Source organism: Chiloscyllium plagiosum, unplaced genomic scaffold (assembly GCF_037043375.1).
Source record: "Chiloscyllium plagiosum isolate Xiang-an unplaced genomic scaffold, Cpla_swu_hap1 HiC_scaffold_12, whole genome shotgun sequence".
In the NCBI taxonomy this organism is placed as follows: Eukaryota; Metazoa; Chordata; class Chondrichthyes; order Orectolobiformes; family Hemiscylliidae; genus Chiloscyllium; species Chiloscyllium plagiosum.
This window is the reverse complement of record NW_028270150.1, coordinates 20,572,265-20,634,771: the sequence shown is the minus strand read 5'-3', so window position 1 is coordinate 20,634,771 and position 62,507 is coordinate 20,572,265. Positions and strand designations below refer to the sequence as shown.

Here is a 62,507-nt window from a genome sequence, read left to right as displayed (position 1 = left end):
TGCTGTGGCTTTAAGGACATTGTTTAGGTCACTTTTGAAGTACTGTGCTCATTTCTGATCTCCCTTCTATCAGAAGGATGTTGTTAAACTTGAAAGAGTTCAGAAAAGATTGACAGATATGTTGCCGGGGTTGGACGGTTGGAGCAACAGGGAGAAGTTCAATAGGGTGGGGCTATTTTCTCTGAAGTGTTGGAAAATGAAGGGTAACCTTATTAAGGTTTATAAAATCATGAGGGGAATGGATAGGGTAAATAGACAAGGTCTTTTCCCTGTAATGGGGGAATTGAAAACTAGAGGGCATAGGTTTAAGGTGAGTGGGGAAAGATTTAAAAGGGACCTAAGGGGCAACTTTTTCACACAGAGGGCGGTACATGTATGGAATGAGCTGCCAGCGGAAGTGGTGGAGGCTGGTACAATTGCAACTTTTAAAAGGCATCTGGATGGGTACATAAATAGGAAGGGTTTAGAGAGATAAAGGCATAATACTGTCAAATGGGACAAGATTAATTTAGGATATATGGTTAGCATGGATGAGTTGGACTGTTTCCGTGTTGTATATCTCTCGGATGCTGCCTGAACTGCTGTGCTTTTCCAGCACCATTCTAATCTACCTCTATGACTAGAACAGCCTAAGACATTACAGCTAACTCGATTAGTATCCTTTCCACCTTCTTATGCATTTACTTTCTTCATCTCCTATGCACAGTGGGAATCCACTGTATAATCTACAAGCTCACTCTAGCCACTCACCAAGATCCCTTTGACAACACTGTGAAAACCTGGCTCCTCTTCTCACTTCAAGGAGCAAGGTCAGCTGACTTATACGAATACCACTAACCTTTTTGAAGTTTCACACAAACTTGACTCTGAAAAAATATTTTTGCTTCTTCACTGTTGCTGGGTCAAGCATCTGCAACTCCCTCCCTACCAACTCAACGGGTTTAGCCGCATCAGACGCACCACAGTCTTTCAAGAAGGAGACTCAGCATCACTTTTTCAAGGGCAATTAGGAATTGACAATAACTGTTGTTCAATCATTGATATCTGCATTCCATGCAAGGACATAACTAAAAACCTACCATAGTTTACTTTGGCAGTGTTATGGACAATCTACAACACCTTGCAACAACTGGATTTCCAGCTCAAGGAAATGCTTTGACTTGATTGGAATGTTCCATTTACCTCCACTTAATGCTACTGACTTCACAAGTAAATGATCGTGTAAAGTGCTCATTACAGAGAGGGACAGGTATTATTCAATAATTATAATGGGCGACTTCAACTATCCAATTCATTTCAAACATCGACTGGGATCATGCTAACCATTAAGAGGCAGAAAGGAACATAGGTTTCTGACCAGAAAATCATGTTTAACTAACCTGCCAGCATTCTTTGAAGAGCTTACAGGCAGGGTTGATGAGAGTATTGATGTTGTCGATGTATAGAAAGAACATGGGGCTAAAGGCAAAATTGGCACAGTCTTCAGCCCAGAGCTTTGAAAATTTTCCTTTTAGGTAGAAATTGTGTTACTTTCATAGATTTCATACAAGGAATCTTCAAACATTAGAGATACAAGAGAGTAGGCAGATGTGGAAAAATGTGAGGTTATCCACTTTGGTTGGTATAACAGATGCGCATTTCCTGAATGTAAGACTTTGGAAAGTGTAGATTTATAAAAGGACCGCGGTGTCTTTGTTTGCAAAGTCACTGAAGGCAAATGCTTGGTGCAACAAACTGCTCAGAAAGCTAGCAGAATGTTAGCCTTTATCGTAAGAATATTTGAGTACAGGAGTAGTGGTTTTCCTCCAATTATGTAGAAGCTCGGATAGATTGCACTTGGAATACTGTGTGCAGTTTTAGATTCCTGATCTCAGGAAAGACATTATTGCCTAGACAGAATGCAAGAATGTTCACCAAAGACAAAAAACACAGAAATTGCTGGAGAAACTCATCAGGCCTGGCAGCATTGTGGAAAGAAAACACAACTAACTTGTTGTGTTCATTGAGCTATCTTTAGAATAGATAATAAGTAAGAAAAAGTTGGTATATAAGCTGAAGCCAGGGAGTTTGGAGGCTGCCAGGGTGGAAAGGAGTGAATGCACAGGCAAAGATGGAGTCCAGAGACAGACAATGACTATCAGGCAGACAAAAGGATTGATGGTATTTTGCCAAGGAAGAAAAAAAGATAAAAATGGAGAACATAAGTAGGTGAAAATGATTTGGTTGTGCCTGAAAGCACCTCATGTGCTGACACTGCCTGGGGCGTGAGGATGTGCAAAGAACATGGAAGTTGCTCAGGTCCTAAAGGTTTTGAACTCAATTTTGAGTCATGAAGGCTAAAGAGTCCTCAAATGGAAAATGAGCTTGTGTTGAGCCTCACTGGAGCACTGAGACAGGGATGGTGGCCATGGTGGTGGTTTGAAGTGGCAAGCAATTGAAAGCTCGGAGTCATTTTTGCAGACAGAATGTGTTTCACAAAGTGGTCGCCAGTCTGTGTTTTGTCTCCCTAATGTAGAGGATACCACATTGTGTGCAGCAACCAATGTGTGATTAGATCAGATTAGATTAAGTAAAGTACAGGTAAATTGTTGCTGCACCTGGACGGGGGTTTGTCTGGGACCTTGATAGTGAGGAGGAAGGAAGAAGTAAACAAGCAGGTGTTACATCTTCTGCGGTTGCACGGAAGATGTTGTGGAGCTGTGAGGACATGTTAGGAGTGAAGGAGGAGTGGACTAAGGTGTCAAGTAGGGACCAATCCCTGCAGAAGGCTGACAAGGCGGGGAGGGAAATATATATCTGGTGGTGGCATTTCACTGGACATAGTGAAAATGGTGACTCGTGATCCTTTGTATGTGGATAGTGGTAGATGAGGACCAGGGAGACCCTATCGCTGTTGTGGGAGGAAAGAAAAGGGGTGACGACAGGAATTCTGGAAATGGGTTTGGCAAAGATGAGGGCCCCGTCAAACATAGTGCACACAAGGGTGAACATTTCAGAAACTCACCTGAAGAAACTGGCTGAATGGAATGGAGTCTTTCCAGGAAGCAGGATGTAAGGATGTATCATCACGGCAACTGTGGGAGTCAGAGAGTAATGGATATTGGTGGCCATTCTAGGCCCAAAAATGTAAACAGAGATGTCGAGGAAGGGAAGGGACAAGTCAGAAATGGACCAGTTGAAGGTGAGAATAGAGTGGAAACTGGACGCGAAATTGATAAACCTTTCCATTCCAAGGCAGAAGAGGGCAGCAGCACCGATGATGTAACCAATGTATCAGAGAAAGAGTTGTGGGTAGAGGCTGGAGTTGGACTGGAACAAGGAAAGTTCCATATACCCCACAAAGATAACTTTGGCCCATCCAGGTACCCATGGCCACCCCTTTGACTTGAAGCAAGAGAGGAGTTAAAGGAGAAGATGTTCGAAGTGAGGACAATCACTGATGGTGGTGGATGGGAAAGGTTCAGGCCTTTTATCCAGGAAAAACTGGAGACCCCTGAGACCATCCTGATGTGACATTCATGTGTAAAGGGATTGCACAGCCATGGTAAAGAAGAGTGGGCTGGAGTCTGCGAACAGCAAAGTCTGAAACTGATGCAAACCATCAGAAGAATCACAGAGGTAAGTGGTAAGGGACTGGATAAGGCGAGAAAGTATCAAGTCAAGCCAGCAAGCAATAGGTTCTGTGGGGCAGGAACAGGCAGAAACAATGAGTCTGCCTGAGCAGTCCTGTTTGTGGATTTTGGGAAGAAAGAAGAAGTGGGTGGTTTGGGCTTTGGAGACTGTGAGCTTGGAGGCTCTTCACCAGAACTGCTTACAAGATGATGTAACTGTCCTGTGGAGAGAGGCTGGGCAAACTGCGTCGGTATTCTCTGACATTTTGACTGAATAGTAATCAATTCGAGAATTACAGCACGGGACAGTCACGGTTGGTTGGAGTGTCCAGAACTAGAGCCATCCTCCCTTATTTCAAAATAAGGGGAATCCCATTTAAGACCACAATGAGGACTTTTATTTTACTCAGAGAGTTGTGAATATTTGAAATTCTCTACTGCAGAGGACTGTGGAAGCTTAGTTTTTGAATGTATTTAAAGTTGAGTTTGATCAATTTTTGAATACCAATGCCGTGAGGGGCATGAGGATTACCTGGATAAAACGACATCAATATTCTCAATCAGCCTTGACTGTGTTGAATGGTGGAGCAGCTTTGATGGGCAGAATGGCCTACTCCTGGTCTCACGTTTGATCATAAATCCTTCTCTGGAATTTAGTACCCATCAGGAAAAAGTGAGGACTGCAGATGCTGGAGATCAGAGTCTAGATTAGAGTGGTGCTGTAAAAGCACAGCCGGTCAGGCAGCATCCGAGGAGCAGGAAAATCGACGTTTCGGGCAAAAACCCTTCATCTGGAAGGACTGATGAAAGGCTTTTGCGCGAAACGTCGATTTTCCTGCTCCTCGGATGCTGCCTGACCCACTGTGCTTTTCTAGCACCACTCTAAATCTAGACCCATCAGAAAAAGTCTGTTGAGTCACATTTGTCTATTAGTTGGCAGCTAAAATATTCATGTGGTTCAATTGGTGCTTTTTTCCCCCTATTTGACCACGTTAGGGTGTAATCATGCTGTATGCTATTCGCTTATTATAAAACCACATTGGAGGAACTTAAATTGTTTCATGTGAATAAACATTGATACATTGATGTAACTTATGCCTTTGCCATTGACGCAAATTGACAAGTGGTTATATATAGCAAGAAAACATCATCTTTCTTCCTCTTGCATATGTTCAAGCTCCAACTTTTAACCCTGTGGTTTAAATGTGAATTGGTATTTGCTTACTCATAATGATGGTGAAGAAACACAAAATATTTCTTAATGACAGGGAAACATTTCCATGTGTAGTTTTCTTGAGTTTGTTATTTATTCTATTGTGGAATTTGCTGAGGATGTAGAAAATAAAAAGTGTTTAATTCTTGGCAGGTGAGATTCCAGGTAAAATTCATGGAAATTTAATGAACAGACAAAAGACTTAAAGGGCTTTACATATCTAAGAATTATTAAACTGTCAATTTTCCTGAACCTAAGATTGGAGTCTGTCAGCATTAATGTTTGCCATGAGTCTGTGGCAACAGTGAGTTGTCACAAAAGTGGCTGGAATAAATCAAGGCTGGATAACAACCATCGAAAAGATTTCAAATTTAGCATTAAAGATAAGAGATGGTACTTCTGCCAATCCATGTTCAAAGGTATCATGCTGACTTCAAGTCTTAAGGGAGGCTGAGAAGTTATTGGTGTGGTCTTTGGCCTAGCAGCTGGAGAAATTTAGTCTAAATTACTAACATTCAGGATGTTACAGTGTCGATGACAATTCTTGTGTTCCATGGAACACTGGAATACTGCATTCACTGCTCAATAGGCCAATAACCATTTCCAAAGTCTTCTTTTAATAGTGTTTAATTTAGAATTATTTTGGTTAACAGGATAGATTGTGTCCACCCACGTCAATTGATTACAATTGGTCTACTGAGTTATAGAAGAGAAAATGAGGTCTGCAGATGCTGGAGATCAGAGATGGAAATGTGTTGCTGGAGAAGCGCAGCAGGTCAGGCAGCATCTAGGGAACAGGAGAATCGACGTTTCGGGCATTAGCCCTTCTTCAGGAAAGAAGGGCTAATGCCCGAAACGTCGATTCTCCTGTTCCCTCGATGCTGCCTGACCTGCTGCGCTTCTCCAGCAACACATTTCCATCTACTGAGTTATAGAATTATACAGATTCTTCTATCCAACTCGTCCATGCTGACCAGATATCCTAACCTAACGATGTTGTAAGGATAACTGAGACATGGCTTCAAGTGGATAGGGCCTGGGAAATGAATATTCAAGGCTATAGGTACTATCAAAAAGACAGACTGAGGGCAGAGGGGATGGGGTGACCCTGTTGGTGAGGAATGATATTCTGTCCCTTGCAAGGGGGACATAGAATCAGGAGATTCTGGATCAGTGGTGCTGGAAGAGCACAGCAGTTCAGGCAGCATCCAACGAGCAGCGAAATCGACATTTCGGGCAAAAGCCCTTCATCAGGAATAAAGGCAGTGAGCCTGAAGCGTGGAGAGATAAGCTAGGGGAGGGTGGGGGTGGGGAGAGAGTAGCATAGAGTACAATGGGTGAGTGGGGGAGGAGATGAAGGTGATAAGTCAGGGAAGAGAGGGTGGAGTGGATAGGTGGAGATGTTCCCTAAAGCGCTCTGCTAGGAGGCACCCAGTCTCCCCAATGTAGAGGAGACCGCATCGGGAGCAACGGATACAATAAATGATATTAGTGGATGTGCAGATAAAACTTTGATGGATTTATCCTTTAGGGCCTTGGATAGAGGTGAGGGAGGAGGTGTGGGCACAGATTTTACAGTTCCTGCGGTGGCAGGGGAAAGTGCCAGGATGGGAGGGTGGGTCATAGGGGGGCGTGGACCTGACCAGGTAGTCACGGAGGGAACGGTCTTTGAGGAAGGCGGAAAGGGGTGGGGAGGGAAATATATCCCTGGTGGTGGGGTCTTTTTGGAGGTGGCGGAAATGTCGGCGGATGATTTGGTTTATGCGAAGGTTTGTAGGGTGGAAGGTGAGCACCAGGGGCATTCTAACCTTGTTACGGTTGGAGGGGTGGGGTCTGAGGGCGGAGGAGCGGGATGTGGACGAGATGCGTTGGAGGGCATCTTTACCCCGTGGGAAGGGAAATTGCGGTCTCTAAAGAAGGAGGCCATCTGGTGTGTTCTATGGTGGAACTGGTCCTCCTGGGAGCAGATACGGTGGAGGCGGTGGAATTGGGAATACGGGATGGTATTTTTGCAAGAGATAGGGTGGGAAGAGATGTAATCCAGGTAGCTGTGGGAGTCGGTGGGTTTGTAAAAAATGTCAGTGTCAAGTCGGTCATCATTAATGGAGATGGAGAGGTCCAGGAAGGGGAGAGAGGTGTCAGAGGTGGTCCAGGTAAATTTAAGGTCAGGGTGGAATGTGTTGGTGAAGTTGATGAATTGCTCAACCTCCTCGCGGGAGCACGAGGTGGCACCACTCCCCACCTCTTCCTCCGCTACACTGATGACTGCATTAGTTTTCACCCAGAGACTGGTGGGTGCATGGAATGGCCTGCCCCAGAAGGCAGTGGAGGCCAAGTCTCTGGGTACTTTCAAGAAAGAGATGGATAGGGCTCTTAAAGATAGTGGAATAAAGGGTTATGGGGATAAGGCAGGAACAGGATACTGATTGTGGATGATCAGTCATGATCATAATGAATGGTGGTGCTAGCTCGAACCTGTACCTATTGTCTAGTGTCTATTGTCTAATCTAGTCCCATTTGCCAGCACTTGACCTATATCCTTCTAAACCCTTCCTATTCATTTACCAATCCAGATACCTTTTAAATGTTGTAACTGTACCAGCCTCCACCACTCTCTCTGTAGCTTATTTAAACACGTACCACCCTCTGTGTGAAAAAGTTGTTCCTCCAGTCCCTTTAAATCTTTCCCTCTCACCTGAAAGATATTCTTCCTAATTTTGGATTCCCTTACCCTGGGAAAAAGACCTTGACTATTCACCTATCCATGCCCCTCATGACTTTATTGACTTCTATAAGGCCACCCTTCATTCTCCGACACTCCAGGGAAAATACCCCCGGCTTATTCAGCCTCTCCCTATAGCTCAAACCCTCCAACTCTAGCCACATCTTTGTAAATCTTTTATGAACCTTTTCAAGTTTAACAACATCTTTCCTGTAGCAAGGAGACCTGAAATGAGCACAATGTTCTGTACAGCTGTACCATGATGTCCCAACCCCGATACACAGTGCACTGAGCAATAAAGGCAAACAGACCAAATGCCTTTCTCACTAACCTTCTACCTGTGCCATTAATTAGAGACAAAGTATATTAAATAGATAGGTTACACTGTGATTATTTGTCAGAACTTCCTTTGACAGCAGCACAAACCCTTGTAAACTCTGCTGTTGAGAAAGACACATCCCAACTTCACGGAAAATGATCGAGTCCAAGTCGCTCACCATTTAGTCATTAACATAGCTCTCTGGTTGGAGCAGTCACTCAAAGTGAGAAGGATGTTTGCCTTGGGCTAATGGCGAGAGCTTCCTCATAGAATCCTTTAACGTTATAGCTGTTTTTTTGATCTGAGTAGGAAGCTCTCCCACTATTGCTGCCTGAGAGAAATGTATCAGGAGGGTTTTCAGGTTGTCAGTCGGCCTTTTTGGCTGACACAGACACACACACAGACACACACACACAAAGACACACACACCCATGCACACACACACACACACAAAGACACACACAGACACAGACACACACACACCCATGCACACCCACGCACACACCCCCCCACGCGCACACACCCACGTGCGCATACACACACACGGACCTAAACACACTGACACACACAAACACTTACACACAAACACATTGACACACACAAACACTTACACACAAACTCACTGACACACACAAATACATATGCACACACATCCTTTAGATGGGCAATAAATCTACGTCCAGATCAAAAAACTATGTCTCGATCAAGAGGCTGGACAGCCTACCCCTTTATCATGAAAATACTGACACTGTTCACTTTTCGTCACTCATTTCATTTCATTTCATTTGCAAAGGGGAGATGCATCAACCCTAGCCTCAGCCAATCCATCACACCCCTGCCCACCTGCTTCCCACTGTCTCCCATTTTACTGGAGATGACAGAGGTGTCATGTGGCCTGCCTATGAGCCTTTTGCGACCCTTAAGTGACCAAGTATTAGCTACTCAATGGCCTCATTCCAACTTTGCTGCCATTTTCTGTGCAGTGTGAAAACCCCACACCAAATGGGTAGCCTGGCAGCTTTAACTACTCAGGTTCATATTGACCAAAGGTGTTGCCTCCTTGTGGGAGTCCTCCATGCCCATTAGAGACGTTCCTCCACACGGTCATGCATGATGCTTTTCCCCCTATCTCCTCAAACTCAGTCACTCCCATGTTTGGGAGCTGCCATCCAGGTGCCACGAGAATCCTGTAATTTGGGGGGGGGGGGGGGTAACCTATAACCTCAGCCGATTAGATTGGCCAGCAGCTTTCTGAGATGGGACCTCCACCCCAGAACTCTCACCCTGAGTTCGTTAACACTGTTCTGAATGTTATCAGGCTGAGGGCAGCCAGTCTTGTTGAGGATGCATTTCCCATTGACTCTTCAGGCGGCGATCATTGAAAATCCCGTCAGATTTATTTGCTAACTGAAAAGAAATGGCTGGTGACTTTGTTGACTCATTACCACAGACATTGCACAATGGTGCATACCAATGGTGCATCAACTGCTCACGCCCCCAGCACCACTCAGAGGTGTGGAAAATCAGTGTCAGTGATCAGTGTCAGTGATATGCAGATTATGAAGTCTAATTATAATGTTCTAATAAGCATTTTTAAACATTTAAATCAGGGTTTTCAAACTGAGCACTCAGTTGGAAGAGCCAGTGATTGGAAGTCTTCTTGCTACAATATGGAATTCAATATGGAGCGAGGGGCTTTCTACTTAATTTTAATTTTAGGTGAGTCGACAAATAGAGTTTTGAGTCAGTAACAGTAGTGGCATGGTGGCACAGTGGTTAGCACTGTTGCCTCACAGTACCAGAGACCCAGGTTCAATTCCCACCTCAGGTGACTGTGTGGAGTTTGCACATTCTCCCCGTGTCTGCGTGGATTTCCTCCGGGTGCTCTGGTTTCCACCCACAGTCCAAAAATGTGTAGGTTAGGTGAATTGGCCATGCTAAATTGCCTATAGTGTTAGGTGAAGGGGAGTGGGGTGTGGACTTGTTGGGCTGAAGGGCCTGTTTCCACACTGTAAGAAATCTAATGTTGCTAAATTGGCAGAATATTTTCTAAAATGTTTTATAATCATGTACTTTTGTGACTCAACTGGCAATTAGAAGAAGTACTTACTGCTGTTGTGTAAGATTTATATACTGGAAAGCCATCTTGCAAAATTACTTTGAGTTAAATGGGTGGCATGGTGGCACAGTGGCACAGTAGTTAGCACTGCTGCCTCACAGTGCCAGAGACCTGGGTTCACTTCCCGCCTCAAGCACCTGTCTGTGTGGAGTTTGCACATTCTCCCCGTGTCTGCGTGTGTCTCCGGGTGCTCTGGTTTCCTCCCACAGTCCAAAAATGTGCAGGTCAGTTGAATCGGCTATGCTAAATTGCCCATAGTGTTAGGTGCAGGGGTAAAGTGTAGGGGAATGGGTCTAGGTGGGTAGCTCTTCGGAGGGTCGGGGTGGACTTGTTGGGCTGAAGGGCCTGTTTCCACACTGTAAGTAATCCAGGGGACCTGCTAACACTCTGGGAATAAATCCAACCAAGGAGAAAGTGAGCTTGGCAGGTGCTGGAGATCAGAGTCGAAAAGTGTGGTGCTTGAAAAGCACAGCAGGTCAGGTAGCATCCGAGGAGCAGGAGAATTGATGTTTCAGGCATAGGCCATTCATTAGGCATGATGAAGGGCTTATGCCCGAAACATCAATTCTCCAGCTCCCCAGATGCTGCCTGACCTGCTGTGCTTTTCCAGCACCACACTTTTTGATCTAAATCCAACCAACTCAATTACTAAATCTGGAATTATAAATTAGTTATTAGTGGCTGATACTGAGGATTATCATCAATTGTTGTATAAACTCATTTGGTTCACAGATGCTCTTTGGCAAGAAGGAAATGTGACCCACTTGTATCTTCAGAAACCCAGTATTATGGTTGAATCTGAAATGGCCCAGTAAGTCACTCAGTTCAAGGGCAATTAAGGATTGCCAGTGATACCCACATCCTATCAAAGAATGGTTAAAATAAGACTTACACTGCTTATGGGAGAGAGGGACTGAGAATCGGACACATTCCAAACTTGGAAAGAAGTGGAAAATGTAGTGATTGTAACGAGGTCAGCCAGATGGACCTCATAGATTATGAGTTCCCTAGTTGGGGCTGTCAGTCTGGTCCAATGGAGGTTCCCTGGCTGACAGATATGAATGGGAGTGTCAGACATCTGCTCACATTGAGAGTTAGCTCAGAGGCAGCTGGATCAGTGTCAAGGGCTTTCCACGTGGAAATAAAGGGTGACTTGGTGATTGGATACCGGCCTCTGTGGAGTCATTTCAGTGGTATTGCGAGAAAAGCATGCTCTTGAAAAAACTCACTCACAATAGACATCTTTGAGTTGTTCTAAGCATTTCTAGCATCACGTTGTTATTTGGGAAACTCGTTCGATCTGGCCATCAAAGACTGGGCCCAGTATTGGAAAGAGTGCGCTTTTTTTCCAGGCAAATGACATTGGGGTAAATGAAAAGCAATGAGTAATTCAACTGACAGCTTGTGGATCTGTTGCGTCTTCAGTTATTAGGACCCTAACATTCCCTGAGGCACCAAATAGTAAAACTTTTAAAGGGTTGATGGATTGAGTTAAGGAATACTATGACCCCAAGCCTCCTCCAATTCTTGGAGGCTATCCTTTTTACTCAGCAATTCGAGAATCAGGGGAATCCTTATCGGGAGTTTTGATTGGATTAAGATGACTGGCAGAGGCATGTGACTTTGGTTTAATTCTTAATGAGATGCTGAGCAATGATTTGGTATGTGGGATTAATGATGTATCCATGCAAAAGTGCCTGAAGCTCACCAGAACTCAAACAGGCACTACAACTGGCTTTATCGTTGGAAAATGCGGCAAGTGGAGCATATGACTTACAGGGTATTCCGATAGAAGTGGGCACCCTCTGATTGAGCTTGGGGAACATTACCTGAGTGAAGGCAATTGCAGAGCCTCTCTGTGGACAAACCTGGTCATCAGGTGTGAGGCAGTGTCATTGCTATTATACGTGGCACAGGTCTGGCCTATTCCCAGAACCTGTGCTGCTGCAGTCACCCGGGCCATCTTCCAGTTTATATGGAGGTCAAAGATGGACCGGGTCCGAAGGGACTCGCTGTACAAAGATCTGGGCAACAGGGGAAAAATACACCCAATGCCACCCTCACCCTGATGGCCACCTTTGTGTGTGGCTGCATCAAGCTGTGCTTGGATCGCCGGTACGCAAACACCAAGTGTCACTACGTACTGAGGTTCTACCTGTCCCCGGTGTTGCGAAGGATGGGCCTGGCCTCGCTGCCATGGAACGCTCCAAGTAGTTGGACCGTTCCATGTCAACTGTCCTTCGTGGAGAAGTTTATGAAGAAAAACACCTTTGACCACAAATCCATCAGGAAGTGGTCAGCACGTAGTGTCCTTGAGACTCTTCGGGAAAAGGAGAGGGCGGATCCTATCGAGCGGTTCCCTGAGCAGACTGTCAAAGCCATTTGGCAGAATGCCTCATCGCCAGAACTTTCCAACAAGCACCAAGACATGGCTTGGCTGGTGGTGAGAAGGGCTCTGCCTGTGAGATCCTTTATGCATGCCCGGACTCTCAGCCGCACTGCACGCTGCCCTCGAAGCGGCTGCAGGGGGGATGAGACTGTCACACACCTCCTTCTGGAATGTGCCTACGCAGAAGAAGTCTGCAGAGGAATGCAGTGGTGTTTGTCGAGGTTCATCCTGAGCAGCGCCGTGACGCGGGACTCCGTGCTCTATGGTGTGTTCCCCGGGACGCACACCGAGACGAACATCAACTGTGCCTGGAGGATCATCAACTCGGTGAAGGACGCTCTCTGGGCGGTCCGAAACCTGTTGATCTTCCAGCAGAAGGAGTTGACCCCGACTGAGTGTTGCAGACTGGCACATTTCAAGGTCCAGGACTACGTGTTGAGGGATGCGCTGAAGCTTGGGGCAGCTGCCGCCAAGGCGCGGTGGGGAAAGACCACTGTGTAACATCTGCCTGCCTAAAGAAGAACAGGGGGCCCACGCAGTCATTTGGGCTCTGCTGACGCCTCAGCTAAAAATGTAATCGTACCGACCTGTAAATAGGAAAAATATCCTGAACAGAGGGACTCTAGGTCAACTTTCAGCAAAACCCCAAAATAAAACTGAACCTCGGCCAAATGGTTCAAATTTTCTTCAGGATCCGGGCTGGCATGCCATTGTAGTTATTGTCGATATGAGTCCCACTCAATCTAAAAGGAGTAAGAGAACTCATGACCTGGTATCCAAGACAGTGCACATCCTTGAAAGTCCATCTAGATCTGGTTTGGAGCAGTTAAATTGTTTAGCAACATCCAAATAAGAAACAGTCAAAATAAACTTCTGGTTAAATGGTCACCTAGTTCTAATAGAGGTTGATACCAGAACAGCCGTTTAATCGCAGAATCAGTTTTAACAAAACCTGCTATGGACTCCAACCCCCCAGGATTGTGCAAGACCTCAACTAGAGTGAGAAACCATATCAGGGAACCTTTTCAGATTGAGAGGACAGCTTTGGTTCCAGGCTCTCATGAGAAGCAACTGGTTCAGTTACCACTGATGGTAATAATAGTCTCGGGCCCAAGATTGATGGAGTGAAATTGGTTGAGGAAGATTCACTTTGGTGGGCTCAACATTTTTGATTAGAAAATGGCTGCCCGAGTACAGTCCTAATTAAATACGTGATCATTTATCTGTAAGGTCTGGGGACTATTAAAGGAGCCAAGGCCACATTGCATGTTGACCAGGAAGCACTCCTACAATTCTGCAAGGCACACCCAATGCCATTTACCTTACGGGCAAAAGTAGAGAGAGAAATCAGAAGGCTGGGACAGTGAAGGGATCATCAAACTCGTCCAAACTGTGGAATGAGCAGAACCCGTTGTATCGGTTATGAAATCTAAGTTTTGGGCATTTTAAACAAACAGTACACCACTTTTCGCAGCTGGATAAATGCCCTCACATTTATACAAAAAGCTGGTGGGGGTGGGGCTGTCCTTCACAGAGCTGGATATTAGTCATGTGTACTTCCAATTGCAGTTAGATGAGGATTTCCACAAGTATGCTACAATTAACACTCATGAGAGTTTGTACCGATGTACATAACTGCCATTTGGGATATTGTCAGCCTTTTGTCAGCAATTTTTAATGGACAATGGGAACATTTTTCAAGGTCTATCCCAGGTAGCTATTTTTTAAGATGACATGCTAATAACAGGGAAGATCAATAAGAAGCACTTGGAGAACCTGGACATGGTCCTTAGACATTTTTTCCTGGTACATTAACACCTTAGAAAGGAAGAATATTTATTTCAGGCATCCCAAGTGACCGACTTGGGCTGCAGAGTTGACAAGGTAGGGTTCCACCCATTGGAAGATAAATGGAGGTTGATCAAAGGTGCCCAGCTCCCATGTCCAGCTCAACTTTCCTTGAGCTGATGAATTATTACGGAAAGTTCATACATAACCTGGGCCTCCATCCTGGCACCTTTGCATCAACTCTTAAAAAAGGGTCAGCATTGGAAATGCTGAAGAAGGGCCTGTGCCCGAAACGTCGAATCTCCTGTTCCCTGGATGCTGCCTGACCTGCTGTGCTGTTCCAGCAATAAAGTTTCAACTTTGATCTCCAGCATCTGCAGACCTCACTTTCTCCTCAGCATTGGAAATGGTCTCAGTGAAGTGAAGGCACAGCTATCACCCTCTAAGCTTTTGATCCCAAGTGAAATCTGGTATTGATGTGCAATGCCTCCCTTGCTTATAGGTGGCCTAATGGAGAGGAGCACCCAATAGCGCATGCATCCAGGACTTTAGTTAATGCAGAGCATAAGTACGCCCAGATAGAGAAGGAAGGTTTGGCGGTCATATTTGGAGTCAGGAAATTCCACCAATACCTTTACAAACATAAATTTGTCTCACAGCGCCAGACACCCAAGTTTGATTCCAGCCTTGGGTAACAGTTTGCATGGAGTTTGCAGATTCTCCCCATGTCTGTGTGGGTTTCCTCCCACAGTCCAAAGACATTCAGGTTAGGTGAATTAGCCATGCTAAATTGCCCATAGTGTTTAGGAATGTGTAGACTGGGTGCATTAGTTAAAGGAAATGTAAAGTAATAGGATAGGGGAATGAGCCTGGGTGTGTTACTCTTCAGAAGTTTGTTGTGGACTTGTTAGGCCAAAAGGCCTGTTTCCACACTGTAGGGATTCTATGGTAACAGATCAGTAAGGAACTCATGTGAAGAACAGTTCTTATAAAAGTTTCTATCATCAGCGGGCAAGTTTTTGCAAATAAATGGGAGTAATGGTAGACAAGTCGCTAGGACTGATGGCCTGTATCTAAGTGACTGCAGAGAGAGTGGAGGCATTGATCAAAGTGTTACAGAACTCAATGGATTCCCAGAAGCTTCCAGTGGATTAGAATGTTCCATCCCAGTTCAAGAAGGAGGGAGACAAAGCCAGAAAGTATGGTCTACTTAGTCTAAGAGAGAAGCTCATTGCAATCAAACAGCGTCAACATAGCTTTGTGAAAGTGAAATCACATTTAACAAAATTAGTTGAGCTTTTTATCGAATATAATGAGCAGAGTTGATGAAAGGAAATTGGATGATGTGCATATTTAGAATTCCGGAAGACATTTGATCAGGTGTTACATAAAAGATTATTTATCAAGAAAGGAGCTCAGGATAACATATCGGCACAGATTAAGGATTGGTTCACACACAGAAGACTTTTAGTTCAGGATTTTAGTTCAGGTTAGAAAGACGTAATTAATGGAATGACACAAGGATCGGTTCTCGGGCCTCAATTATTTTCTGCTTATATGAATGACTCAAGGTAAGCGACAGGTTGTAATGTAACCAGATTTTCTAATGATATGAAAATAGGGTCTATTGTGTTGATGAATCTGCAAGGGGATTTACATAGGTTGCATATATGGGCAAAAACCTGGTGGATAGACTTTAGTGGAGGCAAGTGTTGGGTTATATTTTTTAGTAGGAAGAATGAAAAGGCACACTTTAATTGAGTGGAGACAAAGCTCCAGATAAAGAGAAACATGAATAGTTAGCATGCTTGATGTCTGGTATGGAAACAATGGGCAAGAGGGCCTTTTTGAGTGCTGTAAAGTTTATGACCCTTGGACTCGGTGCAGCAAATAATTAATAAGACAAATGGAATTGGAGTTTCTAAAAATAGGGATGTCTTTTTAGAACTATACAGATCTTTTGTGAGGATGCACCTGGAGTATAGTTCTGGTCCCTGTATTTTTAAAAAAGAAATACACTGGCACTGGAGGCAGTGCAAACGAAATTCACTAGGCTGATTCCGGGGCCAAAGGGGTTGCATTGTCAAGAACAAAAGAGCAGGTTTATACTTTACTCATTAAAGATCAGGAGAATGAGAGGTAATGTTCTCAAAACATTCAAGATTCTGTGGTATCTTGACATGCTGAATGTTGAGAAGATTGTTCCTTAGATATTTGAAGTATCAGGCAATTGAGAGCTATGAGGAACTGGCACCAACATGGAGTTGAGGCCTGCATCCATTCGACCATGATCCAACATATATTTGCCATTCTAAGGCATACCCCCGCCTGGGAGAAACATTTAAGTACTATGTCCAAGTTCTCTAGTGCTACCATTTCTTCTTCCCTCTTATTAGCACGTCATCTAGATAAATGACAACCTGGGATAGACCTTGTAAAATGTTCTCCACCAACCACTGAATATTTCACAGACTGACTGTACTCCAAATGGCAATTATGTATATTGGTACAAACCCTTATGAGTGTTAATTGTAGCACACTTCTGAGAATCCTCATCTAATCGCAATTGAAAATATGTCATGCTTATGACAAGCTTTGTGAAGGACAGCCCACCCGCCCGCCAGCTTTGCATATAAATCCTCTGTGTGAGGGATTGGATATTTATCCAACTGCGAACGCGGTTTACTGTTTGTTTAAAACTCCCACAAAGGCGAACCAACCCACCAGACTTCACAATCAGTATGACCAGTGCAGCACATTCTGCAAACTAGACCGGTTTGATGACTCTTTCCCTTTCCAGCCTCCTGGAATCCAGAGGATTTCTGCCTCTGCTTTTGCCCGTAAAGTAAATGGCACTGGGCAGGCCTTGCAGAAACGTGGAATTGCTCCCTGGTCAACACGCAAGGTGATAGAACATAGAACATAGAACAATACAGCACAGAACAGGCCCTTCGGCCCACGATGTTGTGCCGAACTTCTAACCTAGATTAAGTACCCATCCATGTACCTATCCAAATGCCGCTTAAAGGTCGCCAATGAAAATAATCCGCCCCCCCCACTCCCCACCCCACTTCCACCTTGTAACTCGCATGTTCCACTTGCTGCATTTTCCAATGGTAAAGCCAGTTGTAGTGCCTGCTGGAAAACCACTTGGTCTTTAGCTAGTAGGTGTTTTTGTGTGGTTACAGTATTAATCCCACACACCAAATAGTGTCTCAGCATCTCATTAAGTTAAATTAATGATCTGTGGCTCCTTTACTAGTCCGGAGACCTTCTCTGTAAAGCATCTGGGTATTTAATTTGGACACTCACTCAAGCAGCCATTTTCCAATTGAAACATGTTCAGCCAATCAAGGTGAATCTTTCTCAACCAATTCTGCTACATCAAGCTTGGGCTTGAGCCTTTTACTACAATCAGCAGTAACTGAACCAGCTGCTTCTCATAACAAGTTGCACCCTTAAGTCTCTGAAGGTTCCCCGGTGTAGTTTCTCAGTCCATGCAAACTTAAGGGTTGGATTCCAGAGTGAGTTTTTAAAGAGTGGTTCAGCGATCACTGATACGGCCATGTGGGTATTGACTTCCATTAGAACTAGGTGACCATTTAACCAGATGTTTACTTTGATTGGTTCTGATTTGGATGTTGCGAAGCAACTTAACTGCTCTGAAGCAGATGTAGGTGGACCTTTCAGGGTGTGCTCTCTCCTCTTACTCGATTTAGGTCGAGGGGGACTCATTTACTTTCTTGAGTCTACATAATGGCAGCAACTGCAATAGCTTACCAGCCCGGATCCTGAAGAAAATTTGAATGGTTTGGCCGAGGCTTGGCTTTTTTTTGGGCTGACCCAAAGTCCCTCTGTTCAGGATATGTCCAGAGTGAAGCTATGCAATTATCTTCACTTGAGTGGTGTTTTCCAAGCTCATTCAGAGTGGAGAGGGTGCCCACTTCAACTGGAATAGGAGAAAGTGAGGACTGCAGATGCTGGAGCTCAGTGTCGAGAGTGTAGTGCTAGAAATGCACAGCAGGTCAGGCAGCAGAGAGGAGCAGGGGAATTGACGTTTTGGGCAAAAGCTCTTCATCAGGCATCATTTCTGATGAAGGGCTTATGCCTAAAATGTCGATGCTCCTGCTCCTCGGACGCTGCCTGACCTGCTGTGCTTTACCAGCACTACAACTCCGCCCCCCCCCACTCCCCACCCCACTTCCACCTTGTAACTCACATGTTCCACTTGCTGCATTTTCCAATGATAAAGCCAGTTGTAGTGCCTGTTGGAAGACCACTTGGTCTTTAGCTAGTAGGTGTTTTTGTGTGGTTACAGTATTAATCCCACACACCAAATAGTGTCTCAGCATCTCATTAAGTTAAATCAAAGTTACATGTCTCTGCCAGTCATCTTAATCCAGTCAAAAATACTGCATCTGGAAACCGAACAAAAATTATTGTACAATTTCACTGAGCTGCAATTTAAAATGCACTGCCTTTTATTTTCGTTGCAGGTTCTACCATTTCCTCAGTGAGTCCAACGCCGACTATTTCGACAAGCAGTGAAAATCTAAATAAGAGCAGTTCCCCTGGCAGCACCTCACCAATAACCCCAAGCTCAACTAGCACACCAAAAACCACCCTCATGTTAACCAGTGCCACAACCTCAACCATCGCTCCAACAACAACAGCCTCAACCACTGTGCCATCTAGTGATCCAACAACAACCTCAACTAGCGCCACAACAACAACCTCAACCAGCGCCACAACAACAACCTCAACAAGTGTTCCATCTAGTGATCCAACAACAACCTCAAGCATTGTCCCAACAACAACCTCAACCATCGCTCCAACAACAACCTCAACCATCGCCCCAACGACAACCTCAACCATCGCCCCAACGACAACCTCAACCATCGCCCCAACGACAACCTCAACCATCGCCCCAACAACAACCTCAACCATCGCCCCAACAACAACCTCAACCATCGCCCCAACAACAACCTCAACCATCGCCCCAACGACAACCTCAACCATCGCCCCAACAACAACCTCAACCATCGCCCCAACAACAACCTCAACCAGCGCCCCAACAACAACCTCAACCATCGCCCCAACAACAACCTCAACCATCGCCCCAACGACAACCTCAACCATTGCCCCAACAACAACCTCAACCATCGCCCCAACCACAACCTCAACCACCGCCCCAACAACAACCTCAACCATCGCCCCAACAACAACCTCAACCAGCACCCAAACAACAACCTCAACCATCGCCCCAACAACAACCTCAACCATCGCCCCAACGACAACCTCAACCATCGCCCCAACGACAACCTCAACCATCGCCCCAACGACAACCTCAACCATCGCCCCAACAACAACCTCAACCATCGCCCCAACAACAACCTCAACCATCGCCCCAACGACAACCTCAACCATCGCGCCAACAACAACCTCAACCATCGCCCCAACAACAACCTCAACCATCACCCCAACAACAACCTCAACCATCGCCCCAACGACAACCTCAACCATCGCGCCAACAACAACCTCAACCATCGCCCCAACAACAACCTCAACCATCGCCCCAACGACAACCTCAACCATCGCCCCAACGACAACCTCAACCATCGCGCCAACAACAACCTCAACCATCGCCCCAACAACAACCTCAACCATCACCCCAACAACAACCTCAACCATCGCCCCAACGACAACCTCAACCATCGCCCCAACAACAACCTCAACCATCACCCCAACAACAACCTCAACCATCGCCCCAACAACAATCTCAACCATCGCTCCAACAACAACCTCAACCATCGCCCCAACAACAACGGCAACCATCGCTCCAACAACAACCTCAACCATTGTCCCAACAACAACCTCAACCATCGCCCCAACAACAACCTCAACCATCACCCCAACAACAACCTCAACCATCACCCCAACAACAACCTCAACCATCGCCCCAACCACAACCTCAACCATCGCACCAAAAACAACCTCAACCACCGCCCCAACAACAACCTCAACCATCGCCCCAACCACAACCTCAACCATCGCCCCAACAACAACCTCAACCATCGCCCCAACCACAACCTCAACCATCGTCCCAACAACAACCTCAACCATCGCCCCAACAACAACCTCAACCATCACCCCAACAACAACCTCAACCATCGCCCCAACAACAACCTCAACCACCGCCCCAACAACAACCTCAACCATCGCCCCAACCACAACCTCAACCATCACCCCAACAACAACCTCAACCATCGCCCCAACAACAACCTCAACCATCACCCCAACAACAACCTCAACCATCGCCCCAACATCAACCTCAACCCGCGCCACAACAACAACCTCAACCATTGCCCCAACAACAACCTCAACTAGCGCCCCAACAACAACCTCAACCATCACCCCAACAACAACCTCAACCATCGCCCCAACAACAACCTCAACCACCACCCCAACAACAACCTCAATCATTGCCCCAACAACAGCCTCAACCATCACCCCAACAACAACCTCAACCATCGCCCCAACAACAACCCCAACCATCGCCCCAACAACAATCTCAACCATCGCCCTAACAACAATCTCAACAAGCGCCCCAAAAACAACCACAACCATCGCCCCAACAACAATCTCAACCAGCGCTCTAACAACAACCTCAACCATCGCCCCAACAACAACCTCAACCATCGCCCCAACAACAGCCTCAACCATCACCCCAACAACAACCTCAACCATCGCTCCAACAACAACCCCAACCATCACCCCAACAACAACCTCAACCATCGCCCCAACAACAACCTCAACTAGCGCCCCAACAACAACCTCAACCAGCGCCCCAACAAAAACCTCAACCAGCGCCCGAACAACAACCACAACCATCGCCCCAACAACAATCTCAACCATCGCCCCAACAACAACCTCAACCACCACCCCAACAACAACCTCAACCAGCGCCCCAACAACAACCACAACCATCGCCCCAACAACAATCTCAACCATCGCCCCAACAACAACCTCAACCATCGCCCCAACAACAACCACAACCAGCGCCCCAACAACAACCTCAACCATCGCCCCAACAACAACCTCAACCACCGCCCCAACAACAACGGCAACCATCGCCCCAACAACAACCTCAACCATCGCCCCAACAACAACCTCAACCATCGCCCCAACAACAACCTCAACCATCGCCCCAACAACAACCTCAACCACCGCCCCAACAACAACGGCAACCATCGCCCCAACAACAACCTCAACCATCGCTCCAACAACAATCTCAACCATCGCCCCAACAACAACCTCAACCATCGCCCCAACAACAACGGCAACCATCGCCCCAACAACAACCTCAACCATCGCCCCAACAACAACCTCAACCAGCGCCCCGACAACAACCACAACCATCGCCCCAACAACAACCTCAACCATCGCCCCAACGACAACCTCAACCATCGCCCCAACAACAACCTCAAACATCGCCCCAACCACAACCTCAACCATCGCCCCAACAACAACCTCAACCATCGCCCCAACGACAACCTCAACCATCGCCCCAACCACAACCTCAACCATCGCCCCAACAACAACCTCAACCATCGCCCCAACGACAACCTCAACCAGCACCCAAACAAAAATCTCAACCATCGCGCCAACAACAACCTCAACCAGCACCCAAACAACAACCTCAACCATCGCTCCAACAACAACCACAACCATCGCCCCAACAACAACCACAACCATCGCCCCAACAACTAGCTCAACCATTGCCCCAACAACAACATCAACCATCGCCCCAACAACAACCTCAACCATCGCCCCAACAACAACCTCAACTAGCGCCCCAACAACAACCACAACCATCGCCCCAACAACAATCTCAACCATCACCCCAACAACAACCTCAACCATCGCCCCAACAACAACCTCAACCATCACCCCAACAACAACCTCAACTAGCGCCCCAACAACAACCACAACCATCGCCCCAACAACAATCTCAACCATCACCCCAACAACAACCTCAACCATCGCCCCAACAACAACCTCAACTAGCGCCCCAACAACAACCACAACCATCGCCCCAACAACAATCTCAACCATCGCCCCAACAACAACCTCAACCATCGCTCCAACGACAACCTCAACCAGCGCTCCAACAACAACCTCAACCACGGCCCCAACAACAACCTCAACCATTGCCTCAACAACAACCACAACCAGCGCCCCAACAACAACCTCAACCGTCGCTCCAACAATAACCTCAACCATCGCCCCAACAATAACCTCAACCATCGCCCCAACAACAACCTCAACCACGGCCCCAACAACAACCTCAACCATCGCCCCAACAACAACCTCAACCATCGCCCCAACAACAACCTCAACCATCGCCCCAACAACAACCTCAACCACTTCCCCAACAACAACCTCAACCAGCGCCCCAACAACAACCTCAACCATCACCCCAACAACAACCTCAACCAGCGCCCCAACAACAACCTCAACCAGCGCCCCAACGACAACCTCAACCATCGCCCCAATGACAACCTCAACCATCGTCCCAACAACAACCTCAACCAGCACCCAAACAATAACCTCAACCATCGCTCCAACAACAACCTCAACCAGCGCCCCAACAATAACCTCAACCATCGCCCCAACAACAGCCTCAACCATCGCCCCAACAACAACCTCTACTAGTGCCCTAACAACAACCTCAACCATTGCTCCAACAACAACCTCAACCAGCGCCCCGACAACAACCTTAACCATCGCCCCAACAACAACCTCAACCATCGTGCCAACAACAACCTCAACCAGCGCTCCAACAACAACCTCAACCATCGCCCCAACAACAACCTCAACCATCACTCCAAGAACGACCTCAAGCATTGCCCCAACAACAACCTCAACCATCGCTCCAACAACAACCTCAACCATCACCCCAACAACAGCCTCAACCAGCGCCCTAACAACAACCTCAACCATCGCCCCAACAACAACCTCAACCATCGCTCCAACAACGACCTCAACCATCGCCCCAACAACAACCTCAACCAGTGCCCCAACAACAACCACAACCATCGCCCTAACAACAATCGCAACCATCACCCCAACAACAACCTCAACCAGCACTCAAACAACAACCTCAACCATCGCCCCAACAACAACCTCAACCATCACCCCAACAACAACCTCAACCAGCACTCAAACAACAACCTCAACCAGCGCCCCAACAACAACCTCAACCATCACTCCAAGAACGACCTCAAGCATTGCCCCAACAACAACCTCAACCATCGCTCCAACAACAACCTCAACCATCACCCCAACAACAGCCTCAACCAGCGCCCTAACAACAACCTCAACCATCGCCCTAACAACAACCTCAACCATCGCCCCAACAACAACCTCAACCATCGCTCCAACAACAGCCTCAACCATCGCCCTAACAACAACCTCAACCAGTGCCCCAACAACAACCTCAACCATCGCCCCAACAACAACCTCAACCATCGCCCCAACAACAACCTCAACCATCGCCCCAACAACAACCTCAACCATCGCTCCAACAACAGCCTCAACCATCACTCCAAGAACGACCTCAAGCATTGCCCCAACAACAACCTCAACCATCACACCAACAACAACCTCAACCAGCGCCCCAACAACAACCTCAACCAGTGCCCCAACAACAACTTCAACCATCACCCCAACAACAACCTCAATCATTGCCCCAACAACAACCTCAAGCATCGCTCCAACAACAACCTCAACCATTACCCCAACAACAACCTCAATCATTGCCCCAACAACAACCTCAACCAGTGCGCCAACAACAACCTCAACCATCACCCCAACAACAACCTCAACCAGCGCCCCAACAACAAACTCAACCCTCACCCCAACAACAACCTCAACCATCACTCCAACAACAACCTCAACCATCACCCCAACAACAACCTCAACCATCACCCCAACAACAACCTCAACCATCATCCCAACAACAACCTCAACCAGCGCCCCAACAACAAACTCAACCATCACCCCAACAACAAACTCAACCATCGCCCCAACAACAACCTCAATCATCGCTCCAACAACAACCTCAACCACCACTCCAACAACAACTTCAACCATTGCCTCAGCACCAACTTCAACCAATGCCCCAACAACCACAACCAGTGCCCCAACAACAACCTCAACCAGTGCCCCAACAACAACCACAACCAGCACCCCAACAACAACCTCAACCATCGCCCCAACAACAACCTCAACCATCACCCCAACAACAACCTCAACAATCGCTCCAACAACCACCTCAACCATCCCTCCAACAACAACCTCAACCATCACCCCAACAACAACCTCAACCATCGCCCCAACAACAACCTCAACCAGCGCCCCAACAACAACCTCAACCATCACCCCAACAACAACCTCAACCATCGCTCCAACAACAACCTCAACCATCGCCCCAACAACAACCACAACCAGCGCCCCAACAACAACCTCAACCATCACCCCAACAACAACCTCAACCATCGCTCCAACAACAACCTCAACCATCGCTCCAACAACAACCTCAACCATCGCCCCAACAACAACCTCAACCAGCGCCCCAACAACAACCTCAACCATCACCCCAACAACAACCTCAACCAGCGCCCCAACAACAACCTCAACCATCACCCCAACAACAACCTCAACCATCGCCCCAACAACAACCTCAACCATTGTCCCAACAACAACCTCAACCATCGCCCCAACAACAACCTCAACCATTGTCCCAACAACAACCTCAACCAGCGCCCCAACAACAACCTCAACCATCACCCCAACAACAACCTCAACCAGCGCCCCAACAACAACCTCAACCATCACCCCAACAACAACCTCAACCATCGCCCCAACAACAACCTCAACCATTGTCCCAACAACAACCTCAACCATCGCCCCAACAACAACCACAACCATCGCCCCAACAACAACCACAACCAGCGCCCCAACAACAACCTCAACCATCGCCCCAACAACAACCTCAACCACCGCCCCAACAACAACCTCAACCATCACCCCAACAACAACCTCAACCATCGCTCCAACAACAACCTCAACCATCACCCCAACAACAACCTCAACCATCGCTCCAACAACAACCTCAACCATCGCTCCAACAACAACCTCAACCATCGCTCCAACAACAACCTCAACCATCGCCCCAACAACAACCTCAACCATCGCCCCAACAACAACCTCAACCATCGCTCCAACAACAACCTCAACCATCGCCCCAACAACAACCTCAACCATCGCTCCAACAACAACCTCAACCATCGCTCCAACAACAACCTCAACCATCGCTCAAACAACAATCTCAACCAGCGCTCCAACAACAACCTCAACCAGCGTTCCAACAACAACCACAACCAGCGCCCCAACAACAACCTCAACCATCGCCCCAACAACAACCTCAACCAGCGCTCCAACAACAACCTCAACCATCGCCCCAACAACAACCTCAACCAGCGCCCCAACAACAACCTCAACCATCACCCCAACAACAACCTCAACCATCGCTCCAACAACAACCTCAACCATTGTCCCAACAACAACCACAACCAGCGCCCCAACAACAACCTCAACCATCGCCCCAACAACAACCTCAACCAGCGCTCCAACAACAACCTCAACCATCGCTCCAACCACAACCACAACCATCGCTCCAACAACAACCTCAACCATCGCTCCAACAACAACCTCAACCATCGCCCCAACAACAACCTCAACCATCGCTCAAACAACAACCTCAACCATCGCTCCAACAACAACCTCAACCATCGCTCCAACAACAACCTCAACCATCGCTCAAACAACAATCTCAACCATCGCGCCAACAACAACCTCAACCATCGCCCCAACAACAACCTCAACCATCGCTCAAACAACAACCACAACCATCGCTCCAACAACAACCTCAACCATCGCTCAAACAACAACCTCAACCATCGCCCCAACAACAACCTCAACCAGCGCTCCAACAACAACCTCAACCATCGCTCCAACAACAACCACAACCATCGCTCCAACAACAACCTCAACCATCGCTCCAACAACAACCTCAACCATCGCCCCAACAACAACCTCAACCATCGCTCAAACAACAACCTCAACCATCGCTCCAACAACAACCTCAACCATCGCTCCAACAACAACCTCAACCATCGCTCAAACAACAATCTCAACCATCGCTCCAACAACAACCTCAACAATCGCTCCAACAACAACCTCAACCAGCGTTCCAACAACAACCACAACCAGCGCCCCAACAACAACCACAACCAGCGCCCCAACAACAACCTCAACCATCGCCCCAACAACAACCTCAACCAGCGCTCCAACAACAACCTCAACCATCGCCCCAACAACAACCTCAACCATCGCTCCAACAACAACCTCAACCATCGCTCCAACAACAACCTCAACCATCGCTCCAACAACAACCTCAACCAGCGCTCCAACAACAACCTCAACCATCGCCCCAACAACAACCTCAACCATCGCCCCAACAACAACCTCAACCATCGCTCAAACAACAACCTCAACCATCGCTCCAACAACAACCTCAACCATCGCTCCAACAACAACCTCAACCATCGCTCCAACAACAACCTCAACCATCGCTCCAACAACAACCTCAACCAGCGCTCCAACAACAATCTCAACCATCGCCCCAACAACAACCTCAACCATCGCCCCAACAACAACCTCAACCATCGCCCCAACAACAACCTCAACCATCGCTCCAACAACAACCTCAACCATCGCCCCAACAACAACCTCAACCAGCACCCAAACAAAAATCTCAACCATCGCTCCAACAACAACCTCAACCATCGCCCCAACAACAACCTCAACCATCGCCCCAACAACAACCTCAACCATCGCTCCAACAACAACCTCAACCATCGCCCCAACAACAACCTCAACCATCACCCCAACAACAACCTCAACCATCGCTCCAACAACAACCTCAACCATCGCCCCAACAACAACCTCAACCATCGCCCCAACAACAACCTCAACCATCGCCCCAACAACAACCTCAACCATCGCTCCAACAACAACCTCAACCATCGCCCCAACAACAACCTCAACCATCACCCCAACAACAACCTCAACCATCGCTCCAACAACAACCTCAACCATCGCCCCAACAACAACCTCAACCATCACCCTAACAATAACCTCAACCTCAATCAGCACCACAAGCATGACCTCATTAAACACACCAGCCATCAGCAAAACCATCTCCTTAACCTCTGATCCCTCCTCCACCCTAACTCCTACCTTTAGTCGCCCTATCTCTACATCTGTCAATACATCCAGTGGTAAGTAGAATATTTTAACCTGTAATCAATCTGTGATTTTTCACGCAGGACTTGAACATTGCTGAAAATTAACGTATTTGGTTTAGCCGTTTCCGTGTGTCCTGATGAGTTCATTTGGCAAGAATGTAACCTCAGCTGGAAAACCTACATTTATGTTCCTTGGGTAAACACTGCTGAGTGTTTGGCAAATGGTCTCTGATTCCTCGGGCTGTAACGTTGAGGCTCGTTCCTATTAATGTTGCTTGACAGTTATTTGCCAGGCATTGTTTAAATTTTAATTTGAAGCCTGTTACGTTGACACTTGCAAGGGACCTCCCTGAGAAATGAACCAATGAATGGCTATCATCAATTCTGTTGACAAAATAGGAACATTTTAAGTCAATCCATGAGAGTTGGCTTTGGTGCCTCATTTCACTTCCTGGTTAACTGCTATCAATTGTGTCTTTCACAAAACTGTGAGATACCTTAGTTATAACTTTAAAATATCGACTGCAGACTGATCTGTTATGATTTTTTAAATGGTATTTGTAATTTTCCAATGTCACAAAACGCATCATTAAGGAAGTAAAATTTGTATTTCTTCAGTGCTGTTGCATATCTCAAAAATGATACTTTGCAAGTTTTGTTCTGTTCTTCACTAAGTGAGGAATATTTATCAGGTCATCATCATTCTCATCTTGAAATAGTTTCTTGGGATGTACAGCAACCAGCAGAATGTCTGCAGAAGACAGTTATATTTATGTTCTAAAGGACAGTAACGGGGAAGCTCATGATTTTAGAACCCAAAGATTTGTGTCACACTGTTACTGACAACTGCAATTATGAATTGTGTTGGAATCACTCAAGAGACAGAAATTGGCATGAGTTTGAGTGTCTTGAAACTCATTGACACCATGGGGACTATCTAATGCCATTAAATGCCCATTGACCAGAGACAGAGTCACATGTACTGTTGCTGTTCTTAGCCCAGGCTTACCATCGGCATCCAACTTGAGGACAGTGGGACTGCCAAAGCACCAGGGAGTTTCAACCAATAATATTCATTCTAACCCCTCGGTGGGTAGCACACAGTTACAAGGACAGTCAGGACAGGCAGTTTTGATGAACTGTGTTTTGCTTCACTTCATATTTCATTGATCTTTAGTCTGACTTGTGATGATGGAGGACTGAAGGCTGTGAGCTTTCAGAACAACCCCCTTGCAGCATTAGGGAATGTCTATGATCTGAGCATTGACTTTCGTCACTTCAGACTTTTAACAATGAGATGTGATCACCTGCTTGTCAAATTGTCTGGGGCAAGGTGATTGTAGCCTTGCCATTAATCTGTGGTTACCTCCTTCAGCTCCGGTAGAGTTGCTGGTTTTTATGATCATCCCTGCTCCATTCCACTGACATTTCTACATTGCCCATTACACTTACAGGGCCAGAGTACTTAAAACACAACATTTTACTAAACCGCTCAGAACTTAATTAGCCTTCAGATAGATGCTGGTATCCAAAGTTCAAAAATAGAGAAATCATATCTTCCTCATTTCAATCAGTTTTCCACCTAGGTGCCCTCAGGCATATATTACATTGCTGTGTTTGCCAATTTGGAAAGAGGGTGAAGACAGGGCTGTATGACAGCATTTTCATTTGCCCCATCAGACAGACATTTCAGAATTCTAGCAGATAGGGACCAGCGGATCCAATTCTGATAGCTCCTCGAATGAACTTTAATTGTATTGCTTTATACAGGTTATGGTGAGCAACAGCCCATATCATCGAGCCATTGAGAGAGTTGGGACCTTTAAGCAGGGTACGTGTTGGAGTTCTTGCTGAACTCACTTCCAACTACACAATGGCTGATGGACTGGAGTAGGACTTTGATGGCAGAAAGCTACCGTGGAAGACATGGTTCCCCGCAATAAATTAAATGGTCATAGCCAGTGGAGGGAAGGCAAGCTAGAAAAGAGTTAAATCTTAAGTTTCCTTGAGATACCTGACACAACACAATTGCTCCAGGAAACTCAAAGATAACTAAAAGTGTATAAATTGTTGGACCTCTTCATGCCTTGTGGTTCCTCCCCAGTTCGATGCATAATTCTGAACTTTTGACATAAAACTCTGGCTTTGATGCAATAAAAATACCTGTGACTTACTTCAGTGAGCACTTCTGACATTTCTCAAAATCCAGAAGTTAAAATGCGAGTGAGCAGGAGGCAGGGGCAGAACTGCAGGGGAAACTTTTTTGTTGTTTGAATTTCTCATCCATCCTCTTCTCATTAGGTTTGGGAGACTAATGTCTGTTGGAACATAGGAGAAGATCATTCAGCCCATCAGGCCACTCTGCCATTCAAATGGATCATGACTAATCATCTACATCTATGCCATTATTCCTCATATCCCACTGCCATTAGTATACAGGAATCTATTGAGTAATGTCTTGACTATGCTTAATGATTGCCCTTTAATGGCCTATGGAATAGAGAATTCCAAAGATCACCAGCCACCTGAGTGAGGAAATTCCCTGCATGATCATTTTTTGTGACTCATGAACAAGTACATACACATCCTTCTGGATATCAATACTCCCCAAACCTTCCACCATTTGAGAAATAGTTTCCCTTTCTGTTTTGTTTTCTGCCAGAGTGGATATCTTCACAAGTGAAGAACTGTGGAAAAGCCAAAATGAATCTGCCCATGATGCTGAAGTTTAAAAAGAACAGAAACTAAACAAAGCTAAATGAGAAAAATTATTCCAAATCAGTTTTCTAGTGTGTGACAAATTTAAGAGAAGTCTGAAAATTGGCAGAAGTTACACAGTTATGTGATTCCTGGCAAAAGATAGCAAAATGTAGTGATGATAATGATGATGTCTGATTCTAACAGTTGACTTGCAAGCAAGATGGAATAGCCTTTTGCCTGACTAAGGTGGAGTGGTATATGTTGACCAGTTGCTACAATAATGTTGGCATTTCTTTGATATTATTGATAGGGATTCCTGTGGCACCATTGGAAGCATTTTTACCTGAGTTGCTGACAGTCTCTCATCTCTTTGATAAGATCTCAAAGCAGGGCCACTGCTGCCAGGTCTAGTGAATGTAAAGAATGTAAAATTTTGAAAAGTAGATTTGCCCTCTGTGCCCTGGCAATGCCGAGCTCTCAATCAATATCAAAAGGCCAAATGTCTTTGTCATTAAGCCCACTGCTGTTTGGGGAATTTGCTGTATGTGTATTGGCCTCTGCACTTCCTACACAACAGTAACTACACTTTATTAGTAATTTGAGACAACTCGTGGCCAGGAACAATTTTTTTTAACTGAAGCAAAAAGCAAATCAAAACATTTTGACCTCAACATATTTAGACTTGCAGTCATCTAGAATAAACCTTCAGTTGTAGGTTTAGTAAGGGCCTGGAGAAAATCACCAAAAGGTATAAAATCAGAATCTGTAAGAATACTATTGTGTATCAAGGAGGTGATTCATTTGCAAATGTCTATAGATGTGACTTGCAGGAAAGAGATAATATGATGGAATTTAAGTGATCTTCTAAAGTGAGCAGAGAAGTTTTGTTTTCTTAATGCTATTTTCAAAATGATGTCCAAGAATTGAATAGAATTTATTGTCACGTGTACCGAGGCACATTGAAAAGCTTTGTCTTGCGAGCAATACAGGCAGATCACAGAGTTAAGTAGCATTGATAAGTAAATAATAGGTAACTAGCTGCAAAAACCAAAACACAGGTACAGGTGCATGCTAAGAGTTTGTGAGTCCATTCAGTATTCTAGCAACAGTCGGGTAGAAACTGTTGCGAAACCGGCTAGTGTGTGTGTTCAGGCTTCTGTACCTTCTCCCCGGTGGTAGAGGTTGTAGAAAAACATTGCCAGGGTGGGATGGATCTTTGAGAATGCTGGCAGCTTTCCTGGACAATGTGAAGACAGTGAAATTCCATTCCTAATTCCCGGAATTAGAAAATAGTTGTCAGATTAACAAAGCCAATAAGGCATAGCATCTAAAATAATCCTTCCTTCAATCCTCCCTTAAAGGATGATATGAATTTCTCTGCTTTGTATATCATTCATCTTCATGTCAACTCTCAAGGTATTTCCAAATTTAGTGCCAGTGTGTGTCACATAATGAGCAATTTTATGTGATCTTTATACCTATTGGAAGCTTCCCACTTCATTCAGAAATGCTGCGATCAAAAGAGAATGTCGACCTTTGTTCTTTATAACTGGTTCACTGCACTACCTACCTCATGCCACATTTTCCACCTTCTCATGCTGATTAGGCTTTTTTTTTTGCATTAGTCGCTATATACCATTAGAAGATGACATTTGCATTGCAGTAAAATGAGAAATTAGGAGTTATGTGCAAGTCCATTTCATCAGTCTTTCAAATATGTTAGTGAAATTGATATGAAATTAACTCTCTAACACAGATCTTCCCTCGTCATTATAGAAACAGACAGCTGCCAACCAGGGCTCAATGACTGTTCAGATAATGGAACATGTATAAGACAGAATGCAACTTACGCCTGTCGGTGCAATGCTGGATTCAGAGACATGAACCCCAATGTTCCTGGAAGAATATGTGAAGGTAGGACATTGCCTGAATTGCACATGACTTAAACCATTTACTTACAATAGCTTTTGCTTCAACTGACTGTTTTAATCTGTTTCTTATTTCAGATATCAACGAGTGCCAGATTGGGAACAACACATGCTCTGATTTTGCTGTTTGCAGGAACACCCCGGGGAATTTCTCATGTAGTTGCTTCCAGGGAATTACAGATATCAATCCGGCAAACCCAGGCACACAGTGCAGAGGTAATAATCTGAACAGTTTTCACCAGGAGTGATGAGGTAGTCAATAATGTGAAAATGATTTAAATGAATCTTGGTGAGGTTAACAGGTGAAACACACTTGTCTTACATTTATCTCATTGTAACATTAACATTTCTTTGCACATTTGAAATACCATAAATGGAATAATGATTTGGTTAAACAAATAAGAGGAATGTCATAAAGTCATGTAATTTTTCAGGGCTAGGGGAAGCCATTCAGCCCATAGCATCTGTGCTTTTTTTTTCTTGGATTACCTTTTGTTCAAAACAATTTTAAATCATATCATTAATTCCTAATTTCTTCTTAAATATAACTTTGAATTTGCTTCTATTGCCCCTCCATTCAATGAGGTCTCGACCATAATATCTTGAACTGAAGGTTACCCTGTGATTGAGAAATGTTTAGACTAACATCTTTGCTTTAGCTTCTTTTTAGAAAGCCAGGAATTTGTTAAGAGTTTTATCTTTTTCAAATGTTTGTGTATGCAAACTCCAAACTCGATCAGTTCCTGCCCTTCCTCGATCTAAAATTGTACCTTTAATTACTGGCCCCCTCATCAGCAGAAACAAGGTGTCATTATTCTGTCTGGTTTTTGAGAAGGAATTCCTGCCATACCTCTGTAAAGTGTGCACTGCTGGTTGGGGAAGGGAGTAAATGTTGAAGGTGATGGATGGTGTCAAGTCGGATGCTTTGTCCTGGATGGTGTCAAATGTCTTGAATGCTTCAGGAGTTACATTCAGAAAAAAAATAGAGTATTCCATCACACTCCCATCAGCCTCATCTCTGGCCTTCTGCTCATCATGACTTTTTCCTGGTTACTGCTCAACTCCTGATTAACAGTATGTTTTCTGACATAATCCCCATTAAATTCACTACACTCCTTCTCTCTCTTTTCCTTTTTTTGGACCCTTATCTCTGTTCATTTAAATCATAGGAGTGCAGGTGTGAGTATATAGTGGACAGCTAGTTATGGATCATCAAAAGTATACATGTGGATGTAGGTTTGCTCGCTGAGCTGGAAGGTTCATTTTCAGATGTTTCGTCACCATTGCAAACCTACATCCAGATCCTCAACCTGAGCTACAAATCTTCTCAAAACCCACTAAAGGTATACATGCCCAATATTAACTGAACTGTGCAACTTTTAACTTACAGATCCTAACACATGTTTCATAAATGAGACAGATATCTGCGGATTGTCTAACTGTTTGTCAATAACAGTCAGCGAGTGCAACAGTAAGTATCTTTGCCTTCTTTAACTATCTGTTTCTTTAAAAAATTAATTCATTCTCACGATCTGATTTTTGGCTGCTCATCTTTGAGTACGTTTGAGAAGTTAGCAGTGAGCTGCCTTCTTGGAACCACTGCAGTTCAGACATTTTCCCACATTCACCTTAGTTGCTTCTGGAAGGTCACTGCTTTAAATCAATTACTTATATTTATTATTTAAAGAATGGCACAACTGCTGTAAAGCTGTGGATGTAAGTTATATCATCTTCATTAACCCTAGTGTTTCATAAGCACCAACATGCTAATGACTTGAATACTGCTCACACATCTAGAGACAGTTTTTACAGCAATTTTTCAGAGTTCAGGATAAGATTCCAAGTAAAAGCTTGTCACTTGCCAGGCTGACATTCCCTCACCAATAGCCTTTCTTGCTCCTAAACAGTCTTGTTGCTTCACTGTATGTTCCATTGTTGTTTCTCCAAATTTCCATCATACCTCCTCAGCAGTTTCCTGGTTTTATCTATCAGCTTCAAAAATATCATCGAGATTGATGGCCTGGACAAGCAGTTATTCAACTCCATCTCCTGGGGACTGCAGATGCTGGAAACCAGAGTTTTTGCCTAGAGTTTTCCAGTACCACTATGATCTAAACTCTGCAGTCCTAGGCAAGACTAATTCCTGGGTCGAAAAGTGTGGTGCTGGAAAAGCACAGTAGGTCAGGCAACATCCTGAAGAATGTCCTGATGAAGGGCTAATGCCCAAAATGATGTTTCTCCTGCCCCTCGGATGCTGCCTGACCTGTTGTGCTTTTCCAGCGTCACAGTTTTCAACTCTGATCTCCAGCATCTGCAGTCCTCACTTTCTCCTTAACTCGCTCCTGTCTACATTATTCTGGGTTACTGCAGTTCAAGTGCAAATCCAGGTATACCTTAAATGCGAGGGAGCTTCTGTCTCCTGTAGGTTTTCAGGCAAAGAGTCCCAAAGCCCACCACCTGAGCATTGTGCAAATTAGCACAGTGTGTATAAAATTTGAGATGAATATGCAGATCAAAGACTGTTAAGGGAAAGGTATATTCCACTCTGTGAACTCATGGCACTCTACAGGGGAATTGGGAGACTGTAGCATTGCGATAGGCAACACATGAAACATGCTGGGGCCAGTGATCCTGCAAACTGCATGGCAAGGGAAATGGGGATTATTTGAAACTAAATAGTGGGAATGAGGGATTAAATGGGGAAAGATGTGGTAGGACAAAGCATAGGGACAAATGTAAGAGAGAAAAATAGTAATGCGAGACTGGGTTCATATGATTGTACCATCTTGGGATGTGGGGGAAAGGGCTGGTAAAGCGGGGAGGTGGGAACAGAATGATGCTCCAGTGAAATATAGGACACCCTCAAGACATACCTAACATCCTTCCTACTTTTTCACCGAATTTGGCATAAATGCAACCTGCTCACTATCTTCTTTATGCCATCCAATGTGTTATGGTGGAGGAGATTGAATTAGGTCCTTAATTTCCTCTCTTTTGGGCAGTTAAGGGCCTCAGCAGGGCTAAGGGTGGGCAATCAGGTGATTTAATCTCTCAATGCATTTTATGGGGAATGGTTGAGTGTGGACACTATGGCACTGAGCTGTTCAATATTTTAGATGCCAACACCTTACATTCAATTTCAGAATCATACCAGGCATGGGATATGTCAAATCCAAACACTTGTCCAGTTAGCCCTGGACTTTGAAGTCAGTTTGACCTCAAGGCTCTGTGCAGTGCCCCCTATGTCTGTCTTGTAAGTGTGATCAGTGACTTATTGACTCTTGTTTCCATAAAGGCCTAAGAGGATTCAGAATTAAGGCAACCTTAAGATCCAGACAGTTCAGTGTTGAGCTAAATAACCCTGGCAGTGTGGCCTACAAGAACCTATCAACCGAAATTACAAATACGGTGAGTGGAAAAATAAAAATTCCCCTCCATAGTCAAAATCTTTGAGTCAACTCTGGAAGTGGGAACGTCAGTGAAGCATGTCCACCTCATGCCTGTGTGTAGCCGTTACCAGAAAGCTATTCCATTGACCGGATCTCGAATACTTCGGTTAAAGTTTATCCTTCAACTCAAAGGGGAGAATTCTGACATCTGGAGCTAATATGTTTTGGACAATATCCAATTTGTGCTCCCTTAAAGAGTTATATGGATTCATTGTCAACACTAAATTGTTAAAAGATATTTACTAACTCTTGTTGTTACTAGAAGGTTGTTGTTCTCTTGACTTGCCCACCATGGGCTGGCATGGTGGCTCACTGATTAGCACTGCCATCTCAGTGCCAAGAAATCATGTTCAAACCCACCCCTGGGCTTCTGTCTGTATGGAGTTTGCCCATTCTCCCTATGTCTATATAGATTTTTTCTGGGTGCTGCGATTTCCTAATAATGAGGGGCATATATAGAGTTAATGACAGCTACCTTTTCCCTAGCAAGGGGGATTTCAAGACTAGGGGGCCACTTTGAGGAGAGAGATTTAAAACAAAACATGAGGGGCATTTTTTTTTACACAGAGGGTGATTTGTATGTAGAATGAAATTATTCAGGAAGTGGTGGATGTGGGTACAATTCCAATGTTTAAAAGATATTTGGATAAGTACATGAATAGAAAAAACGTGGAGGGATATGGGCCAGGAGCAGGCAGGTAGGACTAGTTTAGTTTGGGATTATGTTCAGCACGGACTGGTTGGAAATGGCTAATACACCTCAAGAAGGGTTACACCCAAAACATCAACTTCTCCACCTCCTGATGTTGCCTGGCCTGCCACGTTCTTCCAGCCTCCTGCCTACTTTGGATTCCAGCATCTACAGCTATTTTGTCTCTGTAGCCATTGGAGATGCAGGAATAGGGTGGGTCTGCATGGGATGCTCTTTAGAGGGTCAGTGAGGTCTCATTGGGCTGATGGCTTGCTTCCACACTATCGGGATTCAGTTGTGCTCATTTTCCTCCACTTCCAGATATCGTGTTGATATGATCGATGATCGATGATCTCAGAAGTAGCTTGTCTCAAATTGTTTATACACTCTCCAAAATACAGCTTTCAAGATTGTAGCTTTTATGAAAGACTTATATAATGACTTTCTAGATCTTAGCATCTTCCAAATTTTGCAGCCAAGATAAAAGCATTAATCCATGGGATGTCAGCATTGCTGGTCAGGCTAGTATTTATTACCCACCTCTAATTGCACTGGGCAAGTTTGTGGTTGTACCTTCTTGAACTGTTGCTGGTGTAAGGACACCCACAGTGCTGTTCGAAAGGGTGTTTCCAGATTTCACTCAGCAGCACTGAAAAAATTGCAATGGCACTGAATGGTAGTGTGTGCTTTGGAAGGAGAATGCATGTGGTAGGATTGATAAAAATCTGCAGGGAGAGGATGTTGTGGCTAAACAACATTATCTTTACAAAGAGTAATCTCATGGATTTAAAAGTTTACGGATGGATTAAGAAAGGAAGGAAATGTTGTAAAATATCAGAACATGAGTGTTGCTAGAAAGACAATTTGTTTAATCAAACAAATGACAGAATTTGCTAAACTCGTTGTGCTTTCTGAAATTTTTAGGCAACAATGCGTTAGAACTGCAGGGCAACATGAATGAACAGACTCAAAATGTTAGGTTGCTCGCTCTCCGCTGATCACTCTCCACTGATGCTGCCTGATCCATTGTGAACTCCTGCACTTTTGTGTTCAGGAAGTATTAGAATGGTCATTTCTTGATCAGTTTTCACCTTGTGATATGCTCCACAATTCTGCAAAAACCAGAACTTAGAGAATAAATGTCCCATAATTTTAGGTTGTTGTAAGCATTTAGGAAGTGTTTTTCACCTTTCTAAATGAACTGTGTAAAGCTTGAAAGCCATTGGAAGTTCCTGGTCAAAGTTTGATGATTCACAGTCTCAGGTTCTTGTTAATGCAGAGATGCAAACTTGTTCTGCTGGAGGTTGTGAACGATTTCAGCTCTGAATAATGCTGATGTGACACAAATGGAAAGAGGACCTTTATCTTTTAACTTTATTTCTTTATTCTCGTAATATATACTGTGAAGAAGTGTAATGTAGAACTATTAGCATTTTTCTTTATTTCTCTATTTTTGTATCTAATCTATGTTAGTACTAAGATTTGTACCAAGGTAGTTTGTACCTAAAATGGTGCCATGTGGACATTGTACAAATTTCACTGTACTCACGTACGTGAGTACACGTGACATTAAAACCTAATCCTAATTATAATTATATTTAATTTGATTTTTCATCACAAGAAATTACCACACGATAGCAATCAGATCAAAGTTACGTTAACTAACTAGATGTTGCTGTTAAGACTATTCAGAGATATGGATGTAACCATTCAAGATTAAAAGCTATTCTCCCCATTTTTCATTATAAGACTTACAGACCAGACCAGAATATATTAAGAAGGTAGCTTAGACCCTAACCTTTTCTTATTTTAAAGGTAAGTGTAAAACATTACATTGCAGACAAACCACTCAACGTTCAGCAAAACATTCTTTATTTTTATACTGCAGTTAAAATACAGACAAAATAAAAGTAAAGGAAAAGAATTGGCTTAACTGTAACTCTACCGAAATGCTGAACAAAATAATACATATATTAACTACTACTAATTAAGTGTTCCAACATAGTTACAAACCATAAACACACCCTTGACATAAATAATTGTTCAGTAAAATAAATTGTCTCACATGCATTTCTAGCAGCAGGAAGACAACCCAGCTTTTAGCTGTAACAGTAAGAGGAATAAGAGCTTCCACATTCAGCTTCAAGACCCTAGCAACTGTAGAAAGCTAAAACTAAACATCCTGGTTCTGTGGGAATTTGACTCCACCTATTCAGGCTGCTTCTGTTGTTCCAACTTTAAAACATAACAAGCATCACAAGCTGTTTACTTTCTTGGCTTGCAGCAGAGTACTCTATACCTCTTTCTTAACCTTTCTTCACAAAAAAAAGGGACAAAATGCATTTCTTAAAGACATAATAACATCACACTTAAGACATAAACACATTGGATGCAGTGTTATGCAGTGCCCAACATTAACCCTTTCCAAGCCATTTTCTTGTATAACAGCAAAGGTATTGTGTATGCTGCTTCTTATGTCCACTAAGAAATCCAACCAACTTCATTGGGGTTTATCCAAAAATTGGAATAGCAGGAACATTGCTTCAAACACTCACACTGTTTTGGTGCTAAAATTATTCCACCTCATGGCACCAATGGTATAATATCACACCTACTCTTCATCAACCACTTGTTACTTTCCAGACATTTTGCTTTGGAATGAATTGAATCACTTTAAACAAGGGTCTCTGTGTTATAGGAAAGACACTGTGAAACCTGAAAGGGTTCAGAAAAGATTTACAAGAATGTGGCCAGAGTTGGAGGGTTTGAGCTTTAAGGAAAGGCTGAACAGGCTGGGGCTGTTTTCCCTGCAGCGGTGGAGGCTGAGAGGTGACCTTATAGAGGTTTATAAAATCATGAGGGGCATGGATAGGATGAATAGCCAAGGTATTTTCCCAGGATAGGGGAATCCAAAACTAGGGACAACTTTTTAATGCAGAGGATGGTGTGTGTATGGAATGAGCTGCCAGAGGGAGTGGTGGAGGCTAGTACAATTACAACATTTAAGAGACATCTAGATAGGTATGTGAATAAGAAGGCTTTACAGGGATATGGGCCAAAGTTTGGCAAATGAGACTAGATTAATTTAGGATAGCTGGTCGGCATGAACGAATTCGACTGATGGGTTTGTTTCCATGCTGTATGTCTCTATGGCTGTACGATTTCAGGTATTGCTGGTGATGTAAACAACATATAGTTAACTCTGTGTTTCAGACCTTTTCAATCCAGTGCTTACCAAATATTTTTCCAGCATGGTCCTTTTTAATGCCTCAGACTTCATGTGCCTCAAAGAAATTTGGAGCTTATAAGAGCTGTTGAGAAAAAATAATTTAGATGATGGGGAAGGTGTAGTGAATACCTCACAACATAATCAAAAGCTTGCTCCTAAAACATTGCACATTATTAGGGGGGTAGTTTTTGAGCAGGATGGAGGGGAACATGAACTAAGTGTGGGGAGAGTTGATGTAAAGGCACTATTTCTCCAAAGAAGCTGAACATCCACTTACTCAGATATTTTAGGATATATGGGTCATAAATCTATATCCATCAATCAGGTCTCAAATAGAAGTCCTAGAGGCCATGTCTATCAACTTAAAATAATACACAAGCAGTTAAGGAGGCCTCAGTATCGGCTGATCGCCACACCAGCCACTGTTGCTCTGAAGCTTGCAACCCCTTCCCCCCTCCAAACCACAGGGACACCATGACTCCCAGTTTGAGAATGCTTATTTTAAACATCTAACAAATCTTGCCTTGACTCATGATAAATTGCCAGCGTTTTCTCTGAAGGACAAGAGACTGAATTGTCATTCTGAAGTCTTTAGTTTTCAACTAAAACAACAAATCTCCAAAGATCCTTAAAGTATATACCAACCACACGAGAAACACCACACTGTCAGAAATCTGCACAAAAGGACTTTCTGAAATGGAGGTACAGCACATTAAATCCAACCTTGTCTGTTTATAATGTTCTTCCTGATTTTGGAATGAATAATATCTTGTGAAACGTACTTCTTCTGCACATTATTTTAAATTAAAGCAAGTGATTTTACACTACTCCATGAGACCTAGCAGCAAATGGATTCTGTTCTCTGGGAAACAACTTTACATGACTCTGATTTGACCTTTAAGTCTGGGCTAGGCCAATCTATTTGTAATCATGTTTACAAATCATAATCATAATCAAAAATTCAGAACTATGAGGAAGATTTCAGTTCTTAACACACATATTGTCTTATAATGGGAAATGAATGTGTTAATGATGATGATGTAAGTGATGAAGATACTCCGACATACTGAGACTCAAAGAGGAGCAGAAATGAAAAACTGTGTTAGAGAGCTATACTCATATATGAGATGAATATTAGAGTAAGAATACAGAGTTTGCAAGATTACTGAGAGTGAGGGTTATTCTAAGTTAAGGACAAGCTAAAGGTTCAAAGGACCCAGCTGTAATGGTCTGATCAGACATTCAGTAGCTATGGTACAGACACCAATATTCAAGAGAAGCCAGAGAGTAAGTATATACACTGTAGTTCTGGAAGACTAGAGGGTTGCTCTCTCATAGACAGAGATGACAAGTGGGTGAGCTTCACCTGAGAGTCACCACACCTCAGGGGAAGGGTGAGATTGAGAAGGTGGAACTTTCATGGTAACCTCAGCTGGTGCAGGAATACAACACACTCTGTTAACATCATTCCGTATTACAAACTAGCTGTTCAGTTAACTGAGCTAACTGACAATATCAAATCCATGAAAGATCAATCAGGCAGGTCTGGAGTCTATGTGAGAAACACAAATTATTCACATAACCTCAGCTGCCCTTGGCATTGTTACTACAGAGTTCTCTCAAAGCATATATGTTAATGGAAGACATGGTCTTATTGCGATGACAGGAATGATGCTAGAATTGTAACATGAAGGTGCTCCTAGGTCAATACAATATTCAGGAAATAGGCAAGTGAATGAATTAGTATCAGCAGACATTCTTAATGATACCTTTGTTGATGCTCTAACGCCTTCCTTATTATTGAAATAAAAATAACCTCTGTGTTTCTACTTTCCAGGTTGTACAAACTGTACAAAGTCAACTAAATGATGGAAGTTTTAATATCATCATTGTTGGTTTTCAAAATGGCAGCGTGATTGTGAACTTCCTGGCTTTCCTGAGCCTCGACTCAAATGTCACCACTTCCAACCTGCAAAGTGCAATTGGAGCTGCAATCAAATCAGTTGATAACCAAAGCTCTGTCAATGTAACAGGTAGGCATTCTGGTACTTGTGAAAATGAAGAACTTGCATTTGCATAGCAACCTCAGGCAAGGTTGCAAAACCTGGTGATTGACAGCTGATAAAATATGCTGTAGCCTCACCAGTCTGGCTCACACAGAATGAAGCCATTTCTGGATTCAGACTGGATTTTGGACTGAGATTCAAAAGTCTAACCACAACATAGTGAATCAATATGACGTTTTACCTAAGCCATAATAATGGTCTTATTTGTCCGAACACTCTATCTTCCAAGTTACTGCGCTCAAAGTACCAGGAAATAAAATGGGAATGTTCGGGAATCCAGAGTTGGACGTTGAAGAAACATGTGAAATTCCTGAGGAATGGTTTGAAGGGGTAGGAGAATACGTTCGGATTTAAATTTGTGGCAGAGTGAAGCAATTGGATTTTGTCATTTGAGGCAGGTTGTTGGACTCATCCCAGTAAAAATCAACCAGCGGTGAGAGACTTTCTCACTCAGAGTGTGTGTGGTGGATGCAGATAGGTTTGTGGATAGAGTCAGGCTTACCAACCTCAGGAGCGCATTGTAAGTGGGCATGGGCTGAGGATTGGTTTGTTAAACTGGCCAACTCTGTCCCCTGGGATTTTATCCTGGTTGCTTTATAGGTTTTCAGGTCCTCAGCCTTCATGCAAACTCAATGTTAATACAGAGCCTCATACACTCCATACACCTGCTCATGACATCCATAGGGAACAAAATATAAAACCATGCACCCGCGCCCTCCCATATTCTCCATGCCATCTCTGTAGCCACTCACCCATTATTCACCACATACAGACCTCTGAGATCATGTGGAGGTGAAAAATATTAATTCATGAGAACATAAAGAGTTCTCATTCTTATACTTGGACTTGGACTTCACCAGTTTCTTCATCCCCCCTCCCCCCACCTTGTCTCAGCCCGATCCTTCCAGCCCGGCACCGCCTTCCTGACCTGCAGTCTTCTTCTTGACCTCTCCGCCTCCACCCTACTCCGACCTATCACCCTCACCTTGACCTCTTTCCACCTATCACATTTCCAACTCCCCTCCTCCAAGTCCCTCCTCCCTACCTTTTATCTTCTCCTGCTGAACACTCTCTGCTCATTCCTGAAGAAGGGCCTGTGCCCGAAACGTCGAATCTCCTGTTCCCTGGATGCTGCCTGACCTGCTGTGCTGTTCCAGCAATAAAGTTTCAACTCATTCTTATACACCTGGAAGTGAAAAGAAAAGTCCTATTCATGAATCCCAGATCAAGGCTTTCAAATCTCAAGTGGTTAATCTCTTCTGAAAACAAGCTTTTATTCAGACCACACATCAAAGACAAGGAATCCTTTAATGGTACTTGTTAGAGTCAAGGCTGAAAGATTTCACTGTTGCTTCAATCTCAATATCACATAAAATAACAGCATAAAACAAAACAAAGTGGAGAGTGTGGTGCTGGAAAAGCACGGCTGGTCAGCAGCTGCCGAGCAGCAGGAGAATCAACGTTTCGGGCGTAAGCTCTTCGTCAGGAATCAGGGCTTATGCCCAACATCGATTCTCCTGAACCTCGGATCCTGCCTGACCAGCTCTTCCAGAGCCACACTCTTGACTCTGATCCCCAGCATCCGCAGTCCTCATTTTCTCCTATTAAATAAAAAGTCTTGTTAGTTATTGAGGTGATCAATTAAATATGTTATTTAAATCAAAGTTTAAACAAAGCAATTTAGAAACCTGGTTTCTACAGACACTTTCTTAACAAAATAAAACTTTTCAATAAAATGCAATAATTGGTTGACACGCGCTCTCAGTAATATTGAGTATCAATGCTTAACTATTTGACCATTCCCAAAAACACACACGCACAAACACAGATAACCTTCAGGAAAATAGAGAAAAAATATTGACATAATCTGGTTCCCTGTATATAAATAAAATGTCCAAGTGGGTTATTTTTAAAGGTGGAAGAGTAAGCTTTCCAGAGTCTAAAACTAGAGTAATTCCTTTAAAGGAGGTCATGTCATTAAAAGTTCATTACTCTAGTTTTTCCACTAAACTCAACATAAATTCTTTTATCCACAATCCTTCAAAACTTATTCCTTTGAGCAATATTAGTTATAAAGTTCTGAGGAAGGGTCACTGGATCCAAAATGTTAACTCTGATTTCTCTTCACAGATGCTGCCAGATTTGCTGAGCTTTTCCAGCAACTTCTGTTTTTGTTTCTGATTTGAGTTTTTATTAAATATAAAGTATCTATTTAACACTTTAAAATGTAAATCAGGCTTTGAACTCAGATGCCCCACTGAGATAACTGTAGCTTTTGAAACTCAGCCAAGAATTCATAATGGTACATGCTAGCCTTGTGACAATGTAAACAAAAGGACTAAGGAAACTGCCCATCTACTCCTTTCTACTTTCCCTGACTCAACCTATCAGTTAAAGTAGTCCACCAGAAGTTACTTTTAAACCTCACTGACAGCTAAAGTCTATTTAAAAGCTTTGAAGGTTAAATTACTTCAGGTTATATCAGTAATACAGACCTTATTTTCTCCTGGAAAATAAAAAGCCTTGTTAGTTAACAAGGTGACCAAGTAAATATGTTATTTATATCCGAGTTTAAACAAAACAATTTAGAAACCATGTTTCTACAGGCACTCTCTTAACAAAATAAAAGTTTTCAATAAAATGCAATAATTGGTTCACACATGCTGTCAGTAATATTGAGTTTAAATACTTGCCTATTTGAACATTCAAGATAAATGGAATCTTTTCCCATCAATTTGTGACTCTCCCACTAAAAGTTAAGGTCTGAATTACAGCCAAAATATGTGAATAGTGAGTTCAAGTGACCTTGCTGAGTTTATAGGTTTCTGTCCAGTGCAGATTTCTCCCTGTGTCCGTCCTCCTGCCAGCAGAACATTCTCTCAGCAATAGAGGCTTGCACTGTTTATGGGAGGAGAGTAATACTTGGAGAAGGTCAAACTCCAGGCCTCATTTAATACTCCTGCCTTGACTCCTGTTTAACCCTTGAGGAAATCACTGGCTGGCTGCTGGCTGGGGGTGAGGGAGTGGCAGGAGGCAACTGATATAGAATCATAAAATTTACAGTGCAGAAGGAGACCCTTTGTACCGGCTCCCAAAAAATCTACCTAGCTAGTCCCATTCTACAGTTTTATTTTTGTAGAATTCGAACTTCATCACTTTCAAATATATATCCAGCACTCTTTTGAAACCTCCTCTAGAATCTGCCTCCACCACTCTCCCAGGCAGCACATTCCAAAACGTAACAACTCTCTGAGTAAAGAAGTCTATCCTCATTTCACTCCTAGCTTGCTTGCTGACAATCTTGAAATTGTGATCACTAGTTATTAACATACCAAATACTGGTATGAATACCATTATTCATAATTTTGAACACCTCAATAAGGTCACCTCTTCATCTTCTCTGCTCCAAGGAGAATAAGGCCAATCTCTCTAATCTTTCCTTGTGTATAAGATCCTTCATTCCTGGTATCCTTCTAGTAAATTCCCTTTGAATCCTTTCCATGGCTTTAACAAAGGGCAAAGAACAAAGAAAATTTACAGCCCAGGAACAGGCCCTTCGGCCCTCCAAGCCTGAGCCGATCCAAGTGTACTGTCTAAACCTGTCGGTCAATTCCTAAGCATCTGTATCTCTCTGCTCCCCACCTACTCATGCATTTGCCCAGATGCATCTTAAATGAATTTACCGTACCTGCCTCTACCACCTCTGCTGGCAACGTGTTCCAGATGCCCACCACCCTCTGTGTGAAGTACTTGCCGCGTGTACCCCCCTTAAAATTTCCACCTCTCACCTTGAAAGCGTGATCTCTCGTATTGAATCCTTCATCCTGGGAAAAAGCTTGTCTCTATCACCCTGTCTGTACCCTTCATGATTTTGTAAACCTCAATCAGGTTCCCCCCTCAATCTCCTTTTTTCTAATGAAAATAAACCTAACCTACTCAACCTCTCTTCATAGCTAGCACCTTCCATATCAGGCAACATCCTCGTAAACTTTCCCTGCACCCTCTCCAAAGCGTCCACACTCTTCCTTAAATAAGGTATCTAGAACTGACCACAGTACTCAGTATGGGGTCTGGCCATTTAAGATGCAAAATCACTTCCTTGCTTTTGCATTCTCTGCATCTATTACTAAACCCACTGGGGAAGATTGTTCCTTATTATCAGGGAATTGGTTTGGCTTGGGTCTATCTTTCATTTCCTGGCCTACAATAATTAACCTTACCTTTGTGGGCTTCTTCCTGTTCCAGAACCAGCTCCTGGTAGGATTGGCTGGGCAGGAAAACCAAGATGGCTTCCTTGTTCAGGTCTTAGGTTAAAATAAGAGATTAGATGATCTAATTCATTGGAGTCTATTTAAAGAAAATTAAAGTACATTTAAAGAAAATTCTGCTCCATATGCCACTCAACACATATATTCTCACAAGAGGTGCTAAATCTTTGCAGGTTTTTAAAATAATTTCTCCTTTTCTCCTGTTCCAGCTACCACACAAGTGTCAACTGTGGCCCCAACCCTGTCACAGACAGTGCAGATCCAGCCAGAAAATCCTGGATTCAGAGTGGCAACCATCATATTGGGAGTCCTTGTAGGATTAGCTCTGCTAATTATTGTTGGAATAATAGTGGCAGTGATCTATGCAAATAAATATTCTGGCACATATTCTTTAGGCACGGTGGATACGCCCTATAATTTGCAGCCTCCTGATATATAGTTTGATGTATATTCATCTTATTCGATCAAGGTTTATTCAGTGTTTCGAATCCAATTTTAGAAATATGACAAATTCAGTTTAGTAAAATAATACTGTAAAAATATACAACAAATATTGCATAATATACAGCATAGGAAATAAGAACCAGAGTATGTCATGCGACCCAGTCGATAAAATTATCGTTGACCTCTTACTTCAATAGCATCACCACAAGCCAATACTTCAATTTCCAATCTACTAATCTCAGTTGTGAGCATATTTAAGGATTGGATATCTCCAGGCTAATGACTTTTAACAATTTTGAGACTTCTGAGTGAAGTAAACTCTCCTCATCCATGTCCTAAATGGTCAAACATTTCACATTTTAAGACTGTAGATACCTTATTCTATTTCATTTCAATGAGTTGTCTGTGTGAATGAGATCCTGTCGAGTTAGGTTAATGTTACCCGACTAATAAGTAATAAGGCTGTATTTGTGAATGTTGGCTCTCCGATCCACTTTACGCCCATCCATTTCCTCAGAATCTTTTAGAAATAAATTGATGATGCTCAGAAATAGAGATATATTTATGAATAGAATTGAAGATTATGAAAAGCATTGCTCAGAGTAACAAGAACTCCTGTTTTTTGATTCATCCATCATGTGTATTTTGAATAATTCTTTGAACTGTTGAAACAAAAATGAAAATTCATGTAAATAAAGGATAAAAGATGAAATATGAGGGTGGCCACATTGATTACTTTGGAGGTCTGTTAACTTTAACTTTGAAATGCCAGGTCAGCCATTCCACCTGTGGGAGATTGGACTGTGTGAAATATGCATGAGGATTTGCAACGTTATGTTCTCACACTTGTTATGGACAGTACATTATAAGCTCACTTTTATGATTTCACTGAGAATTTCCAACTAAGTGAAAAAAAGCCAAAGAATTGTGGATGCTGGAAATCAGAAACAAAAAAGATGGGTCAATGGACCCAAACGATCAACTCTGATTTCTTTGTACAGATGCTACCAGACCTGCTGAGTTTTTCCAGCAGTTTATGTCTTCATTTACTGCTATGTGTTGGTCTCTTGTGAGTGAGTCCATACCTACTGTGCACTGTTTAAAAATTATGGGTCGCCCTCTAGTGAAAGGGATGAGGAGAACATTTTTCTCTCAGAATTTGGAACTTTCTTCCTCAGTGAATTGTGTGTGTGGTGGCAGTAAGTATTTGTAAGATAGAGTTGATCAAATATTGCACCTAATTCATATCTTTAAATGTCAATCAAATACATTCATAAAAATGTAAAGTATTTTAAACTCTCGACTCTGGATTGTCACAAAGCTGGTTCCTTTTTTCTAAAAGCTGTTCCTTTTCTCAAGGATACTGTGTCCTTCGTGTTTTTCAGAGGGGTCGTAAACATCTCCCGGTTCCAATTAGACTGGTTTGGTACAGAGATTAAAGGGTATCGAGAGGCCTTTTGGTTTACATATAAACAGATGAGACTTCAGGCCAAAGTGGTCATGTTATAGAAGGGACCTGTATAATGAAAGGGGAGTAGCCAGCTGTCTAGCTGAGCAGTTCATCCCAACTAGTTAGGAGTTCAACAGTGAGCTGGGTGGAAACATACTCTCTCTCCCCTGCTGCCCTTCTAACTTCAACCTGTAAGCATTTGTTCCATTTTTTACTATTTTTTAGGGAGGTTTGCTTATTGGAACTGTTGTGTATTTTCCGAACAACATAATTAAGTCTAGTTTGGATAGACTGAGTTCTGTAGGAGTTCTTCATTCTGTTCTTTGTGCTTCATTTGTAATTTTGTGAATAAATTTTTGTCTGTTTTAAAATCTAGTAGTCAACCTAGCTACCTCACTCTGGGTAATTTTCACTGTACACTTACCGAAACAAAATCCAAAGTTATGGTCTGGGCTGAGTGGTCTGGCCTAGTCCACAACGGATGCTGTGTTACAACGATACTTTCTGTATTTGCCATTCTACTTTAAAATGTTTAAATTTACAGGTAAACTGTATTTATGCACATATGTGGCTATGTCACAACAATTACATTCTATACATTCTAATGCATGATTCCAGGAAACAGATTTTCAAGTCAGTACTACTAAAAATTGCTTAGCTATCTGCATCAAATGTTCCTACTTCATTGAGCATTAATGCTATACTGTCTGACCTGTGGAAGAAATAAATTGATTTTGCACTGTTTCTGGAGTCAAAGGTATCTCTCAATCATCAAGAAGGACACGTGCTAAGCTGCAAAAGTGAAGATCTCGCATCCTTCCATCTTTGAAAGCTGATAGACAAACAGCTCCACGTCTATTTCAAATCTTTGTTGATAGTTGAGGGGGTCAGACATTGACAGGTAGCTTCTGCCACAAGTGCTGTGCGTGGCATTGTGCTTTTGCTTTTCAACATTGGCATCTGTTGCCAAGCCAATGTAGCTACCGGTCATCATGGCAGTGTGAGTTACAAGCATGCAACAGTGAACGAGAGATGAACCATACAAGAGATGAACCATACGTCTAAAACACGCAAATTCCTCCCAGACCTGCAGTGAGAACTCTGAGCTATTGCTTTTACTTTATAGAAATTCAAACAGAACGACTTTGGAAATTAATTCACTGTAATAAATAGCCTCGAATCATTGTAAAAGAGTGTATGTGATGCATCAAATATGTTCCATCATCAAAAATACTAGCTTGATGTTATCTGCAACGTAGACAAAGAGGCTTCTTGTTCACACCCAAAATGTATCTACCTCATGCATCTGGAAATGCCATGATGTGTTTCTAAAGAAAGAGACGTTTAAGTCTTCACTATTCTCTCAATACTGTTTGTCCAAATGACTGTCCATAACCCAAATATTTCACCGACTGTATGTGAACATCAAATAACCAAGTACCTACAGTCATATATGAAGACCAGAGCAGAAAGACAATGAGTAAAAGATGGCCTAACATGAGGGCTTGCATGTGTTCAAATTTCAAGAAGGTTTCAGCAGGCGGGATGAACAGGCATTTAAACCAAATTGACCAGGTATGCCATTTCCAATACGAGACAGAAAGAAGCACTGGATTCTCACCGGCCATACTTGACTTTAAGGTTACCTCCAGTAGGCTAGAGAACTTTACTGACCTCAATTGAACCAAGGTAAGTATAATGATACAATGATAAATATAATGATACATTTGTACACTGTGGATTGCCAACCGCAACTAAACCACAGACCCCAAGAGGCAACTGGTATTGTTTTCTGTACTGAAGGCAGAGGTATTAAAACTTGCACCTGAAACTTAGTGTTAGAAAGGTGCAGCTGAAATTATGTAGAATTTGAGGGCCAGATATTGCAAAAAACACTTGTGATTGAATTTTAAATAAAACTTATTCTTTGACTTTGTAATGCGGGGGAATTTGGCAAGGCTTTGATTTTTCTGGTACCTGCCTCTATCATGATGAAAAGAGATTTGAAAGTGAATTTCACTTCATTTGGTTTCAATAACAAAATTATGGGATAGCCACAAAGTTAGGCAGAAAACCTGAACAGATAAGAGGAGTAACTCTGTTATCTGTGCTGGGGAAGTATGCTACAAACTGCATTGAACACGATCCCTAGTCAAGGGCAATGTAACAGACTGAAGACATTCTGCAGGACTTGAAGATGTATTTTGAACTTATTACTATTTATGAACAGTATGTATCTAAAGTAAGCATTCAGGAAGGGAAGGAGAATATGGGTATGACTTAATTTCACTGAGGAATTTAGCAGGGAATTTGTCCAGAAGGGAGTTTCATAACTGGGGAGCACATTTTTGGGGTCAGAGGAGAGATATTTAAAAATTATAGCAATGTAACAGAGTGAGGACATTCTGCAAGTCTTGAAGATGCATTTGGAATCCATTACTAATGCTATTTATGCACAATATGTACTTCAACTCAGTATTCAGGAAGGGAAGGAAAATATGGGTCATTACTTAATTTCACTGAGGAATTCAGCAGGGAATTTTTTTCAGATGGGGATTTCACAACTAGGGGCAATTTCTTTTACACAGCCGGTGGTTTGCATGTGGAATGAATGTCATGAGGAAGTAGTGGATGTGGGTACAATTACATTTAAAAAATATTTGGAAAGTACATGAATAGGAAAGATGTGGAGGGATATGGGCCAAGGCAGGTGGGACTAATTTAGTTTGGGATTATGTTCGGCATGGACTGTTTGGACCCAGGAGTCTGTTTCTGTGCTGGACGACTCTATGCCCATGACTCTGAGGTTTTGTATTATGTGAAGAGACAGGCCAGGCTGTTGGCAGAGGCTGAATCAGTTTGCATACAAGTGCTTCTCAGAAGCAAATCAAGCCTACAAATACAGATGACTGGAGAGATCTCTGCAAATCACTCTCCACCATAAAACAAGTTGACAATGCTCAGTTTCAAGGTGATGAGTAGTTGGAGGGAGAGCATCAAGAGCATTGGGACGGTATGGTGGCTCAGAGGTTAGCACTGCTGCCTCACAGCGCGAGGGAACAGGGTTCAATTCCAGCCTCGGGTGACTGTCTGTGTGGAGTTTCTCCCCGCATCTGCGTGGGTTTCTTCCGGGTGCTCCGGTTTCCTCCCACAGTATAAAGATTTGCAGATTTGCTGAACTGGCCATGCAAAATTGCCTATAGTGTTCAGGAATGCGTAGTTAGGTGCATTAGACAGGGGGAAGTATAGAGTAATGGGGAAATGGGTTTAGGTGGGATACTCTTTGGAGGAATGGTGTGGACTTGTTGGGCCGAAGGACCCGTTTCCACATTGTAGGGATTCTATGATCTAGATCTTATCATTCTATGAATGCGAAGAGTTAGATAAACAGTGCTGCTTCGTGAAACATCATGAGCTTCACAGGCATGTGTGAAGCAGCTTAAGATGGTGACCGTAAAATGAAGCTCTTTGAGATTAATTTGATGCCCTATGATGGAACTACACTTACCCAAGAGGGCAGACAAAGCTGAAAGCCCAATACTTCGGGAGGGAAGAAGATTTGCTTTCCCAGATAATAGACATTAAGCAAAGCGCATTCCTCTTGGCTGAAAAGAGTCTAAAATCTGGATTGGTAATGCAACACATACCTGCAGAGTTTCTCAGGATGCCAAGATGTACAGATTCTAAAAGATTACAGGGTCATTTTCACAGGTCTTGGTTATTTTCCCTGTGAATATCATTTTGAAGTAGATGGAAGTCTGAGATCGACTCGACATCAGCCAAGGAGAGTTCCTGCTGCCTCAAGTCCGTCCTGAAAGAGCAGAGAGAAGAGCTGGAAAAGGATGGAGTCATCAAGAAAGTGACAGCTCCTACAGAATGGATTAACAGCATGAAAAGAATGAAACAGCCTGGAAAGCTCAGAGTTTGCATAGATTCAAAGGATCTCGATTAAACTTTGAGGAGATCTCACTGCTCTGTCACAACTATTCAAGAAAATTTACCACAAGTTGCCAAGACTTTACCATCCTCAATGCAAAGCATGATGACTGGCCAGTGAAGTTGGAGGAAAGCAGTTGTTTTCTGACTGTATTCTGGGTGCCACCAGTGAGGTACAAGTAGTCACATATGAAGCTGAACATTTCTACTGGTCCAGAAGAGTATCATTGCAGATGAAAAGAGACAGTCGATGATCTACCCATCATGGGAGCTATTATGTATGACCTGCTAGTTTATGGATGTGGAGATGAGTTTAAAGAAACTATCGCAGATCACAACCAGAATCAAGTGAAACTGCTGAAGGGCTTGTCAGCTGAACCTGAAGCAGAACAAGAAAATGGTGCAATGCAAAATGGCTGAAGTCAAGTATCTATGTCATGCACTGAATGCGAAAGGACTTTGTCCTGATCCTGGTAAGGTGAGCACTGCAGCAGAGATACAAGAAGCAACAGATGTGAAGCTGGTGTGATGATTTATTGGATTTGTGAACTACTGAGCAAACGTTTGCTTAGGTTTGTCATTAGAGTGTCTACTTCTATACAAACTCATTGCAAAGGATTTGCAGCAGAACTGGGGCACAGAATACAAAGTCGTATAATATAACTACTGATATGAATACCTGAGCTGACAGTCTTAGCTGACATCCTGCAGTGTGACAGGACATTGAAGAACTCACATCCGTCAAGGACAAACTGTTGCATTTTCATCCAGGGTGATAACGCCAACTGAAACATTTCCCAGAGAAGAAACATCACCCAAGAATGAGCAGACAGGCAACAACAATTTGCATCTGTAAAGGAAGTCCTGAATATGGGCAGGACGATGGCTCAGTAGTTAGCACCTGCTGCCTCACAGCTCCAGGTGCCAGGGTTCAATTCCAGCCTCCGGTGAACTGTCTGTGTGAATTTTCCATGTTCTGCGTGTGTTTCCTCTCGGTGGTCTGGCCTCCTCCCACAGTCCAAAGGTGTGCAGGTTTCGTGCTTTGGCTATGCTAAATTGTCAGTAGTACCTAGGTGTGTGCAGGCTAGGTGAGTTAGCCATGTTATATGTCGGGTCATGGGATAGGGGGGATGGGGGTGGGGTCTGGATCTGGGTGGGATGTTCTTCAGAAAGTCAGTGCAGACTTGATGGGCAGAATGGCCTCTTCCCACACTGTAGGGATTCTATGAGTACTTCAAAGATTGAAGGTGAAAAGCATACGCATGGACAGCTGACAGTAGGAAAATCTGGAATGAACAAACCATTTTCTTTCCAAGTAATTATACAGATGTATACTGGATAATTAGTTGCTGCAAATGATAGTTAATGCATGATTTTTACATGAGAAATGGAGCGTTTAGAGAAATGTGCACTGTGATTTCTATATTCATGGGACCTTTAATGCATTGAGACATGAAAACAGAAACCATTATAGTCAGCACATGGAACAGTAATGGAATGCCTTGGATAGCAATTTAACTGAAAGCAGTTGCAACAGGTTATGCAAAGTATTATTGCTATTATGTCACCCATTAATCAAAATAGTAACAGTCAAGTGACAAAGTAGAGAATGCAAATTGCAAGGACAGTCCTAAAAAAAGCATATAAGTTCTACATTGTCTTACCTCAGTCGTTGCAATTTGACATTGTACCAAAGAAACATTGAACATAGTTTAGGAGCTGTTTGTCAGAATCAATGTGTTCCTCCTTGTCATTAAGCTTCTGAAAGTTAATAATGTACAAAAAAGACTTCACTAAGGCAATTCATATTAAGACAAACTATTAATGGCAAGAGACTGAAGGTATAAGTATCCAAGTGAATATCCCACTTTGTCCTCCACAACTTTGGTGAAAGCATCATTGACACAGAACGTGACACCGGTGAATTGTCCTTCGGCTCATGTCTAATTTGTTTGAGAAGGGAGGTGTATTGTAACCTTGCAACCAGAGCCAAGTACGCCAGGAAGTATTCAGACTGTTCTTTGTGACCCAGGAGTATTTGTACGTTGAACACTTGCACATCGTTCGAAGATCAAATATGTCTTTGAGATTTGAAATGCATGGACAGAATTTTGTGAGTCTGATCTGTGTGTTTGCAAGCTGGGGGTTGGTTTATTAAAGTCCCGAGTGACCCTACTGACCTGAATGCAAATCGACAGGCAGCAGCTGAGACAGAGGGCAGCGGCTGAGACAGAGGGAGCTACTGAGACAGAGGGAGCTACTGAGATAGAGGGCAGTGGCTGAGACAGAGGGCAGCAGCTGAGACAGAGGGAGTTACTGAGACAGAGGGCAGTGGCTGAGACAGAGGGCAGCGGCTGAGACAGAGGGAGCAACTGAGACAGAGGGCAGCGGCTGAGACAGAGGGAGCAACTGAGACAGAGGGCAGTGGCTGAGACAGAGGGCAACAGCTGAGACAGAGGGCAGCGGCTGTGACAGAGGGCAGCAGCTGAGAAAGAAGGCAGCGGATGAGACAGTGAGCAGCGGCTGAGACTGAGGGCAGCGGCTGTGAGAGAGGGCAGCAGTTGAGACAGTGAGCAGCGGCTGAGACTGAGGGCAGTGGCTGAGACAGAGGGCAATGGCTGAGACAGTGAGCAGCAGCTGAGACAATGAGCAGCCGCTACAGAGGGCAGTGGCTGAGACAGTGAGCAGCAGCTGAGACAGAGGGCAGTGGCTGAGACAGAGGGCAGCAGCTGAGACAGTGAGCTGAAGCTGAGACAATGAGCAGCCGCTGAGACAGAGGGCAGTGGCTGAGACAGTGAGCAGCAGCTGAGACAGAGGGCAGTGGCTGAGACAGTGAGCAGCGGCTGAGACAGAGGGCAGTGGCTGAGACAGTGAGCAGCAGCTGAGACAATGAGCAGCCGCTGAGACAGAGGGCAGTGGCTGAGACAGTGAGCAGCAGCTGAGACAGAGGGCAGTGGCTGAGACAGTGAGCAGCAGCTGAGACAATGAGCAGCCGCTGAGACAGAGGGCAGTGGCTGAGACAGTGAGCAGCAGCTGAGACAGAGGGCAGTAGCTGAGACAGAGGGCAGTGGCTGAGACAGAGGGCAGCAGCTGAGACAGAGGGCAGCGGCTGAGACAGAGGACAGCGGCTGAGACAGAGGGCAGTGGCTGAGACAGAGGGCAGCGGCTGAGACAGAGGGCAGCGGCTGAAACAGAGGGCAGCGGCTGAAACAGAGGGCAGCAGCTGAGACAGAGGGCAGTGGCTGAGACAGAGGGCAGCAGCTGAGACAGAGGGCAGCAGCTGAGACAGAGGGCAGTGGCTGAGACAGAGGGCAGCGGCTGAAACAGAGGGCAGCGGCTGAGACAGAGGGAGCAACTGAGACAGAGGGCAGTGGCTGAGACAGAGGGAGCTACTGAGACAGAGGGCAGTGGCTGAGACAGAGGGCAGCAGCTGAGACAGAGGGCAGCAGCTGAGACAGAGGGCAGTGGCTGAGACAGTGAGCAGCAGCTGAGACAATGAGCAGCCGCTGAGACAGAGGGCAGTGGCTGAGACAATGAGCAGCAGCTGAGACAGAGGGCAGTGGCTGAGACAGTGAGCAGCAGCTGAGACAATGAGCAGCCGCTGAGACAGAGGGCAGTGGCTGAGACAGTGAGCAGCAGCTGAGACAGAGGGCAGTAGCTGAGACAGAGGGCAGTGGCTGAGACAGAGGGCAGCAGCTGAGACAGAGGGCAGCGGCTGAGACAGAGGACAGCGGCTGAGACAGAGGGCAGTGGCTGAGACAGAGGGCAGCGGCTGAGACAGAGGGCAGCGGCTGAAACAGAGGGCAGCGGCTGAAACAGAGGGCAGCGGCTGAGACAGAGGGCAGCAGCTGAGACAGAGGGCAGTGGCTGAGACAGAGGGCAGCAGCTGAGACAGAGGGCAGCAGCTGAGACAGAGGGCAGTGGCTGAGACAGAGGGCAGCGGCTGAAACAGAGGGCAGCGGCTGAGACAGAGGGAGCAACTGAGACAGAGGGCAGCGGCTGAGACAGAGGGCAGTGGCTGAGACAGAGGGAGCTACTGAGACAGAGGGCAGTGGCTGAGACAGAGGGCAGCAGCTGAGACAGAGGGCAGCAGCTGAGACAGAGGGCAGTGGCTGAGACAGAGGGCAGCGGCTGAAACAGAGGGCAGCGGCTGAGACAGAGGGAGCAACTGAGACAGAGGGCAGCGGCTGAGACAGAGGGCAGTGGCTGAGACAGAGGGAGCTACTGAGACAGAGGGCAGTGGCTGAGACAGAGGGCAGCAGCTGAGACAGAGGGCAGCAGCTGAGACAGAGGGCAGCAGCTGAGACAGAAGGCAGCGGCTGAGACAGTGAGCAGCGGCTGAGACTGAGGGCAGCGGCTGTGACAGAGGGCAGCAGTTGAGACAGTGAGCAGCGGCTGAGACTGAGGGCAGCGGCTGTGACAGTGAGCAGCAGCTGAGACAGTGAGCAGCGGCTGAGACAGAGGGCAGTGGCTGAGACAGTGAGCAGCAGCTGAGACAGTGAGCAGCCGCTGAGACAGAGGGCAGTGGCTGAGACAGTGAGCAGCAGCTGAGACAGTGAGCAGCAGCTGAGACAGTGAGCAGCCGCTGAGACAGAGGGCAGTGGCTGAGACAGTGAGCAGCAGCTGAGACAGTGAGCATTGGCTGAGACAGAGGGCAGCAGCTGAAACAGTGAGCAGCGGCTGAGACAGAGGGCAGCAGCTGAGACAGAGGGCAGCAGCTGAGACAGAGGGCAGTAGCTGAGACAGAGGGCAGCGGTTGAAACAGAGGGCAGCGGCTGAAACAGAGGGCAGCGGCTGAAACAGAGGGCAGCGGCTGAGACAGAGGGCAGCAGCTGAGACAGAGGGCAGTGGCTGAGACAGAGGGCAGTGGCTGAGACAGAGGGCAGCGGCTAAGACAGAGGGAGCAACTGAGACAGAGGGCAGCGGCTGAGACAGAGGGCAGTGGCTGAGACAGAGGGAGCTACTGAGACAGAGGGCAGTGGCTGAGACAGAGGGCAGCAGCTGAGACAGTGAGCAGCGGCTGAGACTGAGGGCAGCGGCTGTGACAGAGGGCAGCAGTTGAGACAGTGAGCAGCGGCTGAGACAGTGAGCAGCAGCTGAGACAGCGAGCAGCAGCTGAGACAGAGGGCAGCGTCTGAAACAGAGGGCAGCGGCTGAGACAGAGGGAGCAACTGAGACAGAGGGCAGCGGCTGAGACAGCGGATGGCACTCCTCCTTGACTGAAAGGTCTCCAGCCAGTTAATGTTCCTTGCAGTATCAACTGGCTACCAGGTTGGCAACATCAGTGGGGATGCGTTCTTTGTCAGCTGTTCCAGTCTCAGGATATGGAGCACCACCCACTACCCAGTAAATTTTGCATGATGCTATGGGGAGCTTTTACACCACAACTTTGTTTCCTCACAACATTGACACCAACACCTTGAGATTTTTGGAAAGGATATTAGTCATGAAGGTCTGAAATGGTTCAGAAGTGAAATAAATGAAACCTCCTAACTCTGCAAGAAATTTCCATTGCATGAAAATGTGTTGTTATAACCTTGCCGTCATAATAAAATTAAGAAAAATCACAAATTTTAAATTCCCTTTCATCAGTACCCAAAAGCTGGTAACAACAAGGTTTACAATATAAATTAATGATACTGAAATTGTGGGAAAATATTAATATTCTTCTGCATTAGTCTTATATCATTCTAGTAGAATAAACAATGTACTATTTTTTCTCAGTGTGTTTGATGTAATCTTAATTTTTTATTCTGTAAGTAAAAGCATATTTCTGTAAACTTGTAAGAGACTGTGTTTATTTTCCTTAGAGCAAAGTTTCCTTTATTGGTCAGAGTATTGAGTACAGGAGTTGGGAGGTCATTGTGCGGCTGTACAGGACATTGGTTAGGCCACCGTTGGAATTTTGCGTGCAATTCTGGTCTCCTTCCTATCGGAAAGATGTTGTGAAACTTGAAAGGGTTCAGAAAAGATTTACAAGAATGTTGCCAGGGTTGGAGGATTTGAGCTACAGGGAGAGGCTGAACAGGCTGGGGCTGTTTTCCCTGGAGCGTCGGAGGCTGAGGGGTGACCTTATCGAGGTTTACAAAATTATGAGGGGCAAGGATAGGATAAATAGACAAAGCCTTTTCCCTGGGGTGGGGGAGTCCAGAACTAGAGGGTGATAGGGGAAAGATATAAAAGAGGGCAACTTTTTCACACAGAGGGTGGTACGTGTATGGAATGAGCTGCCAGAGGAAGTGGTGAAGGCTGATACAATTGCAACATTTAAGAGGCATTTGGATGGGTCTATGAATAGGAAGGGTTTGGAGGGATATGAGTTGGGTGCTGGCAGGAGGGACTAGATTGGGTTGAGATATCTGGTCCGGCATGGGCGGGTTGGACCGAAGGATCTGCTTCCATGCTGTACATCTCTATGACTCTATGACTGTAGACTAAGGTGATGTTTGATCGATGTTGATAAGATTAAGACGGGATTAGACAAGGCGGACAAGGGAAAAAAGAACAGTAATGAACAGAGATTTTCAATTTTGAGCAAAACTTGCAGGGATTTTGAGGAAGAACATTATTTTGCAGTGAATAGTCATTGACTGGGATCTCTGTCCATTGAGACTGGTGGAAAGGATGTATGATTTTAAAAATGGCTGCATGTGTAATTGAAGCAAGTAAACCTGCCAGCTATAGGGAAAAGTAGATGAATGGGACTGACTGGATTGCTCCACAGGGAGCTGGCATGGCATCAATGGGCCAAATAGCTTCATTCTGTGCTGTAGATCCCTCTGTAACTGTGTGAGACCTTTGATGTAGGGAGCCATTATGTACACAGAAGGATCTCATAAATGGACAAAACGATCAATCCTGAACAGAAATGTTAAATGCATGTCAGTGGTAAAATTTCTGACAGGTTCCCTAATTAGCAAAATTTAAGAAAACAGGAAAAGAGATAATGTACTGATTAGGATTAAGGTTTGGTTAAGAAACAAAACCAGAGAGTAGGGATGAATAAGTCATTCTCACGTTGGCAGGATGTGACTAGTCAGGATCCTCAGGATCAGTAGTAAGCCCCAGCTGTACACAATATCTTTCAATGGTTTGGAAGTAGATGCTAAATATAATGGTTTCAAGTTGACAGATGAAACCAAGCTCGGTGAGAGTGTGTGCAGTGAGGAAGATGCAATGTGGCTTCAAGCAGATTTGAGTAGTCTTAGTGCATGGAAAAGAACATGGAAGAGGGAGTATGTGCAGAAAAATGTGAAGTTATTCACTTTTACATGGAACATTTGAAAACATAGAACATTATAGCGCAGTACAGAACCTTCAGCGTTTGATGTTGTGCCAACCTGTGGAACCAATCTGAAGCCCATCTAACCTACACTATTCCATTATCACCCATATGTTTATCCAATGACCATTTAAATGCCCTTAAAGTTGGTGAGTCTACTACTGTTGCAGGCAGTGCCTTCCAAATCCCTACTACTCTCTGTGTAAAGAAACTACCTCTGACATCTGTCCTACATCTATCACCCCTCAATTTAAAGCTATGTCCCCTCTTGCTAGCCATCACCATCCAACGAAAAAGGTTCTCACTGTCCAACCTATGTAACTCTCTGATTACCTTATATATCTCAACCTTCTTCTCTCCAACGAAAACAGCCTCAAGTCCCTCAGCCTTTCCTCGTAAGACCTTCCCTCCATACCAGGCAACATCCTAGTAAATCTCCTCTGAACCCATTCCAAAGTTTCCATATCCTTCCTATAATGCAGTGACCAGAACTGTATGCAAAACTCCAAATGTGGCTATGCCAGAGTTTTGTACAGCTGTGGCATGATCTCATGGATCCGAAAGTCAATCCTTCTACCAATAAAAGCTAACACACCGTATGCCTTTCTAACAACCCTATCAACCTGGGAGGCAACTTTCTCGGACCATGTACGTGGACACTGCGATCTCTCTGCTCATCTACACTATCAAGAATCTTACCATTAGCCCAGTACTCTGCATTCCTGTTGCTCCTTCCAAAATGAATCACCTCACACTTTTCCGCATTAAACTCCATTTGCCACCTCTCAGTCCAGCTCTGCAGCTTATCTATGTCTCTCTGTAACCTACAACATCCTTTGTCACTATCCATAACTCTACCGACCTTAGTGTCATCTGCAAATTTACAAACCTATCCTTCTATGCCCTCATTCCCCCCAGGTCATTTATAAAAATGACAAACAACAGTGGACCCAAAACAGATTTTGCCAGAGTGGTGAGGAGAGAAGGTGGAGTGGAGCGAGAGCTGCCGGGAAGGGTAAGTTTTCCCACTTAAAAAGGGACTTCCCTTGGGAGTTGGGCCTCCATTTTGCCAACGTGGCGAGGAGAGAAGGTGGAGTGAAGCGAAGGCTGCTGGGAAGGTAAGGGTTTAGTTTATATTTGGGCAGTGGCTAAACCCAAGATACTACACGCGTAGTATCTCCCTCCTGTCCCCCACCTCCTCTAACCGGAAGAAAAAGACTCTGTAAGGTAAGGCTCTTATTTTCTCTTTATCTTTCTTTTTCATGTATTTAAGTGCATTGTTTGGTCTTAGTTAGTTCATATAAAGCTAAGCTTACAATGGCAGGGGACCTCACACCTGTGGCATGTGACTCTTGCTTGACGTGGGAGCTTAGGAACGTGTCTGACACTCCTGACTCTTACACTTGCAGGAGATGTTTCCAGCTGCAGCTGTTGTTTGACTGCATGACGGCTCTGGAGCTGCGGATGGATTCACTGTGGAACATCCGCAATGCTGAGAAAGTCCCGGATAGCACGTTTCGTGAACTGGTCACATTGCTGGTTAGAGTTGCTGAGGGAAACAGTGACCAAACTACAGAAAAAGAGTAGGAAGGCCGTTCAGGTGTCCCCTGCTGTCATCTCCCTCCAAAACAGGTATACTGTTTTGGATACTGTTGGGGGAGATAGCTCACTGGGGAAGGCAGCAGTTGCCATGATCATGGCACTGTGGCGGGCACTGCTGTTCAGAAGGGCGGGAACAAGACTCGTAGGGCCATAGTCATAGGAGGTTCTATTGTGAGGGGAGTAGATAGGCGGTTCTGTGACTGAAAACGGGACTCCTGGATGGTATGTTGCCTCCCAGGTGCTCGGGTCAGGGATGTCACCAATCGGCTGCAGAGCATTCTAAAAAGGGAGGGTGAACAGCCAGTTGTCTTGGTGTATATATAGGCACCAACGATATAAGTAGAAAATGAGATGAGGTCCTGAAAGAAGAATTCAGGGAGCTAGGAGAGGAGTTAAAGACAAGGACCTCAAAGGTAGTGATCTCAAGATTACTACCAGTGCCACGTGCTAGCCAGTGTAGAAATGAAAAAAATAGGTAGGACAAACACATGGCTTGAGAGATGGTGTAGGAGGGAGGGGTTCAGATTTGTTGGACAATGGGACCAGTTCTGGGGAAGGTGGGACTATTACAAAATGGGCGGTCCACATCTGAATCAGACCAGAACCAATGTCCTTGGGGGAGTTTTTGCTCCTGCTGTTTTAAACCAGTGTGGCAGGGAGCTGGGAACCAGAAGAGAAAACAAGTAGGCAGTGAGCTGGAGACTGGAGACTGTAAGAATTATGAAGATAGCATTAATAAAGGGAAGAGTAGGCAGAGAGCAGGTGAATGCAAATAAAACTGGTGGCCTGAAATGCATCTACTTTAATGCAAGGAGTATAGTGTGTAAGGCAGATGAACTTAGGCCTTGGATTGGTGCCTGGGAGTATGACGTTATTGCACTCACAGAGATTTGGTTGAAGGATGGGCATGATGATTGGCAATTAAATGTTCCAGGAGATAGTCGCTTCAGACAGGACAGGGAGAGAAGTAATAGGGGGATAGTGGAGTTGCATTGCTGGTCAAGGATGATATCACGGCTGTGTTAAAGGAGCACACGATGGAGGTTTTGGGTAGTGAGGCATTATGGGTGGAGCTGACAAATAAGAAGGGTGCAGTCACACTGTTGGGCTGTATTACAGGCCTCCCAACAGTGATCGTGTGGCAGAAGAACAAATAGGTAAATAGATTATGGAAAGATATGGAGGCAATAGGGTAGTGTTGATGGGAGATTTTAATTTTCCCAACATTGACTGGGATATACTTAATGTCAGAGGTCCGGATGGGGTAGAATTTGTAAGAAGTGTCCAGGAGAGTTTTCTAGAGCAGTATGTCAATAGTCCGATGAGGGAAGGGGCCATATTGGATCTGGTACTGGGGAACGAGCCAGGACAGGTGGTAAAAGCTGCGGTGGGGGATTTCTTTGGGAACAGTGACCACAATTCTGTAAGTTTTAGAATACTCATAGACAAAGAAGAGAGTGGTCCTAAGGGAAGAGTACTAAACTGGGCCAAGGCCAATTATATCAAAATTAGGCTGGAGCTGGGAAATGTGGATTGGACACAGCTATTTGAAGTGAAGTCCGCATTTGAGATGTGGGAGGCTTTCAAAGATAGGTTAAAGATAGTGCAGGATAGGCATGTCCCGTTGAAGGCAAAGGATAGGAAAGGCAAGATTCATAAACCGTGGATGACAGGAGAAATTGTGCGACTAGCCAAGAGGAAAAGGGAAGCGTACATAAGGTCTAGGGAGCTAAGAAAAGAACGGGCCCTGGAAGAATATTGGAAGAGTAGGACAAGTCTTAAACAAGGAATCAAGTGCTTTAAAAGGGGTCATAAAATATCTTAAGCAAGCAGAATTGAGGAGATTCCCAAAGCATTTTATCCTTATATAAGAAGCAAGTGGCTTACTAGGGAAAGGATTGGTCCACTAAGGGACAAGGAAGGAAGGC

General features: G+C 44.5%; 2 protein-coding genes across 2 annotated transcripts; both read left to right on the top strand.

Moving 5' to 3' along the window:
- Positions 1 to 19,055: 19,055 nt before the first annotated feature.
- On the top strand, positions 19,056 to 30,282 carry LOC148148496 (uncharacterized; the record flags this gene model as incomplete). The annotated part of the gene is made up of 12 exons (XM_087993189.1): positions 19,056 to 20,558; positions 20,659 to 20,741; positions 20,981 to 21,197; positions 21,384 to 21,500; positions 21,912 to 22,042; positions 22,133 to 22,418; positions 22,661 to 22,875; positions 23,066 to 23,338; positions 24,197 to 25,826; positions 26,655 to 26,762; positions 29,305 to 29,365; positions 30,197 to 30,282. Coding segments are annotated over 12 exons (4,710 nt in total), but the record flags the coding sequence as incomplete, so codon positions are not given.
- Positions 30,283 to 31,932: 1,650 nt separating this feature from the next.
- Positions 31,933 to 47,009, top strand: LOC122554848 (uncharacterized). The gene is made up of 6 exons (XM_043700194.2): positions 31,933 to 32,148; positions 32,241 to 32,378; positions 33,553 to 33,633; positions 35,458 to 35,570; positions 41,369 to 41,564; positions 46,075 to 47,009. Exons 1-6 carry the CDS (start codon positions 32,115 to 32,117, stop codon positions 46,302 to 46,304), a joined length of 792 nt encoding a protein of 263 aa, XP_043556129.2. The 5' UTR covers positions 31,933 to 32,114; the 3' UTR covers positions 46,305 to 47,009.
- The last annotated feature ends 15,498 nt before the right edge of the window (positions 47,010 to 62,507 follow it).

Excerpts from the sequence above, each read along its gene's own strand:
- LOC122554848 (XM_043700194.2), top strand. The coding sequence starts at position 32,115 with ATGAACCCCAATGTTCCTGGAAGAATATGTGAAG. Across the intron at positions 32,379-33,552 it reads CCCAGGCACACAGTGCAGAG|ATCCTAACACATGTTTCATA; the intron begins GTAATAATCTGA and ends TTTAACTTACAG. Across the intron at positions 35,571-41,368 it reads CAACCGAAATTACAAATACG|GTTGTACAAACTGTACAAAG; the intron begins GTGAGTGGAAAA and ends TCTACTTTCCAG.